The sequence below is a fragment of the Telopea speciosissima genome, chromosome 3, assembly GCF_018873765.1.
Source record: "Telopea speciosissima isolate NSW1024214 ecotype Mountain lineage chromosome 3, Tspe_v1, whole genome shotgun sequence".
NCBI lineage: Eukaryota > Viridiplantae > Streptophyta > Magnoliopsida > Proteales > Proteaceae > Telopea > Telopea speciosissima.
Genome location: NC_057918.1, coordinates 19,671,060 through 19,724,245, shown reverse-complemented (window position 1 = coordinate 19,724,245; position 53,186 = coordinate 19,671,060). Strand labels below are relative to the sequence as shown.

Genomic DNA, 53,186 nt, shown 5'->3' with positions numbered 1-53,186 from the left:
CTAGATTTTTAAAGAGTTTGAGGATTCAGTATCGGATAGGTTGGATTGGCCAATTCGTATTGGTATCGATCTACACCAATGCCAATTATTGACTGATCATCATGTATCGATGAATCTTACAGACAAGTGTAAAAATGTAAAAAAATTTAATTTATCAAAGAAATCAGGGGTAAACTTGACCGATTCAGACCCATATGGACTGTCGGATCCATATCGGATCATTATCGGTATAGCACAATAAAAAATAATAAAAAAAAAAGCGGTTGAACCCCACAAAATTCATTAAAAAAAAAACAAAACGAAATCTCCACATAATTTGAACTCTTTTTCACGTGACATGGCATGTGTTTTTGGCCGTCCGAGACTAAAACCATCAGATGGGCGGGAATTCGTTGGCCCTTCCCGCCATTACATAGATCCCTTGCTGGTCCCAAATTACGTAGATCCCTTGTTGGTCTCAAACTGGAACTTTGCATGGCTGAAATCCCCAAATTTCCCAAACCCTACCGATCCAAAATCAATCAATTGGACATTCCTCTTCCTCTTTCTCTGAAAATTTCCAACTACCCAAGAACCCTATTTGTGTGGATTTCATGGAGAATTCGGTTGCAGAACGCAAGACTGCCGAGGTTAGTGATTCCATTGAACAACCCGTCCGGCGTCGACTTGTTCAGTCAACACTGTTCCCAGATAGATTTCCATGTGTTCGAGTTAAAGAAGAAAATGGAGAAGATAAAGCAGTAGAGGAGGAGGACGACGCCGACGAAGGAGAGGAGTGTCGTGGCAGTGCGAGCATGAGTAAGAGTAAGAGAAAAAGGAAAGCTAAGGCCCAGCAAAAAGCTGATACCAAGGTAAAATTTGTTGCTTCTGATTATCGATTTCGCTTGAGATTACCAAAATTTGGCATTGGAATATGACAATTTTGAATTTCCCCCGACTTCCTTTTGGCTATTAACGCCATTTAGTAGGTACTGTAATTTTCACTGACATCACTGCCTGTCGCCCAATGTGTGTTGTTTGCCGTGTTGATGAGCTTGAATATACTTTATACAGATGTTTGGTTACTTAAACTAGGTTTGAAGATTTGTAGTAAAAAACAATTGGTCAACCAAGATTGGATATTCAATAGGATGATGTCCCTATTCAGGATCGATGTCAAATAATAAAGAAAAAAGAAGAAAAGAATACAAATAAAAATTAAATGTCCTCCAAAGATCCTAGCATGTACACATAAGAATGGAGGGAGGCAGATTATAATGGAAAATTAAACAACTTCTAGCTAATAATCGATGTGGTTTTTTAAGACCACAATTGTGAAAAAGAGTTCCCTGGGTCATGGGTAACTGTAATAGAGAAGGTCTTTAACAATTGCATGCTGAAACATTTACAAATTGACCCTAACTTCTACCCAACTGGATCCCATAAACAAAATTTGGGAGAAGGAAACTGCAAAGCTTATGTGAACAGAAGGCTTGCTATTTTTCTTCTTCTTCTTGCTGCTCCTTTTATTTCTCATCACAAAGTTGCTCCTGTACCCAAATCTTCTTTTGCTGCTTGTGTTGGTTTGGTAGCTCTGGGTTTTGGAATTTTGCAGTACCACAGATATTTCTTTTTGGCTACAGTTGTCATGCAAAGAATTTTATTGAGAAAAAAAGTAAAATGTAAAAGTACATGCCTCTATGTAGGGAGATTCTCATTTAGAAGACCTCAAATTACAAAATAAAGTAGTGCCATGTTTTTCTATTGAATGTCATTTGGTCAACACTTCCTAAGATCAACATCTCTAAACTCTTTCTTGAGGTTCCCTAATCAAGTAGGTATGATCCTTCATCCTGGCATATCCTTGGGAGTTGGGAGTGGGTTGTGATTTGTCCTTGAAAGTTATTTTCTTTCTTCCCTTCCAGCTGAAAACATTCACCAAAGAACCCCCTTGACTTCTGATGTAATGGAAGGGCAACACGAGAAGTTGAGATCAAGGCCCATGTATCACAGGGAGGCGCACCTTTTCTATACCATAATGATTAAGACAGTTAGACTAAACTCCAATTTAACTAATTAATGAAATAAATCCCGTATTCTTAAATCTTACCTGCATTATAGGCCCATTAAAGTAGTGATAGTGAAATGCTTTGGCCCAAAGGCCCAATCCATGCAATCCAACCCAAGACTTATTTCCACTAAAATAAGCACACTTCTTTGAGTTTCATGCATCAGAAAGTGATATTTCTAATTTGTTTGTTATCTTTTACTGGGACCCTTCCATTTCATCATTTTGTGTGCCATTTTTTGTTTTTGTGTCATTTCATATCATGTTACACTGAAACAAGTGCGTTCCATTTGTTATCTCATGTTCAGGTTAGGCATTTCTTATTTGTGCCATGCCCGTTAATAGAAGTGCCTCTTCAGGTTTGAAGATTTGTAGTAAAAAATAATTGGTCAACCAAGATTGGATATTCAATAGGATGATGTCCCAATTAAGGATCGATGTCATATAACACAGAAAAAAGAAGAAAAAAATACTAATAAAAATTAAAATGTCCTTGTCCAAAGATCGTAGCATGTACACATAGGAATGGAGGGAGGCAGATTATAATGGAAAATTAAAAAACTTCTAGCTAATAATCGATGTGGTTTTTTTAAGGCCAAAATTGTGAAAAGGAGGTCCCTGGGTTATGGTTAACTATAATAGAGAAGGTCTTTAACAATTGCATCCTGAAATATTTCCAAATTGACACTAATTTCTACCCAACTGGATCCTATAAACAAAATTTGGAAGAAGTAAGCTGCATAGCGTATGTGAATAGAAGGCTTGCTATTTTTCTTCTTCTTGCTACTCCTTTTATTTTTCATCACAAAGTTGCTCCTATACCCAAATCCTCTTTTGCTGCTTGTGTTGGTTTGGTAGCTCTGGGTTTTGTAATTTTGCAGTAGCAGAGATTTTTTTTTGGCTACAGTTGTCATGCAAAGAATTTTATTGAGAAAAAAAGTAAAATGTAAAAGTACATGCTCTATGTAGGGAGATTCTCATTTAGAAGACCGCAAATTACAAAATAAAGTAGTGCCATGTTTTTATATTGAATGTCATTTGGTCAACACTTCCTAAGGTCAACATCTCTAAACTCTTTCTTGAGGTTCCCTAATCAAGTCGGTATGATCCTACATCCTGGCATATCCTTGGGAGTTGGGAGTGAGTTGTGATTTGTCTTTGAAAGTTATTTTCTTTCTTCCTTTCCAGCTGAACACATCACCAAAGAACCCCCTTGTGATGCAGATCCAAGCACCCGCAAGAAGAAGAGGAAGAAGAGGAGGAAGAAGAAGCCCTAAGATTAGGGCCTAATAGTGGAGCCTTAGTTTATTTTATTTCAGTTTTAGTTTTCCCATACTTAATTTATTTTTTTAGTTTTAATGTAACATAAATTGAACCGGTTCAGACTTGGTTCAATTTAAGTGATTAGTTTCTATTGGTTGTTAGGCTCTTATTTCCTATTGGCTACTTTGGAATCTTTTTTTATTAAATTGTTTTAAGAGTTTGAAGTTGTTTTAAATCCCCCCCTCCATGATTTTTAGATGGAGGACTTTTTAGACTTGTATTAGGAATTGAGCCCAAGGCCATATTATAAATAGAAACCGTGGGAGGCTCCCCCACAGATTTCAGAGTTTAAATATACCGTTTTATGCTTGCTGCCTTTGCTCCTGTGAGAGTGTTGCTGCCTTGTGGATCTCAAGGTGAGGGATTGGTGGATCTCCAATCGACTCCTTGCATTTGTTAAGATTGGGATGTTCTTCTTCACTCCTTGCATCTGTTCAGATCGGGAGATACATTCTTCAATCAATCTTCAAGTTGCTACTGTTTTGAAGATCAGTTTTTTTTTCCAAGTAATTTACAGATTTCTGTAATTATCTTCTTCTTCTCACCTTCCAACCTAAACCTACCTACCCACAATCGATTCCCATTAAACCCTAACTCCCTTAAACCCTAAACTTTCTGTCCAGCTTTATTCCACCAACCAAATTCAACCAAATTTCAACCACAGCCCCATCACCCTTCCTCTTCCACTCGACCTTGCTTGTAGGCCCATTCCACCATTAAAAACCCTAATTCTCCATCCTTCATTAATTCCCCAAAAACCCTAAATTGCAGATCCATCACTTCTAACCCTCCATTATTCATCAAACCTCGGCCGAATCTTCTCCTTCATCTCTAGATATTCAACCTTAAGCCCTAGCCTAATTTCCAACCTTAAACCCTAATTTCACCTAATTCTCTGTTTCCCAAAACCCGAATCCTAACCCTAATTTTCTGAAATTTGAAATTCCATACAAACTTTGATCAAATCTTCACTGTTATTTTCCCCTAGACCTGCCTAGCATTACCATATAAAATTTACCCCCATTCACCTAAACCTAACCCTAGTTTTGACCTAAACAGCCCCAGAACTGCCAATCGGCTAGTAGGTTGCAAGGGTCTGATTTTACCTGGCTCCTAGTAGATTCTATCATCTATCTAGGACTACGTTACCTTGACTTCTGATGTAATGGAAGGGCAACACGAGAAGTTGAGATCAAGGCTCATGTATCATAGGGAGGCACCTTTTCTATACCATAATGATTAAGACAGTTGGACTATAAGTCCAATTTAACTATTTAATGAAATAAATCCCGTATTCCTAAATCTTACATGTATTATAGGCCCCTTAAAGTAGTGATAGTGAGATCCTTTGGTCCAAAGGCCCAACCCATGCAATCCAACCCAAGAGTTATTTCCACTAAAATAAGCCCGCTTCTTTGAGTTTCATGCATCAGAAAGTGATATTTCTAATCTGTTTGTTATCTTTTATTGGGACCCTTCCATTTCATCATTTTGTGTGCCATTTTTTGTTTTTGTGTCATTACATATCATGTTACGCTGAACCAAATTCATTCCGTTTGTTATCTCATGTTCAGGTTAGGCATTTCTTATTTGTGCCATGCCCGTGAATATAAGTGCTTCTTCAGGTCAAGTAATTTGTATTATACTCACGTCATGATATGACAGAATTGGCTGGAGTCTCAGGACAGTAAATTGAAAACCTTAGTCAAGGTCATGAGTCGTGGTTGATCTATGATATTGATCTTTTCAACTTAAAAACAGTAAGGTGGGTGCATGGGTCATGCCTGTTTTCAACCATTTTGTAGCATTTATCAAGTTAGTATTTGGTGTCACTTGTTCTGTGGACTTGAGTTTCCCTTTTGAACAAAGATTGTACTCTAGCAGCCTTTTCCCAAAATGGTTATAACTTGTAACTCTGTTCACATTTCGAGTTTTGTACTGTTTTGAGCAGTCTCAATTCTAATTCGTGAAGGACTGTGCTTGAGAATAAAGCTTTGGAGTGAAAGATTGTGCTTGAGAATAAAGCTTTGGCTTGTTAGTTTTGATAACATTCTAAATCGCAGATGTTTACCTGCAGCTATTTGTTGATCTCTCTCAAACTTGATTCACAGGATCCTGTTACAGGCAACGAGACACTAAGCCAAAGAACAGAAAACAGAAGATCTCCTGTTACTTTTGGTACGTAAAGTTCATATTCTGATCATAGTCCTGCTACTTTTCTAAAGTTTTGATTATTCAATATGTTCTGGACACTGGTGTTTCGTGATTTAAGTCTTTGAACCCAAGACTGTTATATTTAATACTGTATTGTTTTCTTTGCCAGATCTCTAAGGTTTGATTTTCCCCCCCTTAAAGTGTTGTAGTTAAGATTGTCACGATAGAGCAATCACTCCATCGTGTTCTAGCTCTCTCTTTCCCTATTCTCCATTTGCATCGTCTCTCTCTCACTCTCTCAGTTCTCTTCTTCTTCTTCTTCACAGGTTTTGGTTGTTGAGGTTTTGTCACAAAAGTGTTTCAGTTTACCTTGTTAGACATATCACATATCCACACACTAACCTTGCTGCTGATTCATCTCAATAGCATGCATCTCCATTGAGAATGCAAGAGTTTTCTACTAACCAAAAACGTTGGAAGGGGCTCCCTTTCCTAGTATTAATAAAATCCTGCAAATATATATTACATAGGAGATCTCTCCCTATGTGGGAGAGAGATGGGCCTGCCATTAAGCCTGACCTGACCGGCTCGTGTACCTTTTTCTTTTTAGTCGTTATTGAGTCTTGTAGGACACTTCTTATAAAAACTATAGCCTTCTAAGGCTAAGAGAAAGATAGATACTCCTAAACTTCTATTACAATAATAGAAAGACTTAAGTATTAACAGGGAAAACTCAAAATAGGAACTACTAACATAGTAAAGACGTAGTAACTAAGAATGGCTACAAAATAGAAACTAAAGTATATCCTCCACTATGGAACAATCCAACAGCATATCTTCTAGAAAACCTCATCCATGCAAGGGCCTATGGGGCCCACACACTCTTCCAAATCTTCTAGATGTTGCGTTGGTCACAATCTTCAAAGGATTTTCTAGAAACTTTGCTAAAGCACAGGACACCATGCAAGGTATAACCAGACCCACAACCATGGGTCATTCATGGGCCTATCTCCAAACTGAGGGCTATAATATGGGCGTGGTTTTTACTTAAACCGTGGAGCCTATTTGGGGCCTGGTTGGGCTAGCCCTTCTTCCTCCTATGCAGCTACTGTTGGTGCTCTACATCAAATAAGTAAGCTATCTACTGTGTGGATTGTCTTACTTTACCTTTATGCTATTTATTAATTTTCCAAGCAACCATGCTTCACTTTTCTGAAGTTTATGTCAAATCCTATGTAAGGCTTGGACTTCTTTTTTACTCTACATAAGTACATATGTGCCACAATTAGTTGCTAATTTTATGAAGCAAAAGCCTGCAATATGATCTGTTTGACTAGGGTGTATACTGCCTTATGTGATACCTGAAACTAACCATTAAAATTTTGCTTTTGCATGCCGTGTTGATTCTATTAATTTCTTGTGCTTGGTGGCTTCTAGGGCTTCTGAATTAGAAAATTTTGAAACCAGGAATATTGTTTGAGAATACTGTCATTGGTTTATTATAGATTTTAATATATTCTTTGGTTTAATACTTTCCTCTAATTCCTTGAGCAATTAGTGATATTTGATCCTTCTGCTTTTCCGGTAAGGTAAGAGAAGCCCTCAACAATCAAAGAAGAAGCCAAAGCAGGCTAATACTACACCTAGTAAAAGCCCTCAACAGTCAAAGAAGAAGCCGAAGCAGGCTAATACTACGCCTAGTAAAAGCCCAAAATCTGGTGGCCTGAAGGGGGCATGTCATATTCGTTCACTAACAATTACGAAGTCGGATGCTGAAGAAGACAAAGATATCCATAGTGAGGATATGTCACAACCAGTTACTGACTTACGGTTAGAGGCAAAAATAACAGCAGAGGTTTGTGGAATTTTTTACGTTGTGCCCTTTTTTAAAAAACAAATATAGTGTTTCTCCCATTTTGGCTTATTTTCTTGTTAGTCACACGTGTAATTTGTATATTGTTTGTTTTGGAGAGAATTTCAGCACTCAGATTTTCATTCTGTCTCCAATGGGCAATTTTACATTTTGATTTCGGAGTTTGTTCATTGTTGCTTGATATCATTGTTCAAAGATTTTGAATATCTCCCAAGTCCCAACCTTTTCATGATCCTTAACTGTAAGACCTTTCGCTGACTCATCCTTTACAGGAAAATGCACGACTGTTTGCTGGAAAGCAAACACATCCATTTTTCTCTTTATGGAAAGCAGGTAAGAAAGTTCAGGAGACTCTGGAGACAACTATTGTGGACAATAAGGGTTGCTCACTTCTGAATGAGGATGAAAGCACTTGTGGCCCTATTCATGTATTTGAGGTGCTGCAGGTAAAAATGTTATTGGAAGTGGATTTGTTTCTTATGTTTTAATTTTCTCTCCCATTTGGTAAATTCATCTTGTTTGTGTTTGGTACAGGAGGAGCATGTCTTTCTTGACTGGAGAAATTGGGTATTTCATGACGGAACCTCGCTTCATTCTACTTTTGCTTCAGAAAATTCACGCTCTCCGGTCTTTGAAGGCTCTGTTCATCCTTTGAAATTTGAAAACTTTCTCACCATGTCTAATCCCCTTGAAGCATCCTTAATTCAGACTGAGGTGCCTTTGGATCAATCGCATTCTCAAGTGGAAATGTTGACCGCAGTGTCACCAACAGCATTTTCCTTGTCATCTGATATGGAAACGGCACAAAATTACTTAGAAATGGTACCTTCTATTTTATTTTATGTAGACGTATATTTTCCCTTCTCAAAAAGTTTTCCAATTATCATATCAATCTTTAAGTATCATTGTGTCTGGTAATTTATTACTTGTTATGCAATATTCAGTCCTTGTGCATGCAAATTTGCAGGTCCATGAAAGAGATAGAGTTGGTTTCTTCTCTGGAAATACTAGTTGCGCATGTAATTCAGATCTGAAGTCACAGGACAGGTCAGCAGTCTCCTGAACTACTTAATGGTGTTCACATATGCTTAAATTTTTTTTTAGTCTACTTGAGGGACTTTGTGGACACTGATTGAGTCCGATTTTGTCAGCCATCTTTTTATTTTTTCTGGAACAACATCAATAGCCTAACTTTCTTGATGACATTATTATTAGGACTATTACAACTAACTGGTCATTTTTTTTGGGGTGGGTGGGTTGTGGTCTATCTTTGTTATCTTCAAGATCTTAACTGTGCTTCTAAATCTAGTAGCAGGAGAAAAGTCTCAAGTAGGGATGCAATGGGGATGGTTAATGGGGTTGGTCGGGTATGACCAAGGTTCGAAGTTTCGGCTGCAGGTTTTGGTTTCGATCTGGCTCGAAACCGAAATATTTTGCGAAACTTCAACCGAAAATTGTTAAGTTTCGGCTGCAGGTTTTGACTACTGGTTTCAAGGCCCAAATGACCAAGTTAGGTCCCAAAACATCTGGGGAACTCTATTTTAGGCCCTCTAAACATAGTAGAATCCTTAGATTGTAAAAAAAAAAACCCAAAATGGTAGTTTGGCTTCGGACTCTAGGTTGGTAGTGTACTTGTATGCTGCTATATACACAAACTTTAGTACTAGAACACACATTAAGAATGAATAAACATAAAATTAGAAACCATTTCCCTGTGAGTGGATGTCATACTCAAATATGGGAATGGATAAAGAAGATGCATGCTTCCCCCACGCTAGTAAAATGATCATATGCACTGAACTCTGACTAGCTACTCTCTCCGGCAAAGGATGGCGTGCCCACTCTGTTGTCCCCTATACTCACACCTCCAAGAGTGCTAGATATGCTATCGGCATTGCAAGTAAATCAATCTTAGGCTCAATGCTGCCGCCGCTTCTTCGAAGAGCTGGTCTGGTTGCCATCGGCATCTGAGTTGACGAGTTCCTTCTCCCCTCACTCTCCGGCTCCAGATCCCCAAAATGAAGGGCTGGTCGTCACCACTGATCTTCCTCGTCGTGGAATGCTGGTCACCTTCCTCTGCTCCCTGTCATACCTCACCTCTTTGGTGTCTGGCAACACAGTGGTGGAGTACCCACCTCTCACCTTGTCAAAGAGGTACCCTGCACAGACATTAGAGCAGAACCCAGTTGTTGTCAAATGACAACCTCTGCACCCACCACAGAGCAGGTGACAAGCTTTTAGTAGATCAACAAAACTTTCCACAGTTTAGCTTTCATTCTTCTTTAATTGTTACTTCAAGCCTATGCAAATGGAAAATGTCGTAGGTCTTGTTTAACATTTTCTTATAATCGTTAGATTAGTCTGTATAGTTATAGCTAGTGAAATTTAAGCATTGACGTATTAGCTTTGTTGTCGTTTTCCATATTTCTAGTTTAAAATTTTCTTATAATCCAAACATGATATTGACAGCATATACAACTTTTGGATTAAATGTTAGCCAGTAGCTTTCTAGTTTCTACACCAACTAACAATTTTCATTTACTTTTTGAACCACTTATTATTCTACATTTATGTTTTCCCATTTCTTGGTTGTTGAGAAGAATTTTTTTTCTTCTTTGTAATTAATGAATCCTTTGGTTTTGTTGTGTTTCTGCATATGCAGGATTAAGCCATATTATCATGATTGTGCTAATCTGCCTATTGGCAGCTTGTGGACGAATAAGTATGAACCGGGAAATGCCTTCCAGGTTATGCCTTGCAATTTTATCTTTTCTTTTTATTTGTTATATAATTGCTTTTCTTTAACAATTCCCATGAATCATAAGATATTTTTGTGATGACATGGTCCTGCAGGTATGTGGAAATGATGAATCAGTAAGGTTTCTCAATGAATGGTTGGGGTCTTGGAATGAGAGATATCTTAAAAAAAGTAAAAAGTCAACTGTTGATGTTGAATGTTCCAGTCAAGATGGTGAAGATGGCTGGTACCAAATTGATTCTGATACTGAAAACATGGATGAAGGACATAGCCTCAAGAATGTTCTCTTGGTTACTGGACCAGTTGGGGTATGTTTCTGTTGTATTTTGAGGCAAAAATGGTTTTGATAATTTGATTATGCACACATATTTTCCAATAATGAGGTACTGGTTCATATTATCTGAGTTTACATGCAGACATCATGAATGCATGCTTCATGCACCACATTTGGTGCATTCTGTTGTTCTATCATATTATTATTCATTATTTAATTGTTTCCTTGTGGCATAATTTAGTTCTTAGATGTCACCACTTATTAAAAAAATCCTTTCAGAGGCTTTGCCAATTTTCTCTCAGTCCAAGAATTTTATTTGTTTATTTATTATTTTTCTTTGGTGTTCCTCTTAATCCTTTTCTGGCTATTGATTTTAAGTACAAAGCTGTAATGACAAGATGGGCAAATGAAGATTTTTGTGGGACGTCAGGAGCTCTAATGTTTAATTATTTTTAGAGCTTGTGAATTTTTCTTCCACAGGACTTGCCTCGAATCTTGAAAGTCAACAATACGTACACATATATAGAATATCTATATAAATATCACCAAATATTTTTTAAAGTGAGTGCAAAAAAACTGTTTTATAGTGTCCAAAACAAAGTGAACCACTTATTCAACATATCAAACAGGTGACAAGTTGTCTAGGGGGGGAAAGAAAAATGATGAATGACCTAGATCTACTTCATGGGGGAAAAAAGAATGCCAATTTGGGAGCCTGACAGAAATAATGATTTGCCTCCATATTCATTCAGAGAAATAATTTTTTAATCCCCAACTCATGCACAAAAGGAGCATTGTCTGTTACTCCCTCCATCCCACAAAGAAAGTTGTCTTTCACATTTTTGTCTGTCACAAATTAAGGAATGAGTTTATGAAGTTACCATTTTTCCCCTTGTATTGATCACCTTACTAATTTGCTGCTCAATTTGAAGAGAGTTAAAACAAGTGATGGGAGGGGTATATATAAAAATGAGGGGTGTTTTAATGCTTAACGACTTCAACCTCAACTTTAGGCTCCAAGTGGAAAGCCATTGTGGGATAGGAGTAGTAGCCAGGCAGGCTGGATCAAATATTGCCTGCACACATTTCTGAAGTTGAGGTCTGATTACTCAATGTTTCCACATTGTATTCTGTGGTTATTGTTATGTTTTTCATTTTGGTGCAGAGTGGGAAATCTTCTGCCATCTATGCTTGTGCAAGGGAGCAAGGGTTTGAAGTAATTGAGGTAATTTACAGTAATGTTACTCCCTATATTCTCTTGTTTCGTTTTTTATTTAAGACACATATTTACTTAGGATTGTACCTCTTAACTACCCATGTGTTTATGATTATACATGTGTGAATGACTACTTAAATATGATCATTATGCATAATGCACACATACAGAGGTATATGGTCGTATACCTAAATTTGTCTGAGTTAGATGTTAGGAAACTCCTTGAGGCACATTAAAAAAAGTTTGATCTCTTGAAGCATATATCCCAAGGGGCATCACTTAGGACCATAGTTGTCAAGGTGACTAGACGATCCAAGGTGTTGGAGGGGAGCCTTGACGCCCGCTTGGGCACCTAGGCTTGTAGTGTATGTAATATGATATAACTATTCTAGTAATGACCTGATATGACAAAACTAACATAAAAAACAAAGCATTGAATATAATATAAGCGTATTCATAAACAAAAAAAAAAAAAACAAAATAATAAACATAAATCAACATAAACTCCTGAAGTTTCAAGAAACTGAGATAATATAAGATGTGCTGTCACAAGGCCACAAGGCCACAAGGCAACGCCTAGGCGTGTGCTCTTTTCTTTGCATCAAACAAGGCATGCTGTTGCCTTGGACACAAGAAGATGCCTAGACGCCTAGGAGGCACCTAGGTGACGCTTTGACAACTATGCTCAGAACACAAATACATAACCGTAGTTTGGGAACGGAAATGGAACGGGTACGGATACGTACGGGAATTAAATGGACCAGACGGCAATAATACTTTTCAAAAATCCAACACAACAAAATGTACATGGCAATGATACGGTACGTGTTGAATACGGCTGCTCTGTAAAGAAAAATACGGACATATACAACAAGCATTAAGTTGATATATCAAGTCAAAAAGGCTTAAAAGAACCAATGCAGTTAAAAGATCATCTTTATGATCATTGAAACCAATCCTAAATTAAAAGAATGCTTGCATATGAAGAGTAATCTATATGGTCACACACATGAGTGGATCCCGAAGGGCATCCACATCCAGTATCCACCGACAAAAGCTTCAGAATGGAGCCTCCATCAACCTTTTTCTTGGTAATAGCCCCTATCGAACCCCATTATCACTTTTTCTTTGTAAAAGCTTCTCTCTCTCTCTCTCTGTTGCAGTATGTAGATTGTCATGGCTTGCTGTTGTGCCTGTTGCTTCTGGGTCCAAAGGAAAAATACCTTGAGTCGGCCTGGCGGCTTGCATTACCCTCACATCTTCCTCTCTAACTGCTCCAGCTTTCGCCAGAAAATCCTATAGTTTATGCCGTGTCTTTATGAAACTGAACATCATCAACACTTCTGAGTTTCCGATCAACGCTACCACCACCCGAGTTGCAGATCATGTATTAGTACGATGTCCTGCACTCCTCTGATGAAAGGGATTTAGGTTTTTAGGGTTCTATTTTGTTGAGAAGAAGACTGGACAGGTCTTGGGGCTTGGGAGTTGGGATTTTAGTTATATATATATATATATACACTTAACATATTTTAAAACGTATAATACGAATCATACGTGCTTAATACTTGACTTCATAAAATCCGCGTTTTTTACTGTTTGAAAGGTAACATACGTTAAAAAATGTCTTTTTGATTCATACGGACGGATACACATATAATATGCGTATTATTCGCATATTTACTAACTAATTACATAACCTTTGTATGTATAACCGTTGGTTATATAGTATAGTTAAAAATATATATAAGTGTCCTTAGTTGTATGGCATCTATTTATGTAAATATCAATGCACCCCAATTTTGTTGCATGGCATCTATTTATCCAACTATCGATGCATTCCACTTTTACATGCTGCAAGATAAACATATTTAAATAAATTTTGAAATAAATATACTCTATAATTAAGATTATGTACCGAGGTTGTTGAACTTTGTAATGTTCATTAATTATCGCGTGGCAGACAGTTTGGTGCCTCCATGTTACATAGGATCTTGCCCCATTTCATTGGTAAAATTCGGAAGAAAAGGAGCATACCACGTGGATCAAAAGTGCATCCATAGCTATGGAAAATTATGAGATGCAACTAACCTCCACCTTCCTTCGCTTAATTTTATTTTCTCTTAAACACCTTGCACTGACTTTTGATTCCTGTTACACTCTCATTTCAGGCTGAAAATTGACTAGAGAAATGGATGTGGGTCCTGTATAAACATGACCCACCATGTCAGCAATTACTTGCCACTTGGAGACTAGGATACCAAGTTCACTGGCCATCATTTTCCAGGGGGGTGGGTGGGGAGGGGCTTGTTAGAAAAGCATATAAGTGCCCAAACACTGAGGATATAAACAAGAATTAGAGTGTTGGAATGCTAACTTTGGAGAAATAAGCAAGAGTTAGACTGTTAGACCTTTTATCCTTTTGGAGTTTGACTTTTTAACTATTTTTATTTGATTCAAATAGGGAGTATTTGCTTATTTATGAATAATATCTTAAGTAAATGAAATCATTTACTTAAATGATATTTGATTAAAATAAGTGCCAAACCTGGTTCGATACTATTTCGAGCCTAGGTTTTGTCAGGTTTCGATGCGGATAAGTGAATTTATACAGGTGTGTAGGATCCAATGCAACCCTAGAGGGGGGTGAATTGGGTTGTGACTAATTTAAACAACATATAACATGACCCCATAAACATTCCAATCATCATACAATGGAAAATGATAGAAAATAAATAAGCATCAAACATATGGAGTGCCATGGATGATATTATTAGAAGCTTGAAATAAAGTATGTGCAAGAGAGAGATAGAGAGAAGGAGACAAAGATGCACACAACCAATTTAGAGTGGTTAGGATCTAACTGATTCAACATCCACTACCTTGTTCGCGGACCAAAGATTTAATCCACTATCAAATATCCCTTTCACTGGTAGGAATCAAGCCCTTCACAACTCAATCACAGTCCCTTGGATTAAGCATCTGAGCTAGGCTATGGATTTCCAACCCGGACCACACAGGTCAAGAATTTTCTACCCGGGCCACACAGGCTTTTCCTCTACAAGTACACTAAGTACAATGAGCTACACAAGCTCCACTATAGCAAATGGCTTCTTCTTCTTCAAGCTTGTAATTGTACACACTTTAAGTTCAGATGATCTGCACAAGATAGCCCTTCTCAAGTTGTTGTGATCGATTTAGCTCAGTTCACGATGATTTTCTCTTGTTCTTCTTCTTGTATTCTTGTATATGACATTCAAATGACTCAACCTATATATAAGCAACAAACTAGCTGTTGGGGTCAGCAAAACTAGTTGTTAGAGTCAAGCTTAGTTTCCGATTCAAAATATTTTAATTATCTTTTCATTCCCAAGAGAAAACTAACTAATTGAGGTCCATTCCAATTCCAAATCAGTTGGAAGTATTAATTCATTTTGGTCTCCAATAATCAACTTATATTTTCTAAAAAACTAGTTGTTGGAGCTCCTCAACATCAGTGAAGATGTTTAGGAATTCCACTCAGGTGGTTAGAATCCAAGTGATTCATTAATGGTTCTTCAAAATCCAATCAAAAGCTTAACCACGCAGCATTAATTCACTCTCACGGAATACTGTGTGATGCTCATGGAAGTCTGTGGAATAGGGACTCAAAGTCATTGCTCTTGGGAATCAAAAGCTTGACCACGCAGCATTAACTGCAATTTGTTGTCTAATTTTTTAAAACTGTAGCCAGAAATAGAGTAAGTCCAAATCAGATGAGACATATTCCTGATATGTTTTTTTACCAGGTCAGTGCTTCTGATTGGCGAAATGGAACTGTTTTGAAGGAGAAGTTCAGAGAGGCAGTTGAATCTCATCGGTTTAAATGGTTGGCAAATTTACTCACTGATGAGTCTATTCTAGAACCTGCATGTCTCTTGTCTTTGCCTACCAATTCATATCAGCATGCTTTGTGTTATTTATATATTTTTATATTAATTATTTCGTATCTGCATAGATGTGCACCATTAGTTAAGAATAGTTTTGCTAGTGTGAATTTCTAATAGGGTCCTTAATTGATTGATAGAATATTGATAGTTAACCTCTGTTGGTCATTTGCTAATGTTTCCCTAAAACTATGCTAGAGACATAGTTGTCAAGGAACTAGGCGACCCAAGGCGTTGGAGCGCCTCCTAAGCGCTTAGGCGACAAGGTGGCTGCCTAAGCATCCTAGTATTAAATTTTTTTTATTTTTTATGTATCCATTATATCTAGTAGACTACCATAGCAAATAGCCAAGTAGCATATTAGCAATGATATAATTCTACTTATATGCTACATCAAGAATCATATCAACATCCATTGTATATTAAGCTGATAGAACTATAGAAGCACAAAGAAAACACCAGCAACAGAAATATTATTAAGCAATAGCTAACATTAGATAATATTTCCAATATATTTTAGTCACATATAATAGCTAACAATAGACCACTTGGAAAAGCAAAAAGAACCCCGTTACACCAATAAACCACTTGGAAAATTCAATAATAATAATCCACCAGAAATTATAGCTAATAATAGATATTAGGGCTCTTATCAAATCCACCCATGTCTTCTGGATTTATTTGGAATGTCAAGGGACTTAATTCCTTGGCTAAACATGCTGATATTAGGGCTCTTATCAAATCCATCCACTCCCCGCATTGCCTCCTTGATTGCTCCCTGTTGGTGCTTTCTTTCCAAGTATGAACATTCCCCTAATGGCTGCATCTGGATTTTATGGGACCCCTCCAAAATCAACATCTCTATTTCCTTCTTCTCCCCCCAACTTCTCCACCTCCAGCTCTCCCTCCCCAACTCCTTGTCATCCTTCTCCCACTCGGTAGTATATGCTTTTAATCGAGCTATTTATCGGCTCTCTCTTTGGACCGATCTCTCCCTCCTTAAGTCCAGTGAGAGCTCCCTCCCTTGGGTTGTGAGAGGTGATTTCAATGTAGTTAGGTTTGGTCATGAGAAAATTGGACGACCTATCTGTCAATGCTTTTAATGATTGTATTGAAGATCTTGGTATCAATGACTTGAGATGGTTAGGCTCCCCTCTTACTTAGCACAGTAGGAGAGTTGGCATGGATCGGATTGCTTGCCATATAGACTGGGTCCTCATCAATGTGGCTTGGCTCTCTCTCTCTACCCCAATTCCCACGCCAACTTCCTCCTTCTAGGCATGTCCGACCATAGCTCTTGCCATCTCCTCATTCAACCATACTCCTCCTTTGGGTTTAAGCCTTTCAAATTTTTTGATATGTGGTCATCCCATTCTCATTTTCTCCCTACTGTTTGAGAAGCATAGAACAAACATGTCCACTGTTTTTCCCTTCCTCTCCTCTCTTTTGCAAGAAAGCTTCGCATTCTAAAGAAGCCCTTAAAGCTTGGACTTCGTCTAGCTTCGGTAATATCTCTTCCTGAGTGTCCTCTTGCCGCACTAGTCTTTCCCTTGTCCAATCCCAACTCCAGGTTGACATGCTCAACCCTTTGTTGAATGGGGAGGAAAACCCGCCTCTCCATGGAGCTCTCCTCCCTTTCCTCCTAAGAAGAGAGTTTCCTCTGCCAAAAAATCCCGTATCAAATGGCTTGAGCTTGGTGATTCTAATTCGGCCTACTTCCATCGATCCATGAAAGCCCATTCCAACTCTAATTCTATCCCCATGCTCCTCACTCGAGATGGTTCCTCGCTCACGGCTGTTCTTGACATTAAGAAGGAAGCCATCTCCCATTTCTCCTCCCTCTTCTGTCCTCCCCCTCCCCCTCCCCCCGATTTTATCAATAAATTTGCCCCCTCCCTCCATGACTTCCTCCAATCTATTCCCTCTAAGGAAGATCCTCAAAGCAGTTCTTTCTCATAAATCCAATCGAGCTCTTGGCCCTGATGGATTCAGTATGGGGTTCTTCTCGTTTTGTTGGGACATCATTAAAGATGAGCTCACCAAAGCTATTTATAGCTTTTTCTTCAATCCCAGCCAACTCCCTTAAATAAACCAAACTTTTCTTTGCCTCATCCCCAAGAAAGAGGGAGCCTCCTCCTTGTTTGACTTCAGACCTATCTCTCTCTGCAACCTTCTCTACAAATTCATTGCCAAAATCTTGGAAAATATGCTACAACTTGTAGTCCCTTCCTTAGTCAGCCCCAATCAACCGACTTTCATTTCCAGCAGAAGCATTGCTGATAATATTCTCCTCTGCTCGGAAATTGTTTGGGATTTCGCTTGTAAATCACATTCCCCAGCTGCCCTCATGAAAATTGACATCCATAAGACATTTGACTCCCTGCGTAGGGATATTGTTTGTGATGTCTTAACCCAGATGTCCTTTCCCCTGTTTTTGTCCACTAGATCCACTATTGCATCTCCTCCCCTTTCTTCTCTATCATTGTCAATGGTTCCCTTGTTGGTTTCTTCCCTTCCAAAGTTGGAATCCGCTAGGGTTGCCTCCTATCCTTTTCTCTTCTCCAGGAGCATTCAGGCAAAAACGGACCAACACCTTTTCTCCCCCCATCCTTAAGTGCAAAGCCCTCAACCTTGCCCATCTTGCCTTTGTTGATGATCTCATGATCTTCTACAAGGCTTACCCCTCCTCTATCTCTTCCATTATGTCTTCATTGCAGCTCTTCGAGATTCTCTTTGGTCTTCGAATTAATTTCTTGAAGTCCATATTTTCTTCTCTGGTGTCTCTGATGCGGACAAGGATACCCTGCTCCACCTAATAGTATTTTCCCTAGGCTCCTTACCTGTGAAATACCTTGGTCTTCCTTTGATCCTTGCCAGACTAACTGGTATTCATTGCACCCCTATGCTGGACCTTATCCGTAAAAGGCTCCAGCTCTGGAAGGGCAAAATCCTTTCCTTCGCAGGTAGGATTGAGTTGATCAGATCTGTCCTTCAATCCTCATACATATACTGGTTTGGTATCTATGGGCTTCCAAAATCCACCATCAAAGCCATGGAATCTCTCTTCTGCTTCTTCCTTTGGAAAGGAAAGGAATCTTCTAAATTCCTACATCCGATTAGTTGGGCAGCTACCTGTCTCCCAAAATATGAAGGAGGTCTTGGTAACCGCAGGATCCGCCACTATTATATTGCTGGCACCCTCAAGCTAATTTGGAAAATCTTCACCAAGCATGATTCAATCTGGGTCAATAGGGTCTACTCCTATCTCCGTAAAAATGACTTCATTTGGACAGCCCCCCAACCTGTAGACCTCCCCCTGGGTTTGGTGCAAAATCCTTCTCCTCCATCCCTTAGCTTACAACTACCTCCTCAGAGATCGCTGATGGGACTTCTATCTCCCTCTGCCTGGATCCATGGCATCCCCTAGGAGTCCTTTATAATATCATAGGTGCCCGTTCGGTTTATTCCTCTGGTAGTCCTAAATCTGCCCTACTCTCCACACTCTTCTCCCTTGGCTCTTGGTCCCCCCTCCCCCCAACCCTTCTCTCTCGGACAAGATTACTTGGCTCCCCTCCCCTAAATGGATTTTTTAGCTCTAACTTTGCTTGGGACTTTGTCAGACACCATGCCCCCTGTCCCATGGTACGATATAGTTTGGTTCAAAGGCCACATACCCCGCCATAGCTTTAATGTATGGAAAACCCTTAACCTCTGCCTTCCATCCAATCATATCTCCTCCACCGTCACATCCCTGTCTCCCCCTCCTGTGTCCTTTTCTGAAATGGTAATGAGGACGTTGACCACCTTTTCTTCTCCTGTCCCTTAGCCCTCACTATTTGGAAGAAAGCCTTGGACTCCATTTGGCCCCATAGAAGGAGACCTCTTCCCTTCGTCAGTGAGTGGCTTTGGTTGGATATGGTCTTTTTGGGTAGTACGATCTGTGATACCACCAACAAGCTTGTGTTTGGGGCTGCTATATCTCAAATTTGGATGGAGCGGAATCTCCAAAGATGGACCTCAAATTCTTGTTCTATTGACATGATTTGGAAAGCCATCTTCTTCGATGTTAGTTTCAAGATCCACATGCTTCCCCATAGATCTCTTGTAGATACCCCAAGGAACATGCATATTGTTGTATCCTGGGGATTAGATGTTTCTCTTTTGCAGCCTCATGGCCTGCCTTCTTAAGGCTTGAGGCTTGTATAGTTCCCCCTCCTCTCTCTTCCCCTCTTTTTTTGGGGTTTTTGGTAATGATATTTATTCGCCAAAAAAAAAAAAGAGCTAACATTAGAAAAGTAAAAACTCAACAATAAGTGAAACACAAAGAATGCCAATAAATCACTTGAAAATTGAGAAAAACCAGAAGCAGAAAGTAGTTTATTAACAGTAATAATCCAAGCAAGACACAACAAACCTGATAAGTGATAAGGTTACACAAGTTGTCTAGGAAGAGAAATTGGGGGCAGGGGGTTATAACAGTTAAAGAGCACCCTGCAGTACATTAATAGATTTATCATTTATGCCTAAATTCTGTCCATGATATGTATTCAAAGGTCTACCTTCTGCTGATGGTCTCAGGATGAGGAGTTAGGGCATCGATCAATTTATTAAACAGAACGGAAATGGGAGAGGGGAAAAAAAAACAGTGTGTCATGGGGAATAAGGACAAAAAAAAAACAAATCGATTACTAGTTGCAGAGAAATGGAGGAAAAAAAATAAAAGGAGAAAACAGTGCGTCATTGTGTCATGGGGAAGGAGGAGGAGAAGGAGAAAAAAAAAAACAAAAGCACAGTGAAGAGAAGAGAAGAAGAGGAAGAAGGGGGAAAAAAAGACAAATTTACCGTTGGAGATGCCAGAAAGAGGACATAGGGCTGCAGATTTCGTCTCACGGTCAAATGGTCACACAGTCATGGGTTGAATATGGTAAATCCTTTCGAGGAATCGAGGGTTGGGACTTTGGGTTGCAGAGCATGAGACTGAGTTGTGAGTGACAAAGTTGTTTAAACCCCTTTATATCCTTTGATCCCATGCAGCACGAATGCATATTCTTCGGCACACATGCCAATGATAAAATTAGAAATAGAATAAAAAAAAACTATATGATTAAGTGGTGAAAAAAAACAATACATATGCAAATGTAATAAGGTGGTTGCCCAACTCCTAAGGTGTGACAAGGGCATCCTAGATGTTGCCTAGGCGACGCCTAGCACACCAAGGCGGTCGCCTTTTATGTGTTCAGAAAAGCAATACCCGCCTAGCCATCTCCAAAACCGCCCGGCAGCCTAGGCGCCGCCTAGGTGGTGTTTTAACAACTATGGTTAGAGAATCCTATCTACACTTTATCAAAGTATAAACGGGATATAATGTTACCTACTTTCAGGGCCAGTTTACAAATTGAAATGCATTTGTGACAGTATCTCAACTACGGGCATGTAGTTTGGGGTTTGTAATTGGACATAAAGTGCTGGAGAGTGGCTTTGTGAAATGCTTAAGAACATATATATTAATTTCTATTTATATTTTATTTTCAGAAGATGAGTACCTGTTACTAACATCCTCAAGTTTCATTTCTGAGCATTATGTATGCCATTGGAATAACTTGTGCAACTTTAACAAGAGGTGGGAAATAGAAAAGAAACAAATTCAGAAGCATAATTATATATTCTGTTTATATTTTTTATGTTGATATCTTAACTAATTTTCTTCCAGGACAAAAAGGAATCCCACACGCTTATGGAAGAAACCTACACCTGAACTTCTGACAAACCAGCAAATTAGTAAAATGGTCCATGAGATCCACAATGAGGTGATTGAGCTCACCTCCTCTACTGACGAGGAGGTATCAGCAGACACAAAGGAAGGGTCTGGAAATGTTTTTAAGCAAAATGGAACTGCCTGTGGAGAAGGTGCAAAGAAAACTCTTATTCTCTTTGAGGATGTGGATATAATTTTTTATGACGACCGCGGTTTTATTGCTGCTATACAACAGTTTGCTAGAACAGCAAGGTGTCCGATAATACTCACAAGCAATTGTAAGACTGTCAAATTGACTGAGAATCTCACTTATGCTCTTTTGTATATATGAATATTACTTTTTTCTATTTATATTCTTAATGTTGTAATTCCAGGTGAGGATCCACTTCTGCCAGATAATTTGGACAGGCTTGAAGTGTGTTTCACAGTTCCATCTCTGAAAGAACTTGTTTCTCATATATACATGGTAATTATCTTCCAATGCATTTTCATTTGTTTGCCTTCTTGCATATTGAGGACTTTGCCTGTTTGAATCATATCTGTTAATTTCTCTGTAGGTCTGTGCTGCAGAAAAAGTTGATATTCAACCAAAGTTGATAGAGCGAATTGTTGAATGTTGTCATGGTGATATTCGGAAAACCATTATGCTTCTCCAGTTCTGGTGTCAGGATGGACAATATCAAGGTCGGTGACCAGCATAAGCAAAAATCTAGTACTCTGAAGTTTTAGGGTTTGGAATTTTGGTGTAGACTTGAACTGTAATACTTGATATACTATCAGTACAAACATAAACATATTGTTGTCTCTCCTCCCTGGGCTTGTGGAAGCAGAGAGAAGTATAGAGGGGGAGAGATACCTGTAGTGGATTTTTCAAACCTTTATAAGAAGATTAGGGGCAGGGGGCCTTTGAATTGCATGCTTGAAATTGTCTTTGTTATTTGATGGATTTCTAATCTTTTGGCAGAAAGATCCATACATTATCAGGAGCATGGGAGAAAATAGGTTGAAACTGTTAAGCAACAAGAGGATAGAAAATAAGGAGGATGATAAGTTTCTTTAGGAGCTCTTTAACGCAAATTAGTCCTAATATAGAAACTAGAAAGAGACTTGCAAACACAGGATCTCCAAAACAGAGGAAACTAAAGGAATTTTTTTGTAGCAGCAAATAGATAAATCAGAATGTCCAATATTCTGATTGAGTGTTAAGATTAGGTGGCCCTACAGAAGATCTAAGAAAACTGAGATCAGGAAAGAGATTCAAAGGAGCAGTCCTGGTGAAACTAGGAAACAGAGAAGTAATACTGGAACATAGGTTCTAGCTATCCAACTCCAACAATTGGGAACAAGAATCAACAGAGCAGATAACCAGAGGCTTGAATATTAAGTTTGAAACAATTCTCTGCAGGATTCAGAAAGTCGTGAGAGTAGAAAGCAAGCTGAATAGTTGAACTAAAGCCAGGGGTGCTGCACACTGTAAGATAATGGAAACTGACCTGTGGAATGGTAGGAATTAAGATAGAAAAAGAAGATAACAGTGCAGGAATCCACCTGTGGTCTTAGTTGGAATCCATCAAGCTAATCTCTGTAAATCCTCACAGCACACACTCACAGTTTAGAAAACTGAGAACTTAAATTCATGAAAGTGGGTGAAGCCTATGGCCTTTACATGTACTTATAACTTTTGGATTGGACCTGATCCAATACTGATTTGGGCTACAAAAGTCCTTTTCTAAACTGGAAAAAAAATTATTAGAATATCTGCAACCAGCTATGGAATCCTATTTCAACTGGAGTACTGCAGAAAACAATCATAAACTGAATTTGAAAAGAAATATAACTCAATTCCTAACTCTGAGACTCCAATTTGTAACCAAAATAACAGAATCAACTCCTACTTGATTAACCCACGATCAGATTAAATAAGACTCCGAACTACTGAAAAGTCCCACACACATGCCTACCTTCTCCTCCTTTTCTTCTTAGCAACTGCCTCACTCCTATTTAACCCAAGTAACATAAAGGTAACACCCCCCCCCCCGGGGCGGGAAAAAAAATACTGTTAAGTTCATGTTACAGCAAACCATCAATTTTTTATATTCAAACTTTGTCCTGGCATGAACCAGTTGGAAGTAAAGGAATGCAAGGGAAGAAGGGAAAGATGTGAGTAGGAGGTTAAAGAAGAAGATAAAATGGTGCAATATTGTGTGTTGGAGTATTGTCTCTTGTAAATAAAACCAGATTTAATGGAGAAGATGGAGAGGAAGAAGATGAAGAAGAAGAGAAGTGGCTGTAATCCTTTGGGGAGAACTGTCGAATGAAAAAATTGTTCTCCCCTCTTCACCAATATTATTAATAATAGGGTAGAGTTAACACACAAGAGAAATTCCCAAACTGCCCTTGACTAACAACTCTCATCTTCTAGTTACTGTTCACGTGAACAGTACCCAAAGCACATTAACAGTCTCCACCACACCTATATTACTTCACTAATAATATAAGAGGAATTACATACACCTCCCTAGGGAGGTAAAAGGTAAAAAAATGGAAAATTACAATATAAGGCAACTAGACAAAAAACTAGTTCCTAAAGTACCCTTATTACATAAACTCTAACACTCCCCCTCAAGCAGGAGAATAAATGCCATGCATTCCTAGCTTACATAATAGGGTACTAAACCTAAAAAATAGGGTACTAAACTGAAGAGAAGACCTTTTGTCTGAGATGGATCCAGCCCAATCGGCATCTTTGAAACCTTCTACTCTCAAGTGATTGTGCCTGGCATACAATAGTCCTTCCCTGGAGAGGACTTCAAGTATTCGAGAATGCGGTATACAACATTCAAGTGCCCACTCTTGGGAGCATGCATAAACTGGCTCACCACTCCCACTGCATAAGAAATATCTAGGCAAGTCATAGACAAATAGATGAGCGTCTCCACTAGCCTCTGGTACTTCCCTGCATCAACAAGAAATGGACCACAATCTTCTCCTAGTTTGTGATTCTGCTCAATAGGAGAATTTGTTAGTTTGCAGCCCAACATCCCTGTCTCTTTCAACAAATCAAGAACAAATTTCCTTTGACATATGTTGATTCCCCTCTTGGACCTTGACACGTCAATTCCCAAGAAATACTTGGGACTCAAATCTTTAATCTCAAACTATTGAGCCAAGTAGGTCTTCAGCCTAGCTATCTCAACTGTCATATCCAGTCACTACAATGTCATCAATATAGACGATAAGGGCTGTGATGCCGATGGTACCATTACCTCGCTGGGTAAATATTGTGTGGTCAGCTTGATTCTGGGATATCCATACTTCAGAATAGTAGTTATCTTTGGCAGCTTCCTTTCGCATAAATCTCATCGCAATCTCAGGCTTCATAGAGAAGATCAGCCAAGTCATGACCGTGGAATTATCAGTCTCCCATTTTGGATATGTTGGGTTGGTTGGATTGGGGCTTTGATGGTGCCATTAACATACCCAAGCTTCCCGCTACTCCAGAGAGAGAGCTTCACAGAATGTGCCCAGTCCAAGTAGTTAGTATTTTTTTTTGGTGAGTAAAGAATCTATTACCAAAGGAAAGAAAAGGGGGGGTGGGGGAGAAAGATACAAACCCCAAACCAAACTAAGAAGGGTTTTGGGGCCGTAAAAGAGCACTATCTAAACCCCAGAAAACAACAATATGCCGGTTCCTTAGGGAGTCCGAAAATTTTTTTTAGGGAGAAAACTTAGCTTCGAGGAGACATCCAAGGAGATGGCTTTCCAAATCAAGTCGAAAGACCGAGAGTTGGAGGTCCATCTTCTGAGGTTGCTCTCCATCCAAATGTGGTAAATAGCAGCGCCAAATACTAGCTTGCCAACAGTGTTGCAGATGGAGCAGCCAGGGTAAGTCATGACCAGCCAGAACTACTCTCTAGCAAAGGGGAGGGGTCTCCTGCTGCGGGGCCAAATAAACGAAAGGGCTTTTTTCCAGATGGTAGAGGAGAAAGGGCAAGCAAAGAAGAGGTGGTCAATGTCTTCTGAACCATTCTAGCAAAAGATATAAGAAGGGGGGGGGGGCAGGGATTCTTCGGTGGATGAGGAAGGTTTGGGTGGGGAGGCAAAGGTTAAGGGTTCTCCAGACTGTGAAGCTATGGCGAGGGATGTGACCTTTAAACCAGACTAGGTTGTGCCAAAGAACAGTAAGGGTATGAGTCCTGACAAAGTTCTAGGCTGATCTAAAGCTAAAAAGGCTGTTGGAGGAGGGGAGCCAGATGACCTTGTCCGCATGAGATGGGGAGAGGGGGAGAGGGGGAAGGGAATTCCAGATCTGGGAGAGGATGGGGGGAAGATGGGTTGGGGGGTACCAGAGACCGTGGGAGATAATGGAGGAGAGGAGGGCAGACTTGGGAATTCCAGAGGAGTAAATAGCTCTAGGGCCAAAGAGATTATAAAGAACCCCATTTGGGTGCCAGGGGTCAAGCCAAAGGGAGATGGTGGAACCATCAACAATTGTAGAGGATGTGGCTCTGAGAGCCAGGGGACGGAGGAGGAGGATCTTGTGCCAGATCCAGGAGGAATCCAAAGGGATGTCGACGGTCTAAATGGAGTCATTTTTTAGGAGGTGGGAGTAAACCCAATGAACCCAAAAGGAGTCGCGCTTGGAGGAAAATTTTCAGATCAACTTTAGAATATCCGCGATGTTGGAGTCGCGGATACGGCGAATGCCAAGGCCCCCTTCAGATTTGGGAGGGCAGATGGAATTCCAGCTGAGAGGATGGAGGAATTTAGAGGTTTCCTTCCCTTTCCAGAGGAAAGCACAGGAGAGGTTTTCCATGGCTTTAATGGTAGCTATAGGAAGGCCAAAGACCCCACACCAATAAATGTAAGAAGATTGGAGAACCGATCTAATGCATTCAAGTCTACCCGCATAAGAGAGAAGCTTGCCTTTCCAGAGCTGGAGACGCTTGCGGATATTGTCAAGCATGGGGGTGCAGTGATGATTGGAAAGCCTAGCAGGGATGAGGGGGAGGCCCAGGTATTTCACTGGGAGGGAGCCCAGGGAAAAGCCTGTTAGGCGCAGGAGGGAGTCTCTGTCAGAATTGGAGATACCAGAGAGGAAGAGCTTGGATTTAAGGAGGTTGATACGGAGGCTAGAGAGATTCTCGAAGAGGTGAAGGGAAGATATTATGGCGGAAACAGAGGAGGGGGAGGCTTCGGAGAAGATCATTAAATCATCCGCAAAGGCCAGGTGGGTGAGATTTAGGTGCTTGCATTTGGGAATAGGGGAGATAAGGTGGATGTCAGTTTTGGCTTGGATGCTCCTCGAAAAGACTTCCAGGGCCAGAGAAAGAGGAAAAGAGAGAGGGAGCAGCCTATTGTCCAACTTCACAATCGAAATCTGGGTATTTGGGTTGTTAACCACCATATGAGTAGGAGAAGTAGTACTCGAGATTGGGAGGAGAGTTATGTCTGTAGTGTCATTGCTTCCAGACACGATGAAAAATTACACTCACAAGGTAGGGATAACAACCAATGTTAAATGGGGAGTCACTGCTCAACCCAAAAAAAAAAGCTTTCAAACACTAGTATTCACAGTCCAACAAGCAAATCATGCAAATACTACAACAAAATCCAACTCCACCAAATGCTTCACAACTCAATAATCTGATACAGCAACATGAAGAGCTCAAACAACACAAATCACCAAAATCAAACAGCAGAAAATAGCACAAACCATCTTTGCAAACAAGACAAACTGAAACAGAGGCTGGCGGTACCCTATAATCCAAGAGAGAGAGGAGTTGTGGTGCAGCAACTCTTAGGGACATGAAACGAGGCCGTTGGGGGGTGTAAACACACCCTAGGGCGATCCAAATGAGCTAAACTCCAGCTCCTAAGACATCCGGATAAAGAAGAGAGAAAAAAATACCAAAAAGCTGGTGGTAACTTGCTGCCTGGTTGGGTTGGTTCAATTTGAGCTCCAAACCCTATTTCTTCAATAAAAACCTCTTTTGGTGTCTCCATGGTCTTCATTCATGCTCCTTGCAAGATATCTTCATACATTTCACATAATAGTTCCTTCCTTGGAACCCCTTTGTAACCTAGGGTTCCAAAGAAAGGAGAGAAAAGGAATAAGAAGGTGACTCGACTCTCAAACCAACAAAATGTTCTCTGATGCCAAGTTGGAAGTTAAGGAATGCAAGGGAACAAGGGAAAGATGTGAGTAGGAGGTTGAAGAAGAAGAAGAAGAGAAAACGGGGCAATGTTGTGTGTTGGAGTATTGTCTCCACCACACCTATATTAGTTCACTAATAATAGAAGAGGAATTACATACACCTCTCTAGGGAGGTAAAAGGTAAAAAAGGAAATACAATACAAGGCAACTAGACATAAACTAGTTCCTAAAGTACCCTTGTTACATAAACTCTAACAGAACCCTGTGACAAGAGAGAACTTAATAACCAGTCAATCAGAGGATAAGGAAGAGAAGAGACAATGAGAGAAACATATAGATAGAGAGAGAGAGAGAGAGACACGATGTAGAGAGAAGAAAGAGGAGAGAACCAGTTCAGCGATAGGTGTTTATCGCTAGACAGGTAAGCTTTATTTATAATATGCAAACTTGCATCCGAAAGGAAATTAGGAATTACAACTGAATAAGGAAACATAAACCACAGAGGAAACTAACTATAAACAGCTACTGCTAACTAAAGCCAACACTAGCTAAGACCCTCACAATAGGAACACTCCCCCTACCGTGAGTAGGTCTAACACTACTCGACTCCTTTAGGACCACAACTTAACACTCCCCCTCAAGCTGGAGCATATTAATCTCCCATGCCCAGCTTAGAACAACACTTCCGGAAAGCAGGGCCAAAAAGAAACATGGTAAACAGATCAGCCAACTGATCAGAGTAACAGTCAGCTTCTTCATAATAGCATCCTGCACAAAGTGGCAGTCAACCTCAATATGTTTGGTTCTCTCGTGAAACACCGGGTTGCTAGCAATGTAGATTGCAGCTTGATTATCACAAAACATCTTCATAGAGGTTGAGTAATTGGAAAACCCAACTCTTGTAGAAGTGATTTCAATTGCATCAACTCGGCTGTAGTATGAGTCATAGCTCTATACTCAGCCTCAGCATTGAATCGAGCCACAATTGTTTGCTTTTTGCTATGCCACGAGACAAGATTGCCACCAATAAACGTACAATAATCTGTGGTAGATCTCTTATCACCATCAGCACCGGTCCAATCAACATCAGAAAACCTACTAGATCAACATTCTGATGTGGACGATAAATGAGCCCCTTCCCTGGAACCCCCTTTAGATTCCTTAAGATACAACAAACCGCCTCTCATGAACTTACTTCGGCGACTGCATAAATTGGCTAATAACACCCACAACAAAAGAAATGTCAGGTCTAGTAATAGTAAGATAAATAAGCTTCTCAAGTAATCTTCTGTACCAGTGCGGATTATCAAATACCTCACCAAGATGATGCCAAACTTATGATGTAGATCCATAGGAGTATCAACTGGTTTACATGCAAGCATACCACTTTCAGACAAAAGATCTAACATATATTTCCATTGTGATAGACTAATCTCTTTCTTGCTTTGTAGTACTTCAATACCAAGAAAATACTGAGGGAACCTAAGTCTTCCATTTGAAAGTGTTGATGCAGAAAAGATTTTACCTCTGCAATACCAGATGTATCATTATCAGATACAATAATGCCATTGACATAAACAACTAATACAACCACCTTTGAACCTCGGTGGCGAACAAAGACTGAGTGATTACAATAGCATTGTGAAAAACCATACTTAGTAACAATTGAGCTGAAATTGTCATACCAGGCCCTAGGTGACTTTTCAAATCATAAATAGTCTTGTGTAGCTTACATACTCTGTGTGAATTCTCCCCCTGAGCAACATACCCTGGAGTTGCTCCATATATACCTCCTATATATCACCATATAAGAACGCCTTCTTGATATCCAGCTGATAGAGAGGCCAATCTAAATTTACAGCCAAGGAGATAAGAACCCGGGCCGAATTTAGATGAGCAACTGGTGAGGTCTCAAAGTAATCCACACCATGTCTGAGTAAAGCCCTTAGCAACCAAACGGGTCTTAAGCCATTCAATGGAACCATTTGGATTGTACTTAATTGTGTATATCCAGCGACATTGTACAAGATCTGTACCGGGAGCTAAGTCTAGCAAGGTCCATGTTTATCGAGAGAGTAAAGCATCCATCTGGATTGTACTTAATTGATTCCATTCGTTGTTTATTACTTTATCATTGTCTAATTCTCCTTCTGAGTTTCTTGCTCTGTTTTTCTGAGTTTTCTGCTATCAGCCCATCGTAGCATCTCAGGTTATGTTAATTTAATATTTTCTGGATTGGGACCGTTAAGTAGGCTTGAATGATTACGTTGGTGAAGCTCCATCCCTATTTGACTTAGTTTTATCTAGTCTCTGTTTACCGCCATCTATTCTTCCTTATTTCTGAAATTCCATAATTATTTACTCTTAAATACCGCCTCTGGTTAGTGTTTTGTAATTACCTGGAAGACTTTTTTCCTTAAAATAATTAATTCCATATTTTTTCTGTCTAATTCTTCAAATTTTTTCAATCTGATCGTGTTCTAAATGTGGTTGCAGCCTCTGTGATCTTCTAGGTTCTAATCTAGACTCTGAACCACTACATCCTGTTATTGGTGAAACAAACTGAACTATATTTGTGAAACTCCAGTGAGTTGTGTGGTAGAATAACGACCAGATGTAGTGTGGTTATTTAAGTATGTGCTTTTATGGGTTAGGGTTCTATAGGGACAGACAATTACCACAGGAGTGTAAAACATGGAGGTATTTTTGGCCCAGGAGAGAATGCCACATTAATAAATCTTCACAACATGCAGTCCCCCTCCCCCCCACTTTCCCTCTTTTTTTGGGATCAATTCACGATATACATATGTTTGTTCATTTATTTATCTTTGATTGTATGGCAAACATGTTGCAGTTTCTTTTGAAATATATACATGCAAAATTCTAACGTTCATACAGAGTCCGCTTGGTAAAAGAAATCAATTTTTTCTCATTTGACTGGCTTATGAGCAACAAGAGATCAAATGCAATATTTAGTTGGCTACTTAATAGTTTATTGAATTTAGTTGTATTTTCTGCTATTTTAGTTGAGAGGTTTTTGATTCAGTCTACCAACTTTCAGACAAAAACATGCACTATCTGTATGGTCCACTGCAGTTTGATATTGAAGCAGGGCATTGGATTTTACCAAAGGTAATCCCTTGGGGTTTCCCTTCTCAATTATCAGATCTAGTGGAGAAGGAGATAACCAAGTCTTTGTCCATGGTGCAAGAAAATGCCAGCTTAATGGAGCCACTGGAAAAAGAGTTCAACTCTAAGGAAACACAGGATGCCACGGAAATGGGTAACACTGAAACAGAGAGTATTATGGCAAAGAAGGAATCCATGTTAAGTAGAAATTGTTCCATTCATGAGGGCAATCAATTTTCAGCTCAATTAGATGATGTTTATGATTTACCTGATTTGTCAGGCTCCCCAGTTGCATCCACTCAGAAAACTTCGAAACGTCGAATGCATACGGTTGTCTATTCAGACTCTGAGGATGAGTTATCTAGTGGAAATCCTCCTGTTAAATTGAAAAATCTGTCTGGGTATCAGAGCAATGATTTATTGTCAGGTATGTCTGTCCAGTCAATTTGTCCAGAGGTGGGAACTCAGGACTTGGACCAATCTGCTGACCCACAACATCATACTGAAAGGGCAAAATCGGAGGGAAATCATTATAAATGTTTTGACACAGAAAGTGATCAGCACATCAATGAGAGAGAGAAATGGATAGATATTTCATGTGTACCAGAATCATCATTTGTTCCTGAAACTGAAATTAGTTATGGAGCGCCATTTCTGTCTAGGACAGTATCCTGTGACCATGTTGCTGTTACTGTGGAAACAGTTTCTATGAGTTGTAATGAGTCAATGCAAAGAATGTCTCTGATGGAGGTTGACAACATAGAGAAAACTATGCCAGAATTCCGAAATAATTCAGACTACAGATCAGGAAATACCTTTAATATCGATGCAGAACTAGTTAATGGAGATGACGAGGTTGGGGATTCACAAAATGAACATTCGAAGCCTGTAACCAGAGGATATCAAGTGATGGATGAATGTAGTCGTATTAATTTCCACAATTGTTCCCCTGTTGAGAATCCTTGGGGCACAGTGGAAGGTTATTCAGTTCAGGAAACATGGAAAAAATTACGTCTCTGCCGCGTAGATCTGAAATCATATATCACCCCTCAACAGAGGGATGCTTATCAGATGGTGAGACTTACTTCTCGAATGACCCATCTGATCTCGGATACTGATTTGATGCTCAGTTGCTGTCAGCTGCTTATTAGTGTAAAGTCCTCCTCACTTCCTCTTCAATTCTGAATTAGAGACTGACTGATTCTATTCCTTTTATGTAACGAGAGTTGGCCGTCATGCTAAGAAGGTTTTCTGCAGGACTCCTTGGAAGCATCAATGGTTCCTTGTGTTGAACCGGATTCATTCTGCTGGTACCATGATCAAGTTGAGATAGCATCAACAACTGCACAACATGGTCTTTGCTTTTATGGAAAGGAATCTGCTGCAAAGGCATTGAATTTAGGTTCCAGAAACAGAGTGGATTTGGCCTGGGAGATGTTGACTTCCACAACTAATACAACAGCCATGGGAAAGCTGATCACCCAAGATATGAATACAAGTCATACTTCATGTGGCAGACGTTGCTTGGATATCAAACTACCAAGAAGTGGGATTTCAATGGACAGGTATAACCTACTTTTAAGGGTTCAAAAAAGCTAGTTGTGGTCTGTATTCCTAATTACACAAGCACAGTTATCTCAACATTGCTATATTCCATAGTGATTCATGACTCGGATAATTATATGCTAAAAAATGGCTTCCCATGTCAAATGAGGTCATCCTCAGTTTCGTCTCAGTGTTGATGAGTACTCCTGCAGTTACCAATATCATGCACTTCTTGTCCTTGTCTTTTCTTTCTTTCTTATTTTTGTTGCCACCACAAAAGAGTTCGGGGGGGGGGGGGGGGAGCTAGTGCTCTTTCATTTAGGAATTAAGTTTTTCCTTGTTCATCATTCCTGCCATTTATATTTTGTTTTGTGCATGTGTATGCTATGCAGCTTAGTATCACGTCTTTATGGTACAAATCAGTCTATAGTTCCGCCAAAATCTTATTTCGCATTGATGGGAGCTGCTACCCATGAGTATATATTTACATTGGGCCAAATTTCAAGGTCAGAAACTTCTCGTTTGTCAGAAAACTCTGAGAAGACAGAACGACAGCGCAGGTATTCTCAACGACACAGGTAGGTTTAATTGGTGCGAAATTTACAGCTCAACAATCGATAACCTTTTCAAAAACCACCAATGCTTGGCACTTTTTGTTTTTTTAAACAATTGAGCTCAAATTATGGTGTTGGGGCCCCTTTGCAGAGCACAGGCTGCTCAGCACTACTTGAATTCTGGTGCACTTATGCTGTCTGAAGAAGATCTGGTTTTGCTGGCTCAACAAGGCTGCTATGGTAAGGTAACGTCAGAATCAATGGGGATTGATACATAGACCAGATGTTCCAGGAAGATGGAGGGTTGCGTCAGGTTTTCATCTTGCTGATGGCTCATTGAACTGCTGGGCACTGGTCTTGATAGCATACCAAAATTTGTAGATGAAATGCTTTTCAAAGAAAGGTTGGAGGAATGGGATCAACTGGCACTTGTGCTGTAAACCTGAAGTAGGGACTTTTCCTGGGATTCCCTCTTGGCAATGATTGTGGATGAACGACAAGATAATGTATCTCTCATGAGGAGATTTCTGAGGCGTTTTTTGAAGGCTCAGCCGTCCCTTGTAACAAGAATTATCATAAATCCATTTAAATATAATTTATTATATAATGTTCTGTTGCCTTGTTTTTCTTAAGCTCACAAAAAAAGAAAAATTTGTATAGTTTCAGTCTATAAGAATGAAAATAGCTATTAATTGTTGCTCTTAATGAATTTAATCATGTTGGATGCAGGAGCTGACTTCATCCAAGATGAGCTTACTGATGTTTGGATAAGGGGGGAAGAAAAAAAAATCTCTCTGTGCCGGGGGCGTAGGCTGTGCCCAGACACATGGGAGCGGTATTTTTGTCATTTTTAGGGGGCATGATGGTCATTTTGCCCATCCCCCCCCCCCCCCCCCTCCCCAAATGTGTCTGGGCACAGCCTGCACCCCTGATAGAACACTTGGGGATTTGGCTCCTCTCCTGCAGTGGCGGGAGCTGGAGCGCTCAGCCCATGGAAACCACCTAAAACAGGGGGTGGGGTGGTCATTTCACATGTGGGGCCCAGGTGGGACCAAGGTTTTAAGTATCTTAATGTATCTGCAGATACTAACGGATATGTATCTTATTTTAAGGGTATCGATACGATACTTAAGAAGTATCAACTGTATAGAGTCGATACATGATCCAATATGGTTAACACTCTCCGATACGATACGATACGTATCTTAAAATCACCTTTCTGATATTGATACTTTAAACCTTGGGTGGGACCCACCTGTGAAACGACCATCCCACCCTTGTTTTTGCTGTCGTTTAGCTGGGCTACACGCTCCAGCTCCTGCCACTGTAGGACAAGAGCCAAATCCAACATTTGGCCAAACTTTAAATATTTTCTCCAAGCCAAGATTTACACTACTTAAATAGGATCAATGCTAACGATAACAATGAATGATCGGGATCCTCTCCAATGACTCAATGAGGGCGTCGCCCAATGTGCATCCAATGGCTGGGCTGCCTGGCACTCATTGGAGATGATACAGATGCGATAACAATAAGGGTGGGCAATCCAATAACGATACCTCAAACCATAATCAGGCTAGCCATTAGCTCGTGTTACCTATCGACTTTGTACTTATGTTAAAATCAACCCGAATTGCTACCCCCCAAAAAAAATCAATCGAATTTTTCAAACACAATTCCACTCCCGTTCTGTTCCCGTAAAACAGAAATCAGTAAAATCACACCCATGGAGTGCAACCAAACGTAGCTGAAGTAGATCTGGATCTTGGATTCGAAGTTTTAAATCCTTGCTCCAATTAAATTTGTCTCTCGGTCTAGAGTCACATAAAAAATTATGGGAAAAAGATCACTGTTTGGTGGTGTCTCCTACGCCCTCTCACAGGGCACCGTGAAATGACACCTCTGCCTCCTAGAAAGATACCAAGGCGTGCTCCCCCATTGGCCTAGATACTTGTGTAGAGACCATGCGACCAAGTAGACATCTCTTGCCCATATATTATTTTTGACTCTTTTTTCTTTTGGAACAAGAGGTACTAAATCCCCCAAGGCTCATGTACGATTCCACAACATACACGTACCGAGAGATACTAGGGCCCTCATGTTCACCAGGGAGTTTCTTCTCAAGGGGGGAGGCGGAGTCGAACTCAAGACCTTTAGCTTCCTTAGGTCTCATCCCTTGCCAACTGCGCTGCGCCTTGGGGTTTGGCATATAAAATTTTAATAGTTTTGGATTTTCAAACTGGATAAACTTTGATTAGGGATTTTCTTATCGAGACCGGTTAAGGTGTCAAACAAATTTTTTTTTCTTTTTCAAAATGAGGGTAAGAGTCATTTCACATGCATGCATATTCAAAAAATATACATGACATTGACATAATGATAAACTCTTCTTTACTATTTACTATTATGATAAAGAACTTTTAAGAATGAGAAAAAGACAATTAAAAGAAAGGGAAATTCATTATAGGAGAGCGTTGGGTATGGTACCCTGTGCTAGCACCCTATGTGTCTATATCTCTCTTTTCCCCTTTGAAATGACTCACTTATCCTTCAAAGAAAAGAAGAGGGAGAGAGACACATAGGCTACAAGCATATACCACTAGCATACCCAAACTTTTCCCATTCTAAATAAATGTGACATGTCATCCAGTAATCCGACGACTGACACTCCCTTCCGATTAATTTAGTACTTGAGATGTGAGCTTTAAATTGTCAATTTTTGTCCCACTTAAACTTTAAGTAAAAGTGGTTTTATCAATCGGGTAGATGGTAGCAGTGCGTACGTTTTGCGACCTTATTCTTACGTTTCTTGTATTGTATATTTGTATCCGTAGATTTGAGATGAGGGTAATCATAACCGTCCAATGAATTTTGACTCAATGACTGGTTCCTAGATGTTCTGGTGAGAACCCCTCCTATCTTCATCATCCCAATCACTTGATGCCGAGTCCTGTCTTTGTCTGTCCTGCAAAGACCTAACGAAGCCACCGCTGCATCTCTAACCCCCCCCTCTGGAAGTCGGGAATAACAATATTTACTACCGCCATCATTGTTTAGAACTGGTTACAAAATTGGGAATCTCAAATCTGCAATAAATTGTGATTATGTGAAGAATTACAAGTTCGTTGCAATGTTTGATGCTGATTTTCAACCAAACCCAGATTACCTTAAAAAGGATGGTTGGATTTATTGAATAAAAGACACAAGGTTTAGAGTTTCGCAACTCCAGATACCTTCCTCCACTATGGTGTTTTCCTCTGCTTGGGTGCTTGTAGAACCTTAACCCAAAGAAAAAAGGAAAAACTTTTAACTCCTCTTTTTTTTTTTTCTTTCCCTTACTGCATTGGATTTAGAATGAAAATAAAAGTTTAATAAGCTCTTTAGATTTTTGACTAGGAGATCTGGTTTTTGGTATTGCAACCTTAAATAAATTCTTATATTTTTCATGTTTTTCGAGATCTAACCCTTCTAGGTTTTTAACATTTGTTGGGCATTTCAACATTTTAGGGTTCATTTTTTGAGTGTTTCTAACTCTCGTCCACTACATTTCTAATCAATCAAGAGGGGGTGGGGGTTTAATGGCTCCAAGATCGGATTTTTATGTTGGTGGGCTGAGAAAATAAGGAAACTCCATGAGAACCCAAACTACTCTGTTGTGGAGATTGATGGTCCCAAAGGATCAGTGACGCTGAAAACCACTGAAACAAAATAGAGTGCCACACCACCACGGTGAAAACCAGAAAAACCAAGGGGGTGGGGCAAAGGGCGGATGTAGGGCCTGTCTCGGTTAATTGAGAAAAACATATTCAATGTCTACGATTTAGTGTAACTAAATCAACGGTTGGATTTGATCAATGTCCTGTATACTTATTTTCACACACGGCCCGCGACCTTTTCGCCTTATGACAGCATAACTCAAATTCGCCTTTTCTTCTCCTTCTTCCCAGAATAGCGGGCAAGTTCACTGATTCTTCCAACCCCTATGAATTTACATATATAAATAGAAGTTTTAATTTGCAGGAAATGCAGCCACAAGTGCATTCTCCAACGAATGGGAGAATACATGAAATGCTAAGGCCTTTCAGCTACGGATCAACATCAACTCAACTACTTTCCCTAGTGAGAAGTTTAACTAAGACTTATAGCAAAAGGAGGATCAATATCAAATACCATTCTTCCATGGCGACCACATCAAATCTAACGATAGAGAAGGAGGTTAAACCAACCCAGAAGACCAATTGCCCAGTACAGGTATGTTCGATCTCTAATGGAAGGGTTTGCTTGTACCCCTAGTTTTTTTTTTTTGGTTGGGAATTTCACGATCGGAATTGAATACTGTTGTTTCTGTAAATTTTTGCTGTGATTGGGTTTGTGGGCCGTCTCTAAGTTTATTTCTTTGAGCGTGGGAAGACCAATTTCTTCTTGTGGGTACTATCGATTGCGTCGAATTCTGCTCCATTTCCAGGCTTGTTATCATTATTCTTTTTCATTTCTTCCCTCTCTCATTTATTTAACTCTATTTAGTGTATTCGATCTTTTATCCAGGAGGAGTATGCATTTTTTTTTTCTGAGAAAGATGTACACCGTGATAATGGGGTTATTCTTACTGCCCATCATTAGATTGGTCTTGAGGTTTTCCTTACTAAATCCAATTTGTAGTTTATCTGTGATGTATATCTATTCTTTCCTTCTTGTAGTTCTTGTATTTTAACTTTCATTTTTGTACATTCTTTTGCGGTAGCATGCTATACACTTACTATAGTTGAGTTTGATCCCTCATAGTTGTACATTTTTTTCGTTTACAATGTCAGTGAATGTTTCTTTGTTATTTATCGACAAAGAAGGAGTTGAGGGATGAGGAGAAAAGAAGAAGAATGAGTTTTCTTTTTCAGTTATGGTTTCACTGCACAAATTGATCTGATCTCTGCATGAACAATTTTTTTAATTCTTTTTTTCCTTGAAGGATGAATTATTTAGAGGGTGGATCTCGGGGGCAACGGTAAGGTTGCCCTATTGCGACCAAGTCGGGAAACAACCTCTGTCACACTCCGGCCAGGTTATTAAGGGCCAAGTGTGGCGGAATGTCTCTGACATCCAACCAATCCCCAAGGATCACAAGTGCAGTACCCTATTCACAATCATTGCTGACAGATACAGTAATCAGACGCAGCGGAAACAATTTAATTAATAGAGATAACATCATTAGTAAGAGAAGTCTAAATGATATTTCATTTATATAAATGATAAGGCTTGTGATACAACTATACAGTTCTCAAAGGTGGCACAGAGTAAAAGTATACAAGAAACTATACTATAACTATATAAAGCATTTATAAAGCATAAAAGAGTGGGGAGGTAGCCTGGACTATCAGGCCAAGATCAGGAGGTTGCGCAATCATCACGTGCGCACGAAGTATCGTGCGCTTCAAACTCCAACGCCGCAAAGCCAACATTAGAAGTAATTAAATCACCTGAAAAATAAGGATATCCACAGGGGTGAGCTCTCCACTGAGCCCAGTAAGGGGGAGGGGAAGCACACATATACAGTAAATCATGATGCATGTCCTAACTAGTATGCTCCTAGCACAGTTCTAAGTCTCATGAGGTTTAAGTACTACGAGTAGTAGATGCTAGCCTCGAAGAGAACCCGCCAGGAAAGCATGACACAAGGCAGCTAACCCGACAAACCCCCAATGACCAACCGGAAAGCATGACACAAGGCAGCTCTAGACGTCGGTCACCCGAGCGAAACCATTCCACTACGGTGAGGACCCGCCAGATCGGCATGACACCAGACAGCGGACTCGACAAACCCTCAATGACCAACCCTGTCTGTTTATTCCCACAGCGGAGCGGACACGCTAATATGGGACAGAAGATGGCACCCCGGCATGTCCCTTCGACTGTACCACGGGTTGTCCAACACCTTTCCCCTTGTTGGCAAGGGGCGTAGTACTGGGTTATAAATAACAACCTAACCCAGTGCAATCTAATTATGATGTTATAATCATGGATTGAGTTATAGAGTACTGATTTCCATCATCAATAATTTCATATAAATAATATATCAGTGCAATGCAATGCAACATGCTCATATGTAGCCTAGTTCACAGTGCATTCTAATGCATTAAAAACAAGCTAGGAAACTATATGTCTCAGATACAGTTATAATGATGCATAGCATGACAATCAATACAACATAGAAATTAAGATGATAAACACACAGAAATTAAGGTCAAGATCCCCTTACCTGTAGTTGTAGCTAGCCTAGGTGAATAAACTCCAATAGGCAGGCAAGAACAGACCAAGATAGTCCTAAATATGAGACAATAAAATTATAGATTAGTTATAGAAGGAATCCTAGGTCAGTTACCCACCAACAATCCAACAAACAGACTAGAAAACAGTAGAAACAGCCCTAAACAACATACCAAACACCATGCAATAGGTTCTGGGATGGTCCAAGGTCAAGTCCCAAGGGGTCTAGGTCATAAGGGCACAAAAATGGGGGAGCTGGATGCAGACTTCCAGGGAGCCGGTCAACCGCCCCTGGGCCTGCAACAGCATCCGGGTCAGTGTCCGAATTTGAGGTTTTTGCTTGAAATGGCCAGATCTTGACATGCATGGGTCAAATTTGGTGTTTTAATACCATTTCAAGGTGGGTCAGTCTATTTTGGGTTCCAATTTCACAAATGTTTAGCTAATTTAGGAATTTCATAATTTAAACCTAAATTTCTTATCTAGGTTTCATGGACTAGTCATTGGGGACAGAAATTGGGCTTATTAGAGGTACTACCATGGAAATTCAGGCATAATTGAGCCTAAATAGCATTAGGACATCAAGCAATTGGGTAGATTTCTTATTACTTGAGCTCAAACTTAGAGCTTTAATGGCAGAATTTTATTTTAGGTATACTTAGACTGAAATCAAGTAAATTAATAGGAGAAGGAGATAGAAATAGCAAGAGTTCTCAAGGCTTACCTGAAATTGATAGAGAACAGCCTTGCAATGGAGGTTTCAAGTCCAAAATCGGATGAGGGAGCTAAGCCTTCAAGAGCAGCCCCAATTTCTCTGTACTTCTCTTCTCTTTTCCTCTTTCTTTCTTTCTCTCCTAAGCTGGAACGAATTTTCAGTTTTCTCTAACTTGTAAAGTGATTTGTAAATAGTATAAGAGAAGTTATATATATATATATATATATATATAGATATATAGGATACTTAACCACTAAGGGGCAGAATGGTCTTTTGGCCATAATTTATTTCTAAAATTGATTCTTTTGTATTTATTACCTTATTTCAGCTATAGAATGATGTCATGCGACATCAGGGATGATCCAGATACGGGTAACTGTCCGGAATTACATTCCCCACTGGGGAACTAGGTCCCACAGAGTCAATTTTACTAAACTACCCTTCTAACCCTATTTGGTCGTACAAAACATTATATAAATATATTTTAAATTATACTTACATTGAGTTTAATTGAGGGAGAGGTCCTGCAGCCTGTCCAGCCAGCAGACCCGACACAGGTAGCTCTGGTGCGGGGTCCCACTAGGTAAAAACTACTATTCTGCCCCTAATACACTAATTTATTAAAAATACAACATATATGCATATAAAATGGGATTCTTACCTGGGATTCGGCCTAAGACAGAGAGAGGCTTTGCAGGCCATCAAACCAGCATGCCAAGCACAGGAAAAGATGTGATGCTGCCCATAGCTTGAGGTTAGCATGGGAAATATTGAACCAAAATCTAAAATCACTCGGGTTCCAAAAGTTCAATATTTTTTTTTTTTTTCGGGGTTTTACAGCCTCTCTGCGAAGCAGGGGTAAGGCTGTAGACATTATGACCCTCCCCAAACTCCGCAGTGGCGGGAGCCTCATGCACTGAGTTCGCCCTTTTTAAGGATGAATTATTTGGGTGTTGAGTTTGTCATACCTACCTAACTTTGTCCGTCTTTAGCAGTCCAAAGAGTATCATGTGTCCTTCCTTGGCCTATCTACCATCCCCATAAAGAAGTTGCTTGCTAACTAGTTAGTAGTTACTAAAATAGTAATTTTGAGGCATCCAAACTCAAGCTTGAAAGCCCCTTTCCTATATGGGTGGCTTTAGCTTACTTCTGCACATGGCTTGCAAACCAGGGCCATATTCTGTCTTTAGAGATTTCATGCTGAAAAAACCCCCAAAGCCCTATGTTTATATGAGTTTCTTGAGTCATTGTGCCTATTAGGTGTCACCCAAGTTCAAGAATCGGTCCTTCCATAAAAATACTGTCGAAAGGGTGAAGATCAAGATGCTTTGTACAGAAAATCCTTTGAGAACTATATTATCCTTTATTATTTATCATACCCAGGTCTAAATGCACTTCTGCTTCCAAAACTTTTAGTCAAGAGGTTTAGATCAAGTATCCTTTTGTGTTATGGGCCTGTTTGGATAATGGCACATTGTTGATTGTTCCTGTTCTTGTGCTATGCTATTCCAGGAACGTTCTAAGCAATAATATTGCATTTGGCATCAACGTGCCAGGATAAGTTGACTGACATACCATTCCATCTACTTCTCTCATATAGTTTTGGGTAAATTACACTTGGGATACCTAACGTTTAGAGAAATTATGCCTGGATATCTCACGTTTAATATATTATGTGTGGGGTATCTCGCATTTCATAATTATTATGTTTGGATTACTATGTTTGAGCTACCTTTTTTATTCATATTTCCAATTTTTCTCATAGATATTATGTTTGGCAACACACTTTTTCCTTTCCTTCTCTGACCAATCTGCCGCAGCATCCACCTGTAGTGGGGAGAGAGAGAATAGAGGGGGGGGGAGATGCAGAGATTCAGCCAGGGGAGAGGGGGAAATAGAGCGGGAGAGAGATGCAGAGTGTGAGCAGACAGAGAGAGAATGGGGGAGATAGACTAGGGGAGAGAGAAGCATAGCAGGGGAAGAGAGAAATAAAGTGAGGGGAGATGCAGAGTGTGAACAATTAGAGAGACAGAGAAGCAGAGTGGGCGCTTGCGAGGGGCAGGAGATCGTCGGGGGCGTAATAAGTGGTGGATTATGGCGGCGGAGAGCAGGGAAGAAGGCTGCTGGGATGCGCTGCGGAGGGGTGAGAGAGAGTGAGGGACAGGATGCTGTGGGAGGGGGTGCAGGGAGGGAGCGGAGGGCCAGTGTGTGTGGGATGGAGCAAAGAGTGAACTGGGGGAGCGAGGAATGGGGAGAGGGCGGTTGCCCAACGCCTTCAACAATCAAGCTTCTCCATCGAGGCACTTACACGAATTCTCACTCTCCACCTTCAACATTTGTGCCGAGACCATCATACACAATTCCATTGTCATTTCTCTCATCAATCACATAGCTTTAACTACTGTAGGTGCATATTTATCTCAATAACCCACTGTTCTTACTGATTTCTTCCTTTCCTCACGGATTTAAGTGGTTGAAGCACAATTCGTTGATGTACCCCCAAATTGGGAAGTTCATTTATATGACTTGTGAAAATCTCAAGTTGATAAGGCAGACTATTGAGTGGTTGAACACTATTCATGTGAAGGGAGAATTTCTTGGTCTCTCTTGTAAAGGCAGGAGGTGATATTTTGCTACACAACACCTAAGAGTTGGCAGAGATTGTTAGTTATTAAGAGATCAATGGAGGCAGGAGGGAGTGGATGCGGTTTGTTGTTAGCCGCTGTCCTTCACTGTTGGGTTACGAAGAAGTGAAATTGTGTAGAATTTATACTTGGACATGGGTATGAATGAGAGCACAGAAGGGCGGGGGTGTGGGAGGCAGAGAGAGCGGGGGAGGAAGAGAGAGAAAGAGAGAGGGGGGCCGCGAGTGTTCATCGGGGGAGGGAGAGATGTAGAGGGTGGGTGACATAGATGCATAGGATGACAGCTGGGCATCGAGGTAGACAACTGGGAGGCCTGGCGGTGCTTTGCTCCTTGGAGACGACGGTAGCTGAAACTGACCCTTTCCGGCTGAAAGACCACTTCTGTTTCGTCAGAGGAGGTGATGCTGGTAGGGAGGAGTTTCTGCAGATGGTGGTATGGGTGAAGTTGGAAATAGGAAAAGGGGTACCCCAAACATAATATATCAAATGTGAAGTACCCTAGGCATAGTTTCACTAAATATTAGGTACCCCAAGTCTACTTTACCCTTAAGGCTGTGTTTGGTTGGATTGAAATGGATAGAAAAGAAAAGAAGAGGAAAAAGTATTTCAAAAGAAAATAAAAGAAATGGGAAGTTTTTTTTTTTGTGGCTGTTTGGTTAGGCAGAGAAAAGAAAAAAATTTACTATAATGTGAGTCCCACCATCACAACACCCCTCCCTAATCCATTTTGTAAGTCCTCAAACTCACCTTCAACCCAGCAAACTCCAGTTCGTTGTTGATCCTGCAGCGTCATGTCTACTCAAGATCACCAATTGAAGCAATGAGATAACGAGCACCGGCCAACAGAACGAGAGATGAGTTAGGATTAAAAAAGGCATCTCTCATGGCGTAAGGAAAGGTCAGATTTTGAGATTGTGTGGGCTCTGGAAAGACCCAATTAAGATTTCACTACCTTCTTTCAGTTTGAGATTCTGTGGCACGTTCTTGAATTCGAGACTCCACTATGGCATGATTGGCATCCACTTCAACAACATAATACAGTTCTCAGTTGGAGCAGGTGGCGACATTGTAGAAACAAGTGTTGGAATGGGTAAGTGGGAGGGGAAACGTGTACCAAACAAAGGTGTTGAGAGAGAGAGAGAGAGATGAACTCCAAGTCCTTCGCACATGCAGTCTTATCAGTGACTACCCAGAGATCAGAAAGCCGGTTAACCAAACGAGAATATTGCCATTGTTGACACCATAGTCCCAGACGAGATAAACGTTTCGAGCTAGCTCTCTGCCTCTGAACACAAACTTCTTCTGCTTCTTCACAGCACGAACTCCAAGTCCTTAGCACATGCAGTCTTAATAGTGACTACCCAGAGATCAGAAAGCCGGATAACTTAACGAGAATATTGCCATTGGCGACACCATAGTCCCGGACAAGAGAACCGCTTCGAGCCAGCTCTCTGCCTCTGAACACCAACTTCTTCTCAGCGAACCCTTTACAGGTCTGAATCCTCAGTAATCAGTATCAAGTACTCGCATTGGAATCACAGAATCAGCAACAATGAGGTAAATTTGGATGGATTCTCACTCGAGGGCCTGATTGGCAATGGAAATAGAGGGGCATGTGCAGCTTCATATCGAATGGGATTAAGAGTAGCACCAGCGGTAGACAATTCTATTCCCTTGAAAAAGTAATTTGACTTCTGAGCCCAAGATTTAGATATTAGAATAGAAGTTCTAAAGCCCAAAACCCATCTAACAATTTCACATGATTCTGTCTGACTGGGCCGTTGAATTGAAAGAGAGATCTACCTAATGATCCAAGAACCTAAAAGGGGAAAAATAACACGGGACAGAGTAGACAAAAAAAAAAAAGAGACAATAAAGTGCAAACAGTTCCATTATCTATGCTTCACACTTCAAATGCATGAGGAAGCCTGTGAAATGCTGCAATGTATAAAAAACAAGCAGAGAATAAGAGAGAGCGGCAATCTGGAGGAGGAACAATGCCAAGATCCGGTGGCGATCGTGCAGTGCACCATACTCTCTCCCGGCTCTCCCCGATGATCTTTCTCTCTGGTTCTCCGGCTAGAATTTCTCTCCCTTCCTCTGTTCCTTACTTCTCTCTCTCTCTCTCCGTCCTATAGTCTCCCCTCTCTGCTTTCCTTCCCCATTCTCTCTCCTTTTCTTTTTTCCCCTCTCCCTCTCCTATCTCTCCCATGTTTTTCTTTGCAATCTCTCTTCGTCAGCATACTTTCTCCCCTTCTGTACAGTCTTCTCGGTTGAACTCATTTTTTTCTCAACCTCACAGCGAGATAAATTCTGGGACAGTGATAGAAGAAAGGTGCAAGCCTCGAAGAATTTTTAATTTTTAAATGCAGAATCTTCTATCCACACACAGACATCCAAACTGCAAGAAAATCGTACAATTTTTGTACGGTTTTCTTCTCTTTCTTTTCGTTTCTATCCAACCAAACACAGCCTAAGTTTATCTCCTAGTTTAAGTAGCATATATAATTTAATTGCCTTACAAAAATATATCTTATCCAGAAGTGAAACACAGGCTTAAAACATGCTAATGAAAAAAAAAAGGTCAAAATTAAATGCCAGTACAATAAAAACAAACAAAAGAAATTCTCTTGGTACACTATAGTAAGCTCCTAGGTGATGGCAATTATGTTGAAAAAGTTCTTAACTATGTTGGCACAAACACACAGCTTTATGGTGGGTGTCCTTGTAGCGAATTTTCTTAGAAAGACTTAATGCAGTACTAATCCCGGACAGATGAAATCCAGTGGTGACTAGCTTGCGACAGGATTGCAGGTAATAAGGACAAACCAGAAGGATCAAAGGCCCTGATCTGGTCAATATACTGGTCGAACACTCTATTTGGTATAGGGATTACTCAAAATTGTGAAGCAATCCAATGGTCAGATTGTAAAATATGTCTTAATCCTTCTTAAGATATGAAACTGAAATTAGGGAGTTCTGAACAGAATCAGTTAAGGGACTAATTTGTTGATTAGTCAGTAAACAGAATCTTTAACTGAAACCAGAAGTCGGAATTGTAAGATCGATTCAGTAAATACGAGATTTTGAAGAAGCAAGAATAAACAGTAGGACTCTTGAAAACGATAGGATCTTTTTTGAGTTTTTGAAACTAAAACTGAAACTAAATAGAAAGAGAATTTAGAAAAAGATATGATCAGGAATCTCCACCTGAACTGCAGGGCTGGCATCACCACCAGTACCCCAACACTGAAATCACCACCAGGGAGCCTATTGAATCACCACAGTTGGGAGCATTTTGAGTCACCACAGAATCAAAGGCAAAATCCAATCCTTCCTTACTCAAATTCGTGTACCAGGCTGTAGCCCCTTACAATATTATATGGAAGACCCAAAAACACAAACTCAAAAAAGAAAGGCCTAACCAATCCAATCCTTATATGATAAGGGAACTTAAAGTTAAACTAATTTGATGCAGACTAATAGCAGGATCTGCTGGTGATTTGCATAAGAAAGAGAAATAACCCTGTTGGTAGTTGATACAGCTGCCACAGGTACAAAGCAGAGAGAGAGAGAGAGAGAGAGAGGGGAGAGAAGGAGAAGCACCAACCTCACTTCAATTTCTATCAATCAATTCTATCCACTCATCAGTCCAATTCTATGGGCTGTTTAAGCCTTACATATATTTATATAAAGTAAAAATTAGAAACAATCATAACTCAATCTCCTTCCATCGACCAGCCTACATGAAGGAGTTCTAAGTTGACTTAAACTCTTGAAATAAATACCAAACAGAATAGATAATCTCTTCCCTTGCGCAGGTTAAGAGAAGAGCCCTAAAACAAGTAAATAACAAAACTATAAAAGACTTAAACTAAAAAGGAAACTCTTCCATAGATAGATGCTTTAGAAAGAGTCCTAAACTAACTCAAAACTAACCTTATCTCCTCTAAAATGGGTCCAACAAATTGATTGACAGCTACCTTGTAAGAAACATCCTAACTGTAGCTAATGGGCCCCACTACTAATACTAACTACATAATTAAAATACTAATTTCATGTACCCCCTAAACCCCCACTTTTGGTTCTTATAAATTAAGCCCATTAGTTATAAAACATTTAAAACAAAAGCCCATAACCAAGTACTCTCAAAATGAGCTCTAGTGTTTAACCGAAACTGCATTATTCCCTCCTTGTTTGAAAAAAAACTCGCCATCAAGTTTGTAGAACAAGAGAATCATCTCCGCTCAATCGGCATCGACGATCAGCCACCATGATTTGACGAATCGACGCTTCTCTCGGATAACACGGCATAACAAGTGACCGTCAGAATTTTGTCATTGAAGATCTATTGTGAAAGAACAAATTCAATACCCTTGTGATATCCATAGAGTCAATTGTGATTTGCTCCTCTTCAACATAATCTTCCATAGGAGACTCTTGATCGTCGATCATATCATCGATTAAATTATCTTTGATTCCGATCATGGGCTCCTCTTAAGGGTTTTTGTCATCAAAGGCTTCCCCAATCAACTCGTATTCTTTATCTTCCACGCATTACTCAATGAGTGAAACCATTTTGTTGATGGAAGTTTCCATACGATTTGATGCGATCAGCAATTGGCTATTAAATTCCTTACATTGGCATCATTCTCCTTACTTCTCTTGTTATTATTCATCTTTATTAACTTTCTGTTGCAATTATCCATTGATTCTGTTTTCTGGGCGGTAGTTGCTGTCCTGCAATGTTGGGTCTAACCTATTCACTTTGAAAGTTAGTACTGTGACTGTATTCCTTAGGGCAATTCTGCATGTAGAATTGGAAGTTAATATGTTATAAGATTCATGAGATTTCTGATCCCAATCTGACTTCGTTTGGAGTTGTCCGCCTGAAACCATTTCAGCAATTAAATCCCTTTTCTTCCTTAATGTATCAGGTGCCTATTGGTTGTGTTCATGAAGATTGGGAGTGGGGATCCGTAGTTTGAAATTCTAGATCAACCGGTGATTATTTGGGTGTGTTGTTCTCACCTGAAACAATTTCTCCACTGGTTTTCTGGCTCTCATCGCAAGGAAGAAGGTCATACGGTAACCATATTTTATATGTCACAATAACCTGTAATTTTCCCAAAATACCCTCCCCCTCCCTCTTAATTCTATGTAGTCCTTTTAGTCATTATTAGTTTTGTCCTAACCTCTTTTTCCTTTTGTAAGGTTGGAGACATCCCCTTCCCCATGGTATATTAATTTCTTATTTTATTCCTCTCATTTCCACAATTGCCCCTACCTGGCTCCCTTTCTCTGTTATCCTCTATTATCCTTATTTTCATTTTGCTTACTAAGTATCATCTCCACTTGTATCCCTTCCTGTTGAGTTACCTGCACTGTCAAATTCTGGTTTATTACAAGTTTGCCACTCCCCCTTTGCAACCTTTGCTATATTTGCCAGAACTGCCATTTTCTCTCTAGTTTTTGTTGCTATACATTTGGGTGGGTCCATAGAGACCCAAACTTTAGGGTTTCAACCCCTGTTTCGCATCATGGGTAGAGCATAAAATTATCATAGATTGTTCCATTGATACCGTAACGCTTTCTTGGACCAGCACGAACCCGTTTGGAAGTCCAGATTGAGAGGAACTGGGCCCAAATCTGGTTTTGGTCCAGTAGGATATTTAGACATTAATTTGAATTGATCTTGTAATCTTTTATTTGATTTTATTCTATTTATTTTTGGCTTAGATATGTTGGAAATTAGATTGAGTTTTTTCTACTCCATACCCAACACTTAAAAAAGTAATCATCTTTCATCCAATCTAGATAAGTTTATCATCCTTATTAAGAGGGGGATCAACCAGAATATGAAGTTTTTCCCTTGAACCAATATAAGCCTCGCAACTTGTTTCCACAATAATAAAATTGAAGAATTCAACTTAGATGAAATCTGAACAGTATTTGCATCACTAGACAGTTTACCATCACTTATATTAGCCATTCTACTACTCCGACTCCAAGCAATAAAGTGAAAAAAATCAATCAATGAATTCACCTAGAGGGAGAAGAAAAAAATCACACTGCTAACAAAATCTCCTTCACTGTTGCACAAATGAAGAAGATCTACTGCAGTAGATACTCGTAAAATCCACACAATAGATGCACAGATCACAAACACAGGCACCAGCACATTCAAACACAGCAGGTCATTCCCTCCCTTTGTTGATTTTATTTAGAAGGGAAAGACGGTGCACGATACAGGGACACACCCTACTGATAAAGCCAGCAACCATTAGGCTGTGGTACACACAGCTAAGAGAAGAAAGAGAAACTGATTTCTGGTTCTGCAGAGAGGAAAACCAGAAATTGATTTAGAATAATCTGAAAAAAGAATAGAAAGAGACAGAAAAGTGAATGGTACCCTATGATGTCAAATGAATATAAAGATGCCTCAGATCAGTGCTTTCATACAATGTAGCAGACCTGAACACTGAATAGAGCAGAACAAAGAGGGGAAAAAAAGAGAGAAAAGAAAGTAAAGAAAGGACAGATCGATCAAGGAGAGAAATTCCCCTTGATCTGGTTTATGTGTATATATAGAACACTTAGCAGAGAACTGATCCAATACTTCTCACAATATGATCCAGTACTTGTCTACTTAATAAAGTATGATTCAGTACTCCTCACCAACAAATTTCTTACCGATGCATTTGTTGGCTTACCGTTGAACACTTTTCATAGAAAAATTGCTCCAGTAAATTGATTCATAGCTGGTTTTTTAAGAATCGCCAAATTTCACGATATCAGCTGTGTCATAAGGCTATTGCACTTCCCATCAAATGAGGACCCTGCTTTGGATTCTTAGAATCTCCTCAAATTTAGCTATAAAGTTTTCCAAAGAAACTGTTTCTAGTGTTCTGTCATGCATGGAGCTCATATACTCAGCCCCATAACTCTAACATAATCTGTACAAGGGGTATACCTAGTGTAACTTATGCTGGCTAGAATGTTGAAGTACTTTATAATCATCCTACCTTCATTCTATGTACCTACATCTTGATGCCTGTTGCCAATTGATATATTTTTGCTTCATAAAGATAGCACATTTACTTCTCATTGGCACCTCTTAATTCTTGGCCCTTTTAGACTTTTATGTTACTCCTTTTTATCAATGAAGTCTAATTCTTTTAAGAACTCATTTTTGTCATTGATTCTCTTAAACGGACACCATGCCATATTTACGTGTTAGATGCATGTAGACACTGTTTCTTGAGGCACACCGACTTTCTTATCTGTCCATTGAGCTCTTGCTATTTATTTATATTTTATATGATTTATCGTTTTCATCAGATTTTGTGACTACACTCCTTGTGTATTGCATTTGAGAGAACCAATCTTTACTTAATGAATATAATGAGATGAAAGGAATTGTATGGAAATATTGGCCTTTTGGGTTTTCTAAGATGAGTCTGGAGACCGAGATAAACCATATGTTTGTCCAAGTTCTGCACTAGTTGCTTGTTTAGTTGAGGTGTTTGGTTCACTGAGTCAAAGCTAAAATACTAGTCAAATGGCAACGCTACTCATTCTTTCAAATTGCCAAATATGTTGGTTAGTTTGGGCACTTGGTGGTTTTGAAAATTTGGAGTTTTATTCACTAAGAAAAGGTAAAGTCTTAATGTGTTATGTGGTTGTCAATTAAGAAGAAACATTGGTAGAGGAGGAATAACGTACTTCTATGTCATGTAAACTAAGTGAATGCCATTTGATCATTGCTGGTATTTCCTTTTGTTTATTTTTCCCTCATTTGATTATGCCAAACCCTTTAGCATAGATCCTAGAGTCCCCATTTAGTTGGGATGAGGCTGAGTTGACTTTAATGTCCCTTGCAGAATCTTTCATACAATGCATTAGAGGTGTCCGATCATTATGCTTTGATGGACCTATTATATTCATCTCTTAGAAAGAAAGAACTTAAAATCAAAATACTTAAAATTTCTCTATTCATTTATACAAAACTTCCACCCTGAATATACTTTAATGGGGGATGGATGTCTGTGATCATTAATCAATTTGTGTTCCTCTGATTCTTTCCTTTTAATCTTCAGGTTGCAAAGCGCTTGGAGAAGTTCAAGACCACAATATTCACACAAATGAGCATTCTTGCCATCAAACATGGAGCAATTAACCTTGGCCAAGGCTTCCCAAATTTTGATGGTCCTGACTTTGTTAAAGAAGCAGCCATTCAAGCTATTAGAGAGGGCAAAAACCAATATGCTAGGGGATATGGTGTACCTGACCTCAATTCTGCAGTGGCCGCCAGGTTCAGGAAAGATTCTGGATTGGAGGTTGACCCTGAAAAAGAAGTGACTGTTACCTCTGGATGCACTGAAGCAATTGCTGCCACCATGTTAGGCTTGATAAATCCTGATGATGAAGTGATAGCCTTTGCTCCATTTTATGATTCTTATGAAGCCACACTTTCCATGGCTGGAGCCAAAATAAAATCCATCACCCTCCGGCCGCCAGATTTCAAAATCCCAATAAATGAGCTCAAGGCTGCTGTCTCAAAGAACACTCGGGCAATACTTATAAACACTCCACATAATCCCACTGGGAAAATGTTCAGTAGGGAAGAGCTCAATGTGATTGCATCTCTTTGCATAGAGAATGATGTGCTGGTCTTTTCTGATGAAGTTTACGACAAGTTGGCATTTGAAGAGGATCATATTTCTATTGCTACACTTCCGGGCATGTATGAAAGGACTGTGACCATGAATTCTCTAGCCAAGACTTTCTCCTTAACAGGATGGAAGATTGGGTGGGCCATAGCTCCACCACATTTGACATGGGGAGTCAGGCAGGCACACTCATATCTCACCTTTGCCACCTGTAGTCCAATGCAATGGGCAGCTGTGGAAGCTCTACGAGCTCCAGATTCATACTATGAAGAACTAAGAAGGGATTACATGGTGAAGAAAACAATATTGGTTGAGGGGCTGAAGGCTGTTGGTTTCATAGTGTACCCATCAAGTGGGAGTTTCTTCGTGGTCGTAGATCACACTCCTTTTGGGTTTGAAAATGATGTTGCCTTCTGCGAGTATCTGATTAAGCAAGTGGGTGTTGTAGCAATCCCTACTAGTGTTTTTTACCTCAACCCAGAAGATGGAAAGAATCTGGTACGGTTCGCCTTTTGCAAAGATGAGCAGACTCTTAGGGATGCAGTTGATCGGATGAAAGAGAAGCTGAAAAGATGAAACAATTTTATGTGTTAAGTATCTGGTCACAATTTAAAATAATTAAAAAAAAAAACAAAAAAAAAACATGTATTTCACCATTTCTATGCTGGGAAATGCTGGAAAGCTTGATTTTATGGCAGATGGTCATTTGTTTTTTGGTCCTAATTTTTAGGCTTAAAACATTTGTCTCAGGGAATTTTCTTTGTCAACTGTTGGAAGACATTTTGTTTTGAATGGATTCAGGTGGATTTACATGAGAAGTTTTAATTTACATTTTTTCAAAAGCAATTATATGTTTTCCGTGTAAGATACAATTATGCATATGTTGGGATTGTATATAATTGTATGTATGGGAAAGAGAACGCTACTGCTCAAAGACACAGGGGTGCTCAAAATGACACCGTGCCTCCAGAAATTTCTGTCTTTCCATGGGGTGTGGCGGTCATTTCGCACACCTCTGTCTATGGGCACAGAGGCCACGCTCCTGGCTAGAAATGCATTGGAAAATGATCTTTGTCTAGGAATGTGGTCTACGCCAGCACTCCCATGAGTCTATTTCTCTCCTTCCCATGTGAAAAGACATCTCTGCCCATTTATTTTGAGGAGAGAGATAGACACATAAGAGTGCTGGCATAGGCCATACTCTCAGATAGAAAACTGTTTTCTTATATATATATGGGAAAGAGAGCGTTACCTGGGTGTGTGTAGTACATTGCCCCTGTGCGGCTGTGCCCAGACACAGGGATACGTGAAATGACCGTTGTCCCTGGGAATTTCCACCTTTTCATGGGGGATGCAGCAGTCATTTTGCACACCCTTATGTCTGGGTGTAAGGGCAGCGCACAACACATAGAGCTGGATTCATATTCTCGTACAAGAATGGGTGTGAGCCGCCAGATGGCAGAACCTTAGTTAGTAAGTACGCGTATTATACGCGTACCCGAACTTTTGAACGAATAATACTCCCATCCCCGCACTTTCCCGTATTTTTATAAAAAATGCGATTTTTAACCGATCGAGTATTATACTCTTATAATTCGGGTATTATATGGTTTATACTTTTTTTTAACCCTAATGTTTAAAAATAAATAAAAAAAAAACCCAAAAGATTAGAATTTAGAAACAATTTCACTCTCCCTTTTGCGATTTGCGTCGAACACTCCAACCCTAGCAGGCAACAGCAGCCCCCCTCCATCTCCAATCATCCTCCCCATCTCCGTTCAACACCTGCGATCGTCAAAGCTTCGACAACGGCGACGTTTCTCCTTTATGGTTAGTATCCCTTTCTTTATTTCTTCTTCCACTGTTGTTCTTCCACTGTGGTTAGTAGCTCTTTCTTTATTTCCTACTGTTTGCTAAATAAACGAAAAATCACAAGTTCCAACTGCATCTCCATGGAAAATTGAAACAAAAAGCCTTTTTGATTCTCACCACAATCCACATTCAGCACTGAATACATCTGGGCTTTTCTTTCTCTTTCTCTTTTGCTTGTGTCTGCTTTAATTTTGCCCCTTCTTCCCTTCCAGCCTTTTCTATTTCCACTTCTAATTCGCGGCTCACTTAAAAGTATATTCACAGGCCCATGAATGCCCCTTTAACCGCTACTGCTAGGTCCACATTCTGCAAA

At 39.8% G+C, this 53,186-nt stretch overlaps 2 protein-coding genes across 2 annotated transcripts; both read left to right on the top strand.

Annotated features, from left to right (window-relative positions):
• Nucleotides 1–512: 512 nt before the first annotated feature.
• On the top strand, nucleotides 513–33,457 carry LOC122655611. Its single transcript, XM_043849851.1, has 18 exons — nucleotides 513–851; nucleotides 5,482–5,548; nucleotides 7,114–7,154; nucleotides 7,209–7,379; nucleotides 7,670–7,843; nucleotides 7,932–8,219; nucleotides 8,365–8,444; nucleotides 10,060–10,144; nucleotides 10,251–10,463; nucleotides 11,595–11,654; nucleotides 15,434–15,513; nucleotides 21,282–21,604; nucleotides 21,701–21,792; nucleotides 21,884–22,010; nucleotides 30,545–31,764; nucleotides 31,870–32,177; nucleotides 32,550–32,735; nucleotides 32,863–33,457. Exons 1-18 carry the CDS (start codon nucleotides 594–596, stop codon nucleotides 32,987–32,989), a joined length of 3,900 nt encoding a protein of 1,299 aa, XP_043705786.1. The 5' UTR covers nucleotides 513–593; the 3' UTR covers nucleotides 32,990–33,457.
• A 3,271-nt stretch (nucleotides 33,458–36,728) lies between these two features.
• LOC122655950 (probable N-succinyldiaminopimelate aminotransferase DapC) lies at nucleotides 36,729–51,619 on the top strand. Its single transcript, XM_043850349.1, has 2 exons — nucleotides 36,729–36,962; nucleotides 50,429–51,619. The coding sequence occupies exons 1-2, from the start codon at nucleotides 36,735–36,737 to the stop codon at nucleotides 51,575–51,577; spliced, it is 1,377 nt and encodes a 458-aa protein (XP_043706284.1). The 5' UTR covers nucleotides 36,729–36,734; the 3' UTR covers nucleotides 51,578–51,619.
• Nucleotides 51,620–53,186: the final 1,567 nt, after the last annotated feature.

Coding starts and splice junctions, on each gene's coding strand:
- LOC122655611 (XM_043849851.1), top strand. CDS start 594: ATGGAGAATTCGGTTGCAGAACGCAAGACTGCCGAGGTTAGTGATTCC. Junction 8,445..10,059: donor GATCTGAAGTCACAGGACAG/GTCAGCAGTCTC, acceptor CTGCATATGCAG/GATTAAGCCATATTATCATG. Junction 31,765..31,869: donor GCTGTCAGCTGCTTATTAGT/GTAAAGTCCTCC, acceptor GGTTTTCTGCAG/GACTCCTTGGAAGCATCAAT.
- LOC122655950 (XM_043850349.1), top strand. CDS start 36,735: ATGCAGCCACAAGTGCATTCTCCAACGAATGGGAGAATACATGAAATG. Junction 36,963..50,428: donor AGACCAATTGCCCAGTACAG/GTATGTTCGATC, acceptor TTTAATCTTCAG/GTTGCAAAGCGCTTGGAGAA.